This window comes from Lactuca serriola, chromosome 5 (assembly GCF_051521515.1).
Source record: "Lactuca serriola cultivar US96UC23 chromosome 5, Lser_US96UC23_V15, whole genome shotgun sequence".
Taxonomy (NCBI): domain Eukaryota; kingdom Viridiplantae; phylum Streptophyta; class Magnoliopsida; order Asterales; family Asteraceae; genus Lactuca; species Lactuca serriola.
In genome coordinates, this window is record NC_136412.1 from 344,775,606 (window position 1) to 344,847,694 (window position 72,089).

General features: G+C 33.3%; 2 protein-coding genes and 1 pseudogene across 4 annotated transcripts; 1 reads left to right on the forward strand and 2 right to left on the reverse strand.

The window, feature by feature from the left end:
* Positions 1-14,302: 14,302 nt before the first annotated feature.
* LOC145051079 (FK506-binding protein 2-like) lies at positions 14,303-17,128 on the reverse strand (annotated as a pseudogene).
* Positions 17,129-19,891: 2,763 nt separating this feature from the next.
* On the reverse strand, positions 19,892-22,986 carry LOC145055449 (FK506-binding protein 2-like). Of its 3 annotated transcripts, XM_079003776.1 has the most exons (9): positions 22,805-22,984; positions 22,223-22,305; positions 22,048-22,138; positions 21,271-21,354; positions 21,096-21,142; positions 20,747-20,809; positions 20,527-20,617; positions 20,331-20,435; positions 19,892-20,237 (listed from the first exon to the last, which is right to left on the reverse strand). In XM_079003776.1, the coding sequence occupies exons 2-9, from the start codon at positions 22,256-22,258 to the stop codon at positions 20,146-20,148; spliced, it is 609 nt and encodes a 202-aa protein (XP_078859902.1). In that variant the 5' UTR covers positions 22,259-22,305; positions 22,805-22,984; the 3' UTR covers positions 19,892-20,145. The 3 variants fall into 3 exon arrangements, with proteins under 3 accessions (XP_078859902.1, XP_078859901.1, XP_078859903.1); XM_079003775.1 differs by having other exon boundaries at positions 22,048-22,305; positions 22,805-22,986; XM_079003777.1 differs by lacking the exons at positions 22,223-22,305; positions 22,805-22,984 and having other exon boundaries at positions 21,271-21,510; positions 22,048-22,142.
* Positions 22,987-25,285: 2,299 nt separating this feature from the next.
* Positions 25,286-29,148, forward strand: LOC145051080 (uncharacterized). The gene is made up of 5 exons (XM_078999224.1): positions 25,286-25,413; positions 25,613-26,362; positions 26,481-26,554; positions 26,698-27,915; positions 28,043-29,148. Exons 1-5 carry the CDS (start codon positions 25,286-25,288, stop codon positions 29,146-29,148), a joined length of 3,276 nt encoding a protein of 1,091 aa, XP_078855350.1.
* The last annotated feature ends 42,941 nt before the right edge of the window (positions 29,149-72,089 follow it).

Genomic DNA, 72,089 nt, shown 5'->3' on the forward strand with positions numbered 1-72,089 from the left:
AAGACAAGAAGATTAGATGTATTTTTTTTCATTAATTCTGTCTTATCTATAAATATCAAGAATGACATAAAATAAAAATGGAACACACATAGATTAAGGGTGTGTTTGGGATTGTTTATTGACTTATTTCGGTTTAACACCAGTAATAAGGAGTTTTTAGTGTTTGGATAAAAAGATTTTATAAAATTTACTTACCAACTTAAATAATGAATTTTTGATAAATCATTTTTTACTTACTTATTGACTAATTTAAGGAGTTTTTGATAAATTGTTTTATTATTACACATAAAATAATAGTTTGTCAAATACTAAAAATAACCTATCAACTTATTTCATTTTGATACCGGATAAACTAATCCACACATTTTTTTTCTAAAACTTCATTTTAACACTGGATAAGCTAATAAACATTTTTACAAATAATCATAAATGACCAATTGTAAACACCACCTGAGTGTTTTGCTAAATTAAGGTTGCTAGAGAATGTTTAAATGGTGTGATATCGGGATCCATCAATTCTCCGGCGTCTCGAAGTTCCTTGCTTATGGAGCGAATTGGGGTAATTGTCCTTGAAAACGAAAGATAATCAGTACCATTTTTTCCTGGTTATAACGAAATATTTAGACAGTAAGAAACAATAAGGTGTTCAACAATGGTTACTTATCCCACTAGGATTGCAGACAATATAATTTTCATGTCTTGTGTTTGGCATGATTACAGGAGTAGATCGGTAGTTGGGTTGATTGGAGTTTTTCCCCTTTCACTCGTCGAACTATATAACATCATAACATGTACCTTGTTTGTTTAGCTTGAGGAGGTGTTTGGGATTATTTTATAATGTTAAAAGTCTTTTTTGTAAAATGACTTTTTGGTTAGTGATTTTTTCCAAAATATAGTCTTTAAAATATGTTTGTATTTGTTTTTAGGGTAAAAATCATCTTTTCATGTTAAAAAGTCACAAAAATATCGGATTTTGTGACTTTTGAAACACTAATTTTTCCTCCTACACAAAACGTTATTTTATAAGATCTTTTACATTATGCAAACATCTTTTAGCCATTTTTTTTAACTTTTTGGAAAAGTTAAAAAAACAAAAGTTGTTTTAAAAGTAATCCAAAACACCCTCTTAGTTTTAGCTTTTCACTAATGACCGGACTTTGTTTTTATATATTTCGAAAGTCTCCAAAAAATGTAAATATTTTGAGTTATTTTTGATTTCTCACATACGAATTATTGATCCTAAGACGTTTTATACGATTCTAAGCAATAATAAATGTTCTAACCTTGAACAATGTGTATGGTATAAAAAAGAGTATCCTAAAAGATTGCATTCCAAAGTTGAAATTGAAGTGTATCTCAATCTCACCAAGAGGGAGTTTTCGTATCAAATCACTAACTACCGACTTTTATTTTGACGCCCACAAATCACATACAAATCTTGGCATCATCAATGAACTCTTGGAAGAGATTATTCTTTTCTTTTGATTATTCATGCATCAATTATTAAACTATAGAAAGGCTAATTTACACTTTTAGTCCTTATGGTTTAGTGGAAGTTATAGGTTTCATCTCATCGAACAGTTGTGAACTTTTGTGTCCCTATCATCTCACTTTGTAATGCTTTTCATCCCTCAAGTGATCGCCGTTTAATTTCCACCATTAAAGTTTGGCATGTGCATTGCATATAGTGTAGAAAGTTCTTTTCTGTGTTCTCTCTCTTAGTCATTCCCGATGGCCATTTTGTAAAATGTAATGAAAGTAATAATCGCAGTTATTAGTGACAATATTTGATTTGATTTTGTAAATCCTGATGTTAGAACAATGAAAAAAAATTGAATTAAGAAGAAACTAGCACCAAGATTTGAACCTTTACTTGTTAAAAAACAGAGCACGCATGTGTATAGTAAAAAAGAAAAGAAACTGAACGCAAACTGAAAATGGATTTCTTTGTGTACCGCTGAACATATTGGTCAAAAATAAAAGATAGCCCCAACACTTCTAGACAATAGCAACTGTGGTCCTTGAACTTTCAACAGCCACATTTTCCCATCCTACACGTGTAAATAAAGATACTTTGTTTTTGTGTTGTATAGCATTTGTATTATATATTTTTTTTGAACAGGCTAAAACTTTATTAGAAAAAGTTAGCAAAGGGCTAACACAATTATAAAGAATTTGAGATACTAAGTATAACCAATTTATTTTTAATAATATTGTAGAATATTCTGTTTGTTGGTTTTCATTACCAAACTCTAAGGCCAAGATTCATTGGGTTGCAAAATGCAATCATACCTTGATCTATTTGTTGCTAGCCTGTTTGGTTTTGGATTTTAATATAATGTTGTTCTTAAAAAAGACTATAAAGGAATAGCTAAAATAGGGTTTTGCAACCACAAAATCATACTATTTATCTTCCTGTTACAAAACATAAACCAATAACCTATTTATTAATAAATTTCTTGTAACGGTATGACCATTGAAAAGAATGTCATTCGGAAAGTTCCAAACAACCCATCACATCGTCATTGTTATAGCTTCCAAAGCCATACATTTCATTGATGAAACTGGAACCGAATCAATACATTGCCTCACTTCTACCACCTTAGAAAACCTAAGGGACGCTAATGTCACACCATCTGCCTACAAACCCCCACAAATCCATTTCCATTTCACAAGTAATAAAGATATATCCGAGTTGCATACTCCACAAACAACAATAAGAATGTCAATATCTTTCTCATCCAAATTAATACGAGTATGTATCATGTTTAACATGCATCAACAATAAAAAAATATTTATTTTTCTAGGAAGATAATTGTTCCATATAGTAGAAATATAACCATTCGTAAGCGGATGATCATCAATGCATCTCTAGTCTCTAAATCTATAAATTGGTCCACACCTCCTAAGTTCCAAACCCACATGTCACTAGAATATGAGAAAGTGCATCCAAGAAGAAGACCGGTCAATTGTTCCACTGGAGAAAGAAGTGTCCCTCCAAGAATTGCTAGACCAATTCCCCCAAGAAATTCGATTCCATCTTTGATTGATGTAACAATTTTTTCCCATCTCCAAAATGAACAGTATCAGAAATTACATCATTAAAGAACCATTTCCAATCCAATGATCTTCCAAAATGAAGTAGATGCGATGCTCCCCATCTTTATTTTGATTGTGTTTCAAGGAAAAACTCCCAAGTCATTGAATTGGTTAATCATATTGATTATCAAGTTCCACAACCCTCCCTTCAAACTCAATACCTCATTCCAACCTAAAGCACAACATTTACCATAAAGTTTCATTATTATTATGGACTCACCGTTTCCTTTTGAATAACAAAGCCTTATTAAACACATCTAATAATCCTATATCCAAGCCTTCTTTCTTTTTATTGGCTAAAATTCCATCCAACTTCCTATTATGGAATCGTCATTTCCATTTGTACTATATATCATCAAGAATGAAATCAATCACTTCAAAGTGATATTATAATATGGTATCAATCTAATAAAACTCGATTCTCCCATCGTTGCCTTTTTTTCTTCTTCCTATTATATTTGTAACCAAAACTTCCGCATCCAACACTAAAGTAGATTTCTCTCTTCTTCTTGCCACCATCCTTTGGATGTTAACCATCGAACTCTTATCCTCCAGTTATCTTCATTGGTGGAATCAAATATAACCTTCCTATTCTACTAAATTTTAGTTTGTTATATTGATGATTCAATCCACTTCGCGACACTTTCCAAATATGTTGTGAACCAAACCAATCCTAATCCAGATTTTGTTATTTAGAAAGAAGTATATCAACGTGTCCTTCTTATCCGTAAGTCTCCACTTACTAAAAAAAACCATGGTTGAAACCCTTGGACTCAAAACTACACATAATATTTGGTCTTATCTTGAGACCGTCTATAGTCATGATTCCACAGAATGTATATACATTCACAGGATTCTGTTCACCACTTAACAAATGTTTCTTTCTTTGTCACTAACTTTGGATCAAAGTTTAAATCTATTTGTAACAAACTAGCCAACATCAATCGCCCTATGTATGAGATGGATACGTGTAACGCCCGCAAAATTGGGCTAAGCATTTATGATATACTATAAGTTTTGTATTAAGAAAAATAGGAAAAATCAATTGAATCGTCCGTAAATCGTAAAAATAAGTGCACAAGCACACACACACACACACACACACACACACACACACATATATATATATATATATATATATATATATATATATATATATATAGGCTTAGGTTATTTTGTTTTTACTAACTATTATGTGTCAGAATGCACAGATCTGGACCACCGGATGGAATAGAATCAAAGGTCATGATCTGAGGGTCTATGATATTACAATAGGGCAACATGTACCATATAATCAAACAAATTTCAATATAAGGGCGTTTTAGTCAATTAACCTATATTAAAAAAGAAAATTTTAAGATTTTTAAGGATAATTAATTCCTTTATTTTTAAAAATCTGAATGTTTTAAATTAATTCAAATTTAAAAATCCGGTTTTATTCTGTCAGAATGATAAAATGCCAAGCATAAACTAGTAAATATATTTTCGATTTTGTTCTTGTAGAATATATTTCCAATGCAAATATTTTTTATAATTAACCTGATTTAAGAATTATAGATTATTATTCATATACATCCAAGTTGGGTCTATGATTTTATTCTTAATACACATCCGAAATAAAATACAAATTCATACATATTTTTACAAAATAATATCCTTATGGATTTTAATATATTTATACATATTCTAACAGAATATCATAAAAAATAAATAAAATTCTTAAAAAATAAATAGCATTCTTGAATATAACATTATTGAACAAATACACTTCATCTTCTTCAGTGGTCCATATAATCCACTTGATCTTCGCATATATACTTGTTGTTGAACTCAATTCCAAATATTTCTCTTGTATGATCAATATTGAATTCCTTCTCCATGCAATTCTGAAAGAATAAGATACATTACTCGTCAGTATTACCAGTTAAACAAAAATATTTGTTGTTAACAAACATTCTCAAAAGACATTCTAACAGAATGCATATATATAAATAAATTCTAACAAAATACATTACAGAATGCATTTAAATCATAGTCTTTTTTTCTACATGCATAAACATTCTAAAGCATGTATAAATGTATTCTATCAGAATTACTAGCAACACATGTTTTATGTAATATTTATATTCTCATAAAATGAACATGTGTTTGCATTCTCATATGAAAAAAAAAATGCTTAACCCTTTTCATGCAAATTCTGACAGAATGTCAGCTTAACCCTTTTCATCAAAGACTAATGACATGTACCACTACAGTTAGAATAATTCTTAAACAGTGCAATTGACACATTCTTTTTTGAACAATATAACCAAATTCTTAAAGAATGGTGAATAAGGGTGTTCGTTTGGATGGATCGGTTTAATCCGATCCGATTAAGTGAATCCAAATTAATTTCGGTTTTCAAAACGAAGATGTAACGATCGTTTCCGAGGTATAAATTTATTTAATTCTTCAGTTTATTTATTGGGCTATAATTGAATTGTTATTGTGAGTAGACCTCTTTTTGGGCCGAAGTGTAAGCAGCCCATAAGCCGTACGTGGGGCGTAACCCCCCTTGTACGTTGGGTGTACTGATTAAATGAAGCGCGAGGAGGCTGAGCGTACGCGCAGTGTACCTTATGGTACGCCCAACGTACGTGACCAGGTGGCAAACCCTAATTTTAGGGGTTGAGGCGTATTTAAACCCCATTATAGCCTCCCATTTGGCCTCCTCACTTATCATTCACTCCAGAGAAAACCCTAGTTCGTCCCCTTTGCTCCTTGTTTGTGTGTGTTTGATCTTTGAGCTTATTTTTGTGAAAAAAGAGAAGAAGAGAAGTGGAAGAAGAAGAACTTGAGCACCTTGAGCTCACAAATCCGGGATCATTCCTTCATTTGGCATTCAAAAGAGGTATAAAGCTTCCAACTTTCCTCTTGTAAGTTTAGATATAGGAGTTTTTGGAAGTTTGAACCTTTAAGGTCCAAAGGAAGGACCTTTATATTGCAACTTCGTTTTTGGAACATGGGATTGCTATCCTTGAAGCTCAAGAGTCCCCATAGCAGTAAAGTTTTGATCTTTGTGGCTTATATGGAACCATGCAAGAGATCTAGTTAGTTTTATGGAAGTAGAATGTTATTTGTGGAAGTTTGAGCCTTTATGAGACTTGTAAGCCATCAAGTAAGCAACTTTATGGCTTAAGTCATGGAATAAGCTTAGGATCTGGATTTGTAGCTTCTGGATCGGATTATTAAGAGCTTAATGAGATGTGGGCTTAACAGAGTTGTACGTTGGGCGTACAAGGAAGTACGTTCCGCGTACAAGCCAGCAGCCGATACGCTCAGCGTACCTCGGTGTACGCCCCGCGTACGCTGCCAGTTTGGGCTTCGAGCGTTTGGGCCTCAGTGTGGGCTGAGTTTTGGGACTTAGGGTCTTTGGGCCTTAATGGCCTTCGAATTCTGTAATATGGGCCAAAGGTTGGTATTGGGCTTGAGTAAGGCCCAATAAAGGGCTTTGGGCCTAATGGAGAAAATTGGGCCATTAGTGGGCCTTTAGTGGGGCCATGGATGGACTTAGAAGGAATTGAGGGTTTTGGTCCATGTTGTGACCCATGCCATAATAGAGGTAAAATGGTCATTTTACCCATAGTAGAATCCTTATTTTGATTTAGTATTTTATTTCCCATGATAGCTGGGAAGCAGCCGGAGCAGCAGTCGGGGATTTCTCATTCAGGAGTTCAATACTCAGCATCACGAGGTGAATTTCCTTCCAGTAGGAACGGGTCTAAGGCCACAATGCCGGTCCGTTTAGCTAGCAGTAGTTTCCGGACTTCGGTCCGACGCAGTAGTCAGTATGTTTGATGCCTTTGTGGCTCAGACAGGATTCATGTGTTATGTGTTCCGGGCTACGGCCTGATACAGTACGCAGTTTATGTGTTCATGCTAGTTGATATGTTTATGCTATGCTATGTTATGCTCAGTCAGTTCCGGATTTCGGTACGATGCAGTTAGTTCCAGACTTCGGTCTGATGCAGGGGACAAGGTCCCAGTCAGTTCCGGATTTCGGTCTGATGCAGTTACTTCCTGACTTCGGTCCGATGCAGGGACAAGGTCCCAGTCGTTTCCGGACTCCGGTCCGATGCAGAGGGCAGGGCCCTGGTTAGTTCCATACTTCGATCCGATGCAGTTCCCGGACTTCGGTCCGATGCAGTGGGCAAGGCCCAATATGTGTTTATATGTTATTGTATGGTATGTGGTGGTTTGGGGGGGGGGGAGCTCACTAAGCTTCGTGCTTATGGTTTCAATTTTGGTTTCAGGTACATCCGCAAGTAAAGGGAAGAGCTCGGGATGATGGCATCGCACACACCACAGCTTTAGTCTTTGTCCTGGGAGTTTGTTTTGATTCATAGTTTGATTTGATACAGTTGTTTCACGACATTTTATTATGAGTTGAGATATTTGACGCATGGTTTTATGATATAACCTTCAGTATATGATTTTTATTATTATTAAAACAAAAATTTTTGGTTCGTATTTTTGGATGATACAGAAGATCCAAATAGTCCAAACTAAAATCAAATCCGATCCGATCCAACTAAATTATAATTCGGTTGGATCAGTTTTTACAATTCGGTTTTCAAGAATCAAGACATTTCAACAAATATATAACTTTAGTATTAACTTACTCTATAATATAAAGTAAAAATATTGTGTAATTAGTTGTGAATTAAAACTTATAAATAACTATCATGAAAAATATATTATAGTGTACTACTTTATAGACAATTTTTTTATAAGGAGTACATATTAAAGTATTATAATAGATGAAAATTTTAATATACTAAAAGAATAATTTAGTAAATTTATAAATTATTAAAGATGTATATTAGAAAGAACAAAACAATAAATTGCAATTCGGTTTTTTTTGGACTATTCGGTTTTTATTTTATAAACCAAAACCAATCCAAAATAATAATTCGGTTTTGCTAAAAACCAATCCAAAAATCCGAATATCCGAACCAAATAGTCCGATCCAAATTGTCCGATTGGACAATTCGGTTTTATCCAAATAGTGAACAGCCCTAATAGTGAACAATATGTTATGTACTCTTATAGATATAATATGTTTCTTTATTTAAAAAAAAAGAGTTCATTGAGGCATTTCATCGAACAGTGTATGAGCATACAAAATATGCAAATTTAGTAAGAACAAAAATTATCATTGCTTTTTTGTAACTATGGAAAATCAGGGGGACTTTGCACTACTTTGAATTCAAAGTTTTCCACTAAAACAAGATTGGAATATAACATCATCTAAAATTCAAAAGAAATTATCTAAATAAATATTAATAAGGATAAGAGAAAATATGCAAACAAGTTCACAATTGTCGACTAGCAAATGGATTCAACTTTTTGCCTTAGAAAAATGGTTGCTTTCAAAGGATTTTTCAACACCACATTAAGTCATCGACAATTGCAACAAAAAAAATTAGTTACACATCATAACAAGAGAACAAAGACTAGATAGGGAGAAGAGAGACATTACAATTGATTTAGAACCCCTCACCTGTACTCTTCCATCAGGCGTAACCGATATGTGGAACCTAACCCTAGTACTGGAGAACATCCCTTTAATGGACTTTTTAGACTGAAATATGTGAGTGATGACAGCAAGAGGAACTGCCACCGCTTTTGATGTCGGAGCGGATGTAGTTGATTGAGGGTTGGGAAGCCAAAGTAGACAGTAGGTGGTCAGAATGAGAAGACCGGACTTGAAAATCGGCAAGTTGGGGTTTACTTCATTGACTAAGTCGACGGTGGGTTTTCACGAGGACTCAACCTCGCCAAGCTGAAGAACTGGGCGACCACTACTGGTGGTTTCCACCAGAAGCAACCAGTTTCCTGCCTTCTTCAATTAAACAGTCGATCTTCAATTGAGGTGAGGCTACAAATTTTTGAGGCCGATCATTTGAATATAAAAAGGGGAGAAGACTAGGTTTTAATAATTTAATGAATTACCATATTAAATATGAAAAGATTACTATAATACCCTTACATGATTTATTTAATGATTTGTTATTTCCTCAATTCTGATTGGTGCATACATGCACAAAATAGTTGCTAGAAACATTTGAACCTAACTATATATATATATATATATATATATATATATATATATATATATATATATATATATAAAGTACTCGTCGTCCCAATCCCGAATATGTATTAGGTAGTAATATGTGATGGTAGATAGGAAATGATAGATAGGTGATTATAAATAGGAGATGACTAGGACCTTCCCTGACCTTGACTTGCGATGTTACGATCTAGTCATCTACCGGAGTATAGATGCCGACCATTGAGTAATCTAAACAAGTCATGTGGAAACATCAGTAGGCTCACAACCTATAGCTAATAAATTTCGTAGAAATATGACTTCGTATGAATTGGATATGATTTTTATAAGATATAAAAGTCAGTTGCGCACAAGGAATGTGTGACATTAAAAGCTACAAAAAAAATGGATGACTTTTAGCTAAAGTCACCAAAAGGACAATTGTAATACTCTTTCAAATAGGAATTTTTGAGAGAAATAACGTCAAAATTGGAGTCCGTGAGAGAGTGATGATTTTAGCAAAATCATTTAATCTTATAAAAATATGGACAAAAAATAAGGTTAGAATTAGATGATAGAGTCTAAAGAAAAGTTGTAGATCTCGTCGAGAGCATTCCACAGATATAAAGAGCATCAAAAACGGAGTCTATATGAAGAAGTTATGGAATTTACAAAATCAGCGATTTGCACCCCACACAGTGCGCACCAGGTGTGCGTCGAGTGCGCGACGCGCGCTTATAGAAGGTGAAAATGCGGACCATTGAGAGGCCGAAACATGGAACAAAGTAGTTGGGGAGACGTAGCCTTAAAATGCGCGACGTGCACCTCAAAAATGGCTATAAATAGGAGGCCAAGCCTCATTCCCTTCCCACACCTCCCAAGATCTTCTCTCTTGAGTTGCTTTCGATTTTAGCCTGATTTCCCTTATTTTTAGTCTTTGACGAAACCCTGTAACCCCTGAAGTAGTAGTAGTAGCTAACGAGTACAAGCTTTGCCGGTTCAATTTCCTAACTTTTGTCAGGAAGAACCTCTATAAGTTAAGCTACACTCTAGTCTTTTCAATGTTACTTATATTTATAGTCATAAGTCATTATTATGAATATAAATAAGATTTATCAGTAACTCCATGTCATTATACTAATCGATCTACTTACAAGAGAAATTTCTAGAATGGTCATGTTGGCTTGGTTGTTGGATTTCATAAAAGCTATTATGTCAAAATGGTCTTGTCTCCCAACTGTCATGTCTGGCTGATCCATACTTGATAGATCTTGATGTAGACATTGGAATTAGTGAGGAATGTAGATTATAATTATTATAGTCGTCAGGATTGTGAATCTAGGCTAAGGCTTAATACTCTATACATCTAGGTCTTTTCAAAGTAAGAAGTGAAGCACTGCCAAAATTGTTAGTCATCCATTTTCATCAAGTGGGTGCATAAGTACTTTCATCTTAGACATAGATATGAAGTATCTAGATAAATGCATGCTTATGTGCTTATTATCTGTGCTGAGAATATTATGTGTTAAATACGATATTATGAGATGATATTTAACTAATTTAATCATATAAGTATTATAAACTTATAAATATGTATTGGGTAATATGTGATGGTAGACAGGAAATGATAAATAGGTGACGGTAGATAGGTGATTATAAATAGGAGATGACTAGGTCCTTCCCTGACCTTGACTTGCGATGTTACGATGTAGTCATCTACCGGAGTATAGATGTCAATCATTGAGTAATCTAAACAAGTCATGTGGAAACATCGGTAGGCTCATAACCTGTAGGTGATGAATTACAAGTTCAGGCGAAGTAGTAACTACGTATTCATGTGATCATACTCTAACCCTTACTGGACATGCATTGGGGGAGTAATCCCCAAAATTGTACTGTCTATGTGGTGTAGGCGATGATCCTTAGGAAAAGTCATTAGCAACAAACATATAAGGAAATGTGATGTAGGCGATGATAGGTAAATGCGATGTAGGTGATGACCCTTAGGATAAATTCTTAATAAAGAATGAATAATAACACGGTGATGGGTAATTAGGTTAATTGTTTGACAGTTAAACATGTTAACTATATTATTATGGGGTGAAAACCCTATGTACTCACCGGGTTTCCCAACCTGACCTACTCAGTTTCTTTGTATCATAGAAAGTAATACAAAGTTACATGCATGATGAGAGATTCAAGGAGATATAGACCGTTAGATTATTAAGACATTGTAAGTCTTCGTTTATGCTTATGTTTTGTATCAGTTATGACTCCCAAAAAGCATTTCATCTGTAACGTTTGATTTGGTATTATATCATGTCAAGGATATTTTTGGGACCAATTCCGCAACAAAAGAAATACTCTATTATAAAATAAGCATAAATAAAATTTTTAAAATGAACGTAAATTTGGGAATGTCACATCAAGTCTCACTAATTCCTTGGTGGTTCTGATTCTTGAGACATTTCTATCACGCATTGGATTATCAAACCTCGTCTCTCCTTCTACTATATAATTTCCTAAGCAGAGAGACATAAACTATTATTGACGTTAATTCACTACTCCTTTACTTTGGTCATGACCAACACACCCCAACAAGACCATTTCATGATCTTTTCTTCTCATAAAGGATATTCTAGTTAGTATGGATGTATCAACGATATTTTTCATGGTGTCTATTATTGTGGGTGTGGTTGTGCTTGTTGTCTACCATATTGTTAACTCTATAGGAAGAATGATAATTATGTTGACTAATGTCTCATATTCCTACATTTTCTCAAACAAATCTTCTACTAGTGCAAACATAGTTCATGTATTTGATGCCTAATGCAACGTTACTAATGACACCCCCAATTGTTATGCTGAGCACATGACACCATCTGTCATCGATGTCTATTCTTTATTCGCTTACAAGGGCGAATAGAAAGTAAGCTTTTGCAATAGTAATGTTTTAAATATTTCTCATATTAGCAAATTTTGGATGTCCTTGTGGTCCTTTATCACCAAAGAACTTTCTTTCTATTAGTAAATTGAGCAAAGGATTCTCTCTTAGACATCTTGTTTTCTCATCATTATCCATTCATAATCAACTCACAAATGAAGTTCTAGCAAAAGGGGAAAAATAAGAACAGGTTTTACATGCTAGAGCATGGTCAAAAGGTGTTTATCTCAATTTTTAAATAAATAAGGCATCATGCTCCCTATGAGCTATGGAACATTAGATTGGAACATGTAGAGGTTGATATTATTTCTTTATTACTTAAATTAGGGCATGTACTTGTTACTTCTATTTTATCTAAAGCAAGTCATTATTTGTCTCTAAAAAAATAAGGATTACATTTTGACAATAACTAGAAACATTTTTCACATATGTTTAATTTGATGTATTATGATTTGCACAAACTGACACTTATTGCCTCTACGGTTGACTACCTTTACCACATGATTTTTATTGATGATTATTCTTGATTTTCTTGGTTTTGCCCATTAGATATGAAATCGTATTTCTTTAAAGTGCTTGTAGTTTTCTTAACCTAAGCGCAAACACAATTTTCGTGCAAGGTCAACCCATTTAAAAGTGATGGAAGCATTGAATTTATTCATTAGTGGATTGGGACTACTTTTACGAAGAACAACACTCATCATCACATATATTGTACTTATACATCATAATAGAAACTTTGTGAACATCATCATATAACCAAGACTTCTCTTATCATGATATAGAATGCTCATGTTTCCACCTCTTTATAAGTCGATACCCTCGGTTCGACTTATGTATTATTAATCATTTTCCTTTAAAATTTTTACAACAGAAAAGTGTATTTGAATTGTTTTTTTACACAACACTAAATTCTAATAACTATTGCACCTTTGGGTGTTAAGTTTTTACATATATGCAGGACTACTCAATACACAAAATAAGGCCTCGTAGAATCTCTTATCTTTGTTAGATATAACACTTAATATGAATACTATTATTTCTTTATCCTTCTATAAAACATATTTATATCATAAAACATGCTCTATTTGATGAAACTATGTTTCCCTTTATTGGAAAATTACCTCCTAATGATCTTGAAACATTGTTTTTCACCAACTTTAATGAAACTAACAGAAACATTTTATCATGAGTTCCTTAAGTACCACCAACGATTGTCTTTTTTTTACTTCGACTCCACCTATGGCCAAATAACATGTCCCCTTAGGAGTCATCTTCCTCCTTGGTCCAAAAGGATTTAAATATGTTGCTAAAAACCATGATGGCTAATGGCCATTGAAGAAGAAATGTTTGTCTTCGTACTCTAAGACACTTAGGGTATAGTTTCCCAATCCTACATATTCCAACGTTGTTGGATCCAAATGTTTTTTCCGCACCAAATATCACTTTGATGGCATAGCCAAATGACTTTAAGATTAATTAGTCACCTAAGGTTTTACTTAAGTTTCCGAGTTAGATTACTCTCACAATTTAGTCCCATTGTCCAAGCCTCTACAATATATATTATGTTTTCTCTTGATGTAATGCAAAAATAGACACTATATAAGCTTGATGTTAAAAATTCCTTCTTAAACGAGCATCTCAATGACATTGTTATTATGGAACAACCCTTTGGCTTTATTGCTATCAAAGTTCTCAGAATATGCTTCATCTTAAAAAAGGATTTATACGACCTCAAACAACCAGTAATAATCTACCACTCATTTGGACCTTCATCTCGCATGTTAATGATGAATTTGCTACCAAAGATCTTGGCCAACTAAAATATGACATTTTTATTCAAGTCGTGTTGCTTGATGCTAAACTTGTGGCTAATCGTCTCTACAAAACCGTGTAACTTACTACCCTTGGGTCATTTTTCTAGAATTTCACCTTGAATCCATCATTAGTTGGAGCTCTCCTTATATAACGATCAATGGTCTCAATCTCACTTACGTGGTCAACCAAGTTAATTAATTCTTTCATGCTCCTATAGGGAATCAAATGGATACTCAACAATATGTTAAAGACACTCTTTCCTATGGTATTCATTTTCAACATCCTCATTAATACTCGGATGTCGGTTTTCCTGGTTGTATAGAAACTAAACATTCTATGTATGGGTCTATTTCTCTATTGGGGATCGAATATTTTTCTCTTTAAGAGCTAAAAAGCCACCCATGGTTTCTAGTTCTAGTTGTGAAGACCAGTATTGGGATATGGCCAAGACCCATATAGAGATTGTCCAGATCACTCTTTTCCTTCGGTATCTCCACGCTTTGCCTCCATATTGACCGATTCTTCTTTGTGGCAACTGAAGTGTGTTATTTTTAAGCCAAAAATCTGATTTTTCACAAGTAAGCAAAACATATTGACATCAATTTCACTTTGTGCTCGAGCTCATTTCTTCAGGTTGACTACATACCTGTTTTGTTCCCACATGGCTTATGTTAGAAAATATCTTTACCAAAACTCTTTAACGTCCTCTTATTGATCAATTTCGTGTCATGCTTCGTCTTGGCATACCACCTCTTAACTTCAAGGGAAGATATTATAGATAAGATTTAATTTGATTTGAGTTTGTAAATCTTATAAATAATGATAGTTTCTTTTGTGATATCTTCCATTTGTACATTCTTTGTATTATATGTAGTTATGCTTGAAATCAATTCCTTCAAGGTGAAAACACAATCCTTATAGTGAATCGATTTTCTTATTCTCCACTCAATTAAGATTTTCAAAAATAGTATCTTTTTATTGACTTCATTGTTCCCATCGATCTGTAAAGTAAAACCATGACTAATCATCTTTGTTGCACCTAGTATTTGACAATGATGTTGTGGATTGTTAAAAGAATTTACATTTGTCTTGGTCTACTGAAAAGATGTTTATGGGCACTTGCATAAAGTTATTGGGTTTAGATGGGGCTTTCATGAAAGGTCCTTACACTAGTTAGATTCTTGGACTTGAATGTTTATGTTTCTACGATATTACCATCTCTTTTTTTTGCATTTTAATATGTATTGGATTTTTGGCGCTAACACCCGAGTCCCCAACAATGACACGGCCCTTTGGCATATGTTGTTGGAAAACACATAGTATAAACTCATGTACATTTTATTTTTCAATTTGGGGATAATCTAGTTGCATCTACCAACTCAAAGTTTTACCTTTATGAGTAAAAGGCAAAAAAAAAAAAAAAAAGTAAAGAATGGGATGACAAATGCCACTTAAGGGTCCGTGGATGCATCATTATGTGGTTGATATGAAGGAAAAAAAGTATACCATGCAAACACGCTCTTGTAATGATTTAGGCACTAAATGTAGACTTTCAAAATTAATCCAAACCAACTACTTAAACAAGATAGGCCACAATGCAAGGACTTCCAAATGAATACACATTAATAGCAATCTTTTTTCTAGATTTAAGATTATATATATCGAGTAAGTTTTAACCAAAAGTGAAAAAAAGTGAATCTAATGGTCGTGTTTAATGAATGATTTTTATGTTAGACATAAATGGCAATCATAAGTCTCTCTTACAATCCACCCCTTTTCCATTAATTGCAATAAGCTCTTTGTCGAATATTAGTGTGGGCCCACCTGTTGTACATATGTGCATGCATATTACCATGAGAAAAAAAAAACATGCATGCATGCATATTACCATTTTAAATTATGTCATTGTTTGAAAATTTTAAATGGATTTCATTTCGTATATTAATTAGTGCATGCCAACCTGGAATGACAGGTGGATATCCCTGGTCTCCATAAGCCAATTTAGAAGGTATAGTTAGCTGACGCTTCTCTTCAATACACATATATTCCCAACAGCCCCTCGTCCCATCCTACAAAAGCGTGTATATAAATTACATTTTTACCCTCCTATAATTACCCAAATTAAGCAACGATCTCAGTATTTTGCATTAAGCTTTTGTGGGAAGGTCTAATACTTTCGTACATTTTCCTACTTGATTTCAACATATTAAGTTGTGAAATTTTTTGCACATAGAATAGAATATATACACCAGAATAGAGAGAGAGAGAGAGAGAGAGAGAGAGAGAGAGAGAGAGAGAGAGAGAGAGAGAGAGAGAGAGAGAGAGAGAGAGAATAAAAGGTAACCCCTACCTTTTATCACCTGACCTTTACCAAGAACAAATTCGAATGGGGTTCCCCTTTCAAAGCTTGAATCAACAACAGATCCATCAGTAAGTTTTCCCTGCAAAACAAGCCAAACCATATATTAATGCATGATGTAGCATGAGAAAGACAACAAAAATGAAACAAGATCTTGATATTTTGATGTATATAAGACTGGATTTTATAACATGCAAATCTGCTAGCAAAATTCATTTAGGGTTTATTTAACAAGTTTGTGGAAAGCGGTGACAGAATAACATAACAAATATTACAACGAGAGAAAGACAACAAAAATGAAAATTAGAAAAAACAAGAATTGGATTAAATCGTCTCACACGATAATGGATTTTGATTGTATCACCATTTTGTGTCTTCACTTCACAAGATGCTGGCTTATACTGCAACAATAATAGATCCAATGAATGTCCAGAAACAAAAGAAAGAATGTTAAATTCCTAGAAACTTTCATTTCAAAGAATAACCTAATCACAAAATGACACAATTCAACTAACAAAACTACTAAAATTGCTCAACATAATCGACACGCATTCAACAAACTGATGAGGAACAACAGTTATAGAATATAAAAACCCGTGGATTTACCTCGACGTTGATCTGTAACTCAGTCACGTCTCCGGATTTCGCAGAAACTGTATGATTTGTAGGGAATACATCGAATCGTACGTCGTTTCATTTAAAATACGAAATTTAGAAAAATGCGAAATATAATTAAGTTGATTAAATTTCGATTTACTTACGTAATCTAGCTGCAATTAGTAGTAGAATCAATATGGAACGCCACTTCTCCATTAATTTCTGTGAAAAGGCAATTTTCTTTTATGAATTCCCACGAATGCATTACAATAAATACTGATGAACTCCATTAGTAGCTAAACATTAGGAGCAAGATAACAATAAATGAAACTATATATGTTGATACGTTGACCTAATTAAAAGGAGATCTGGAGAAATAAAAACATGCATCATAAATTTGGACTTATTCTTCATGGATTGCAGATTACCGTAGGTATCACGTGTCATTAGTATTACCCACTGGATCCGATTTCTAGTCTTCCAAACGGGCTGGACGACGCTTAATTCTTACAGGCCTATCTACTTTTGTGGGCTTAAAGCCTGAATGGTTGGGCTGATAACACTTTGTTCAGCTTGAATTTCTAGAATTTACAATATTTTTTACGATTCTATCTTAAATATGTTTTTCTTTTTTTAATCTGGATTTATGCTCATAATGTTTATGCAACGTGTTCATTTTATTTGTTTACCGGTAAACCAAATAATATTTTATAATTAATGCTATTTTAATTGCAGAAAATGTAAACATAAATATCGCTACCTTAATTACAATTTTGTAATTAAAGCAAAGCAAATACAGTAAAAGTCTCAAGTTTTACACATATAGTTGGCAAAAATCCTAATTTTTTTTTTGTTGGTAAAAACCATAAGTTTTTAGAAAACCTTTTATTTTTAACCTTTTATCCGGTCATCAACCGGCATCTCTATTTTCTAAAAAAAATTGAAAGGCTTTAGGAAAACTTATGATTTTTACCAACAAAAAAAGTTAGGGTTTTATCAACCAAGCATGTAAATCTTAGGACTGTTTTGTATAAAATATCAAAAAAGTCTTAATTTTTCACGTTTTGTTGGCAAAAACCTTATTATTATTATTATTATTATTATTATTATTTTATAAAACCATAAGCTTCAATAAACCTTTTATTTAAAAAAATGAACGATCTTCCAAAACTTATCGTTTTTACCAAAAAAAAAAAAAAAATAAAAAAATAAAAAAAAAAAAGTTAGGATTTTTGCTGACTATATATGTAAAACTTGAGACAATGCATATAAATAAACGCCACTTTTTATAGTGGCATTTATACATTACATTATATATATATATATATATATATATATATATATATATATATATATATATATATATATATATATATATATATATATATATATATATATATATTACAAAAATGTCATTAAAGTAAACCAAATTATATATAATGAGATATATCAATTATCGGGTAAAACCCGGTAAATATATTTTTGTTCAAAAATAAAAATTTTGACCTTTTTTTGTTTTTTTTTTTTTTGCCCGACATGTGAATTGCTTCAATAAAATCAATAAATATGGTCTAAATTCCGGACAACTATGACCCGGTAAAAAAATAATATTTTAAGTAAATTACTTATAAATATTTAATAAATAAATAAATAAATAACTACATTTTCTTTCATTTAATCGGTTATTTACCTACGGAATTCGATTAGCATGTTACTAATATTATAAAGATAGAGACTAGTCTAATCCAGAACAACCTAATAAAATATATATTATTTCGCTCATAAATTATTGTAAACATTTGATCATACTTTCTAGCCGATTTTAGTGGTCAAAGTGTCAATGATTTTTCTTAAAAAAAAACAAAAAAAGTTATAGCTTCCGTGTTGAATATATCAAGGCATCTACTTTAATAAATGAATGTTTTTTTACATGTTAAACTCTTATTCAATTTGTTAAATATCATTTTTTTGTTATTTTGAATTAATTTTTTTTTCGCATGCCATTTTATAGGTTTTTTTTATTTTATAAAATTTTATATAATATTTTAATGTAACAACTACAATAAATGTAGTAATCAATTGATATCAATTTCATTAATGGACATACATTCTAATTTTAAAATTTCCAAATTAAAGCTAATTAATTTCTTTTGTTTATTTATTTAAATTATTTGTTTAAATTTAAAAGATAAAAAACCATTTTAATTTTAAAAATTCATTATATTTCTTATTTTCTTATAAATTTAAAGTTCTTAAATATTTAGACTTTTTATATATAATTTTTTTTAATTAACCTATGTAATACATGAGTCTCGCAACTAATACAATATATAGTAATATGAAAAAGCGAACAAGGATGACGAATCCACAGTTAAAATGACCGCAATGTCAAGACTAAGTTATGGCGAGTCTTAGCGAGTAACGGTATTTTTCAAGGCGTGACATTTTATATATATTAAAAAAGATAAATCATAGAATTATAGAATTATATCAAATATATCAAGTTTTTAAAAATGATATATTATCATTTAATATAAAAAAAAATTAACAAATACTCAATTGCTTTACACCCGATAAATAAATAAATAAATAAGTAATTAAATAAAAATCCAGCGCCATAATGCGACAATGCACACATTTTCACGTTATTTGGACGTCATCCCTAACAAATCCGTCTTTGACATTTTCATAACTGTTACACCACACCTCATACGCCATGAAACGTCTTAAAGAACCATGGTTAAAAGTAACATGTGTCCAACTTTGAGGTTACAAAATAAACTTGTATTCTTTTTGTTACTTTTAAGGTTTTAATTTGATTTTTGACCTCTCATTTTGTTTTATTTTTACCTTTCATATTATGTTATCTTTTTTGAAGAGTTAATATTGGACTACATATATATATCTTGCTTCAGTGCATTTCAAATTCTAGTGACTTATCAAAGACAGTTTCTTGGAACCGAAAAGAAAAACTCGATCTAGCACAAAACGTATAGAAGTAGCATAATTGATCAAATCTCAATCTGATGGAGTATTTCCAATTCTCACATCCACTGATGATTCATGGAAGCTAATTAATTACCTCTTTTCTAAGAAATAATTCATATGTTAAATATAATCTTACAAACAAGTGGTAAAATTATGGTTACAAAACAAATCCGAATGATGAATTTTACTTGAAATTGATGAAACTGATTGCTCTCCTTGTAAATTACTCACTGGGATTATCATAGCTATAGCTCACTGTTGTCGTCTCCTCCAACTCCAGCTGCTCCTTTTCCATTAACTGCAATAAGCTCTGTGTCGAATATAAGTGTGGCCCCACCTGTCACAATATTCATCACAATATTTATTTTTATTCTTCTATAGCCAATAATAACCAAAAATATAAAACTAGAGAAGAAATAATTTTAATTACCTGGGATCTTAGGTGGTGAACCTCTGTCTCCATAACCCATTTTCGCAGGTATCTTCAGCTTACGCTTCTCTCCAACACACATTCCCAATAGCCCCTGATCCCATCCTGCAAACATAAATTTGTTAAGGTATTACAGCAGTAACCATGGTGGTGGTGGTGATGGGTGGTGGTGGATGGTGGTCAATGGGGTTTGTACCTTTTATGACTTGACCACTGCCAAGCTCAAAGTCAAATGGGGTTCCCCTTTTAAAGCTTGAATCAAAAACACTGCCATCAGTAAGTTTTCCCTGCAAGAAGAGTCTATATTTACCAATTGTTTGCTGATTTAGAAATTAGAATGAAACAAGATCCTTCAATCACAAGATTTCATCTTATGAGGCAAAAAAGAAGAAAAAAAATGGTACAAATCTTCTTACCCGATAATGAACTTTGATTTTATCACCTTTGTGTGCCTGTATCTCACAAGATGCTGGCCTATGCTGCAACAATATGCAACGCATTAACATTCAAATGATTTCACGACTACAGATCTATTTCAATCACTCGCTCGATCAATTAGGGATCTGACATCCTGCTCTAACTAAAAGAGTAACGTAATCATAAATAATCAAGCGAAATCATGTTCAACTAATAAAACTAGTCAAACTTTTCAGCGTAATCATAAATTTCAAAACAAAATTCATGATCAATTTTAACTAATCACACCGATTCAAACAGTACACGCGCAAAACAAATTAACGAATAACAGCAAATTGGAAAATTTACCTTGACTCCGATCTGCAACTCCGTTACATCTCCGGACTTTGCTGAAACTGCGATTTTTGTCGGAACACATCAAATCGTCGTTTGATTTACTCAAACCATATAAAATTTCTTACAAACGAAAACTTTGAATAAAAAATATAAATAGATAACTTCACTCAATTTCGATTACACTTACCTAATGTAGCTGCAATTAGTAGAACCAATATGGAGATCCCCGTAATTGCAGAAATTTGAATCACATTCGCTAATTTCTTCATGACTGTAGTGAAAAGGTTTGTTTGACTCGGCCGTGAATATCTTTGTTGCTAGATGATTCAAGGTGTGACGAGCATCACCCAATCATAACTCGCCACGTCATAGCAAACCCTAGAATTTAGTTGGCCGGATACGGCGACGTATATGACGGAGCAGTTGTCTTTATGATAGGTAATAATTAGTTCTAATTCTGTTCGGTTTATAAAATGTTGAATTTTTTATTGGATTATTAATGAATCTAGGTTAAAAATTAAGCCGATTTCATTAATTAAATAACTAAATATAAAATCTATTACATGTTTTCATTTAAAAGAAAAATAAAATATGAAATTTTAAATATTTGAAAATTTTGAATTTAAGAAAAAATTAAAAAACTATCGAATTATTAAAATTAAAGTGTTTTTTTCTTTTAAATTAAAAAAATAGATAAATAAACAAATAAAAACTAATGTGATTTTAATTTCAAATTTTTAAAATTAGAAGGACAGTCAATTAATGAAATTGTTATACATTTATCATTACATTTATTATAATTAGAGAAATTAAATATCCTCCTACTTTTGTTCCTACAAATCCTCCTACTCAAGATATTAAGGCCTATTTTGTTGATTTCAAACCTCTTCAAAAAAAATATACTAAATAATAAAAACATTTGTAGTACATAATTGTATTATTTGGGCTGACGTTGTTAAATTACCTGTATACGCGTGGACACGTTCAACTTTTAACAAGGTTGATTTAACATGTGGATACCCTCTGTCTGTTTGTATATTATGATGAAAATTGTCCTGCAGGTATAAGTAGAATATGCATAACAACAAACTGTATGGAAAAATTGTAAAACCAAACTCAAAGTTCATGGGGAGATTTACATGGAAATGTATTGGAAGTTTCAAATTGGATCCCATCAAATTGCATCCAAATGATTAGGAAATAAGTGTTGGTAGTTTTGATTCTGAACATGTAAGATGAGAGGAGGGTTAGTTTTTATTTTAAACATGATCAACTTAAACCTACAAAACATAATTTTAATCAAAACGATTCTAATATTAGTGATTAACAAATTCATTCCAATCCTCCAGAAATTTTTGCAAAATATTAATGTCGGTATGTTGCATAGTGTTAATCAGAATCAATAATTAACAGATTACCGACTAATTCATAAAAATAAAGACAATCTGTATCTGATATCAAACAAAAAACACGTATATCATCCGTAATCACATCAGAACCTTATCATTATCCACCTTAAAATGGGATTACAATAGCGGGAACTTTGAAATCCGAAAATGGAATTACACTAGCGGGAACTAAAAAATTTCAGCGAGTTAATCGGGATTATTTTTCCACATACATAAACAAGTCGCATGATTAAAGGATTGAATAATGAGAACTTATTCCTCCCGATTTAAAGCAAATTGCTTCTTCATCAAAAAAAAAACCCTAATATTTACCTGTTGAAATCGCATACTTAGAAGGCTTTCATCGGTTCAATATTAGCAAAAATTTCACCGATTTCATTATTTAACCAAATCAAATCGATCCTCTGGAAACCATTTTTCTTCGGAATCTGCACAACTTCCTCAGTCGTCTCAAGGTATCTTCCTTTTCTGTATTCTTTTTTACATCGTATGCTATCCCGTTTTTTGGTTGATACCAAGAAAATAGTTTGTATTTACACCCTCTACTTTAATATAATACCAACCGATTCATCCTAATTTCGCATATAACAAAATGGTTTGTTTGTTTCTTTAATTCATTATAAAGAATTACGTAATAAATGTTATATGTGAAAAACTATTTAGTCATCATCATATTTTAAAATAAAACATTTAAAAATTGTTAGAACTCAATCTAAATAACCCCCTCCATATTTGAGATATTTAGGAATAAAAAAAAAAACTAACACAATTTATTAGAGATATTTTTCAATCTAAACTACATTATTTTGAAACGTTTTTTATTTAACATTATATTAGATTTAATATAACTTTTATTTAGTAATCTAATTTAATTTTTGGTTGTTTTTTTTAATTATATATATATTTTTTTGCAAACCACTTGGTCCCGAAATGGGCATTATAACCATATTTACTATTTGTTTAACCGGTACAAAATTTTGACCCGTTATTATAGTTATCCTATAAAGACTTTTTAACCTGTTCCCGACCCGATTTATTTGCTATTTCATTATTAATCAATTTATGTATTCAAGTTTATACAGATTACATGACCTACTAATTGTCTTTAATTTGAAAATATTAATTTTCTTTTTAACCGTATTCTATTATTGTCATTACATACCAAACAAGGACATAAATGCAACAGACGCCAGGGAGAAAAGGAAAAACAGAAAATTATATTTGGATAACAGAAAATCCAAAAAACAACATACCATATCATCGTATCTTCGTACACCAACTGCACATGTTATTCATTGTGTCCAATCCGGTAATTTTTCTAATTTTTTTTTTGCAATGATTATATGTTTTATTTATTTATTTTAAATATTTTATTAATTAATATTTCAAAAATAAATTTAACTTTATATCAAAAAATATGTCTTTAAATTGTTTTCTACTATTTTACAGGTACAAATAATACTACACAATCTATAATAGCTAAAGAGAGGAGAAAAATCAGAAAACTATATTTGGATAATAGAAAATCCAAAATATTACCTACCATATCAACCCATCAAAATTCATCCATTATACATGCTTCTTACATGTGGAATAACGGTATTTATATTTGTTTATTTTTAATTTTATTTTTTAATATAAAAGTTATATAAAATTTGCATAACTCTTTAATTTTTAGTTTTTTTTAATTAATATTATTTCTATTGTTAGTAACATTTTTTTCTCATTATATAACAGATGTTTACACTCATGGCCGTAAATTAATATCTACAGATAACTATACAAATGTTAGCTTACACAAGGAAAATATAAACCCAGTCAAATCAATTGTATACCAACATACAATTATTAATCCACATTCGACAAATATTAATGTTACAACACCCTTTTCAACAATCTCAAATGGTATGTATTTCTATATACACAAATATAAACATATATATGTTTCACATTTATATAAGTCACAATTTCTAACATTATAATTTGTATTTTAATTTTTTTCAAGCAATTATATTTTCAACAATAATGTCCAAACACCAGTATCTTCTAATATAAATGTTAGAACTCCATTTTCTAACATTTCAAATGGTACGTACTTCTAAATACACCAATTTAAATATATATATATATGCTTGACTTCTATATAAATCATACAAATTGCTAACGTTGAAATTTGTATTTTTTTTATCAGGCAGTTATATATTAAATAATAACCTTCAAACACCACTATCTATTAACAAAGAAAATTATGTGTTTGGTAATGCCACGACATCCGGCAATTGTTCGTCAATAAACCAAAATTCTTCGTCAATTAAGTTACCACGAGGAAAACATCAATTAAAAAGGAAGACTTCATCTATATCCGATATACCTATGTTTGACTTGACATTAGATGAAGAAAATATTGATGATCATATTATTGAAGATATTTTCCGCGGTATATCCAAAAGTGATGATAATTATAAAACTTTTAATATTATTAAACTATATTTTATAATTTACTTTTTTATTATTTTTAAAATTATTTGCATTCAACCGATTACTTGGATCATGGAGACCAGATTGTTATATGTCAGATTTGTCATGCAAAATTATGGAAAGCTGAATCGATTAGAGGGCAAAAAAAAAGGCAATACATCTTATTCCCTTTGTTGCGGTTACGGCAAAGTTGAGCTACCATCCTTAAAAGAGGCTTCGTCATTATACCGAAATATGTATAGATCGGTAGATTCAAAAAGCAAACACTTCATGAAAAACATTCGATGTTACAATTCAATGTTTTCATTCACATCGATGGGAGCCAAAGTTGATTCATCCATCAACAGAGGCAACGCACCATACATATTCAGACTCAGTGGTCAAAATTATCATAGTATGGGAAGTCTTTTACCTACACCTGGTTCAAGTCCGAAATTCTGTCAGTTATATATATATATATATATATATATATATATATATATATATATATATATATATATATATATATATATATGATACGGAGAACGAGATATCAAATAGATCGACAAGTATTGGGTATATTTTTACAATTAACTTTAATAAATCAGTTCAATTCATTGATTTGTTTTACTAACATTAAATAATTGTTTATAATGTTTTCAGTAGACCAACGAGCACTTCTACATCAACTTCAACAGCATATGATGTCCAGATTATAGAATTTTTGAAGGATATGTTAGATTCAAATAATGCGTTGGTCAAGTCTTATAGGATGGTAAGAGACACTCTTCATGAAAATCCTTGTGCTAATTTGAAGTTAAGATTAATTGGAAAAAGAGAACAAGATGGAAAGACGTATAACTTACCAAGTTCTTCTGAGGTTGCCGCTTTAGTTGTTGGTGACATTTGTGATTCAATTGAAAAAAGAGATATTGTTGTTCAAACTTCATCAGGATTATTACAACGAATCAGTGAATTACATCCTTCTTACCTTGCTCTTCAGTATCCATTACTATTTTCATATGGTGATGATGGTTACAGAGTTGACATCCTTCATAGAGGTATTTCATCTTCAACTAATAGCAAGCGGTCGACCTGTACAATGAGAGAATTTTTCGCTTACAGAATTCAAGATAGGGATCAATCGTTCTCACTGATTCTTAATGCAAAAAGGTTGTTCCAACAATTTTTGGTTGATGGTTATACCATGATTAAAAGTGAGAGACTATTTTTCATACGTAACCAACAAAAAATTCTTAGATGTGAGTCTTATGAGAAATTGTGTAATCAACAAGCACTTGGGATTACAGATATTTCTAATGTCGGACAACGTGTGATCTTACCTTCTTCATTTACCAGTGGTGCACACTATATGATGCAAAACTATTTGGATGCCATGTCACTCTGTAAATGGTTTGCATATCCTGATTTTTTTCATAACCTTTACGTTTAATCCAAAATGGCCAGAAGTTCAAAGGTTTCTTAAGGACACTCCACTTCATCCAGAAGATAGACCGGATATATTATGTAGGTTATTTAAGATCAAGTTGGATGCGTTTATTAAAGATGTAAGGGAAAATGAAGTTTTTGGCAAGGTTCAAGCAGGTATTTAAATGTATAGTTTAATGTATAAATTTAAATATAATAATTTATATTTTCATAAACATATATAAATTTATAGTTTAACCTATAAATTTAAACAAATTTTAGTTGCTAACTTGTATTTTATTTGTATATTTTGCATGCAGTTGTTTATACGATTGAATTTCAAAAAAGATGTTTGCCTCATAGTCATATATGTCTGTTTATGCATGCTGACTGCAAGGTTCCTACAGTTGAATATATCGATCCTATTATTTCTACTGAGATTCCAAATATCAATGATGATCCAGAATTGTATTCACTTGTCAAGGAGTTCATGATTCACGGTCCATGTGGAGCTGAAAATTTGAATTGCCCATGCATGGTTGACAGAAAGTGTTCTAAAAACTTTCCAAAGCTATTTTGTAATCACACTTCAGTTGATTCAAATGGTTTTCCCTTATATAGGAGAAGAGACGATGGGCATTTTGTTGAAAAATCTGGTGTTCAATTAGATAACAGAAATGTTGTTCCATACAACAAATATCTATTGAAAAGATATCAAGCACACATTAATGTTGAATGGTGCAATCAAGGATCTTCCATAAAGTATTTGTTTAAATATATAAATAAGGGTCCTGATAGAGCTACTGTTTCTATGGAGCGAACCAATAATGATTCTGATAACAACGATGTAGTGGATGAAATCAAAGAATACTATGATTGTAGATATATTTCTGCATGTGAAGCATCATGGCAGATTTTTCAATTCGATGTTCATTATAGGCATCCTGCTGTGATTAGACTACCTTTTCATCTTCCTGATCAACAACAAGTTGTATATGAGGCAGACGATGACATTGAAGATGTTCTTGATCGCACTTCAAATGCTTCTTCAATGTTCACATCTTGGATGAAGTGTAATGAAATCAATAAAGAAGCACGAAAACTTACATATGTTGAATTTCCTACAAAGTTTGTTTGGAAACGTAAAGGTCTGTTTTGGAAGCCAAGGAAAGTTGGATATGCGATTGGTAGAATTCACTCGGTTTCACCTAAACTTGGAGAAGCATATTTCTTAAGAATTCTTTTAAATAAAGTGAAAGGTCCTAAATCATTTGATGAAATTCGCACAGTCAATGGTCAACTATGTTCATCTTTTAAAGATGCGTGTTATAATCTTGGCCTTTTAGATGATGACAAAGAATTTATTGATGCAATTAAGGAAGCAAGTCTTTCTGGATCTGGTTTTTATCTACGGTTCTTATTTGCTACCATGCTATTGTCCAACAGTTTGTGTAATCCAGAGATTGTTTGGCAAAACACATGGGAATATCTGTCAGATGGAATTCTGTACTATCAACAACAAAGATTAAAGTCTCCAGGTAATCCAAATTTTCTCATTATTATTAAAAGACTATAATACAAAATTTTAGCATAATTTCAATTATATTTTACGTTTTAATCAATTTGTTTTTTATACGTTCTGATTCGTATATTATTTTACCTTAGGTTTATCATTAAACGAAGTTCAAATTAAAAACTTGACTTTGTTTGAGATAGAACAAATCTTACTTCGTAACAATTCCAGCCTTAAAGATTATGGAAAGATGCCTTACCCAGATGTTGAGTCTGTTTCATCTTCAAACAATCGTCTTATTACCGAGGAGCTAGATTATGATATACCAACTTTAAAGAACGAATTTGATCGGATGTTTGTTAAATTAACAAATGAGCAACGGGACATTTTTCTAGATATCATGGATGCAGTTAAACATAATAAGGGAGGTGTATTCTTTGTTTATGGTTATGGTGGAACTGGTAAGACATTTCTTTGGAAGACAATTTCTACAACAATTAGAGCTCAAGGTCAGATTGTTTTAAATGTTGCTTCAAGCGGGATAGCTTCATTATTATTGACTGGAGGCAGGACAACACACTCTCGGTTTAGAATTCCCATAAATCTTACTGAGGATTCTTATTGTAGAATAAATCCAAAAAGTGATCTTGCAAGTTTAGTAAGAAAAACCTCATTGATCATTTGGGATGAAGCACCCATGGTACACAAACATGCATTTGAAGCTTTAGATCGAACTCTGAAGGATATATTAAAGTGTGTCAATCCTACGAATTCAAATATTCCATTTGGAGGGAAAGTGATTGTTTTTGGAGGTGATTTCAGACAAATTCTACCTGTTGTTCCAGGTGGCAGTAGACAAAACATTGTTAATGCCTCCTTAAGTTCTTCCTATTTATGGCAACAATGCAAAGTTCATAAATTAACAAAAAACATGAGGTTAACTGTTGGAAGCGATCCGTCTGCTATTGAAAAAATAAGGGATTTTGCAGATTGGCTTTTGGACATAGGAGAAGGTAATCTTGGTGGTCCGAATGACAGTGAAGCGATTGTTGATATTCCACGAGATATTGTTATTACTAATCCACATGATCCTATAAGTTCATTAATCAGTTTTGTATATCCTTCTTTACTGGATAACTTCAACATTGCTGATTATTTTCAAGAAAGAGCAATACTAGCTCCCAAGAATGAAGTTGTCCAAGAAATAAACGATCGTTTGCTGTCATTGTTTCCAGGAGAAAAAAAAAAGAATACTTAAGTTCAGATAGCCTATGCCAATCCGAGTTTGTTCATGATGAGTTTGATGCAAATTTATACTCACCTGATGTTTTAAATGGTCTTAAAGTCTCAGGTCTTCCAAACCATAAGCTCATTTTAAAAGTCGGTGTTCCAGTTATGTTATTGAGAAACATTGATCAAAAAAATGGTTTATGTAATGGGACAAGACTACAGGTTAAATCTTTGGGCAATCGTGTTATTGAGGCAGTTATCTTATCTGGAACTAATATTGGAAACCGGACTTTTATTCCAAGAATGTCTTTAACTCCTTCTGAAGACAAGATCCCATTCAAATTCCAAAGAAGACAATTTCCATTGGTTGTGTGTTTTGCAATGACAATTAATAAGAGTCAATGACAGTCTTTATCGAAGGTTGGTTTGTTTCTCAAAGAATCTGTTTTCACACATGGTCAATTGTATGTTGCTTTATCTAGAGTTCAAAGCAGAGAATGATTAAAATTGTTGATTTTAGATAACGATGGTAGACTAACAAATAAAACATCCAATGTTGTGTATAAAGAAGTTTTTAGAAATTTGTAACTAAAACTTTCTACAATTTTATTATTTATCTAAATTTGAGTATTTGTTTTACTTATATTTAATTTTCGTTTTATAATATTATAATTTTTTTGCATATCTACAAATAAAGAATCCTAATTGCATATTCAAACAACTATCAGTTCGTAATTTCAACCAATAATTATGTTACCATAATATTGCAAAACATATAAACTTTTGAATTACTAAATATTTTATTATTAATCCTCAATAAATAAGTTTCATTTTAATTAAATTTTTTTTTTTAATTTCTAACCCGTGCTGCCCACGGGTTATAACCTAGTTAGTTATATGAATCGAGTTCTAATTCTGTTCGGTTTATAAAATGTTGAATTTTTTATTGGATTATTAATGAATCTAGGTTAAAAATTAAGCCGATTTCATTAATTAAATAACTAAATATAAAATCTATGTATTACATGTTTTCATTTAAAAGAAAAATAAAATATGAAATTTTAAATATTTGAAAATTTTGAATTTAAGAAAAAATTAAAAAAATATCGAATTATTAAAATTAAAGTGTTTTTTTCTTTTAAATTAAAAAAATAGATAAATAAACAAATAAAAACTAATGTGATTTTAATTTCAAAATTTTAAAATTAGAAGGACAATCAATTAATGAAATTGTTATACATTTATCATTACATTTATTATAATTAGAGAAATTAAATATCCTCCTACTTTTGTTCCTACAAATCCTCCTACTCAATTAAATGATGACATGTGTCATTTTATTATATTAAAATATCATTAAATAAACATTAAATGTAACACATTTCATCATTTAATTAGGTAGGAAGATTTGTAGGAACAAAAAGTAGGAGGATATTTAATTTCTCTTACAATTATTACACGTACGTATTTTGTAAAGTTTGATAAAAATAAATAAATAAATAAATAACCACAAAATGCAATGTGAAAAAAATTAATTAAAAATAACTATAAAATAACATATGATCAAATCAATAAGAATATGACATGTAATAAAAACATTTTCATTTATTAGAATAGATAATCAGATTTTAATCATTTTATAAATATCTCATCATTTAGGCTATGTTTGGCGTACTAGCTGAAAAACTAACTGTTAACTGAAAAGCTAGTTGATAGCTGAAAAACTAGTTGTTAAATAAAAAGGTAGTTGATAGTTGAAAAGCTAGCTGATAAAAAATAACATTTTGTAAAACTAGCTGAAATATATAAAATTACATAAAATGACATGTAAGAATATATGTTTCTATAATTAATTAAGGGGTGTATTTGGAAAATTTTAAAAAAGCTCTTAAAAAGCTAGTCTTAGTAGTTTTTCAAAAAGCTAGCTTATAAGCTAATTTTTGGCTTACCAAACACGACAACATAAAAAAGCTATCAGCTAGCTGTGGGCGCGCCAAACATAGCCTTAAGGTGTGTTTGGCAAAAGTAGTTGTTAGCTGGAAGCGGGTAGCAGTTAGCTGATAGCGGGTAACTGGTAGTGTGTAGCGGTTGGTGGTAGCGGGAAGCTGCAACTTTTATTTCTTATATGAATGTTTGACAAAAGTAGCTGGAAGCTTTTGAAATATATAAAATTACATAAAAGGATAATTTATTAAAAACAAATAAATATATAAATATATTTTTAAGAGTAATTGTGGAAATTGATTTCAAAAGCTCGGGAGCGTTTTGTTAAACGCTACATGAAGTAGTTTTTAGAATCGGAGCGTTTTGTTAAAACTAACACCCCATTCCCGAGTTCAACTTAACGAGAGAAAGGAAAGGAAATGAGTGGAAATGAGAAGAAAATAAAAGAAATTGGTGTTCCCGAGTTTCATTAAAGGAGGGAAGTGGAGGGAAATGGGAGGATCACTTTCCCTCCTAACTTTCCTTCCGATTTGGGAGGATTTGGAAATAAACAACAAAATAATTCATTTTCCTTCCACTTCTCTCCAACTCGGGAACACAACAGAAAATTTTATTTTTCTTTCCTTTCTCTTCTTTTCTTTCGTGACTTTCTTTTCTCTTCTTTTCTTTTCTTTTGTTAAACTCGGGAAGGAGGCATAAAAGCTAAACGCTCGTACTGCCAAACGAAACTTTTTGTTTAAACTAGAGCGTTTTACCAAAAGCCAAAAGCTAGAAGCTCCCAAACGCTTTCAAAAGCTCCATGCCAAAGAATTTTAATATAACTTAACATTTTAGCTTCAAAGAATATTTCAGGAACAACATTTTTTAGATGCACCGAGTATAAGTATTATGTACATAATTGAATTTTATACTATTAAAAAATGTCGAATCGTCGAATCGTGCCTTACACAATATAGTAAAAATAATAATTTATTATATCAAACGGTAAACTAATATGTTATATACATTTATAAAATTACATAAAAATATTATATAATTTTATTCAATTAGCCCTTTTTTGTTCCACCAACTGATGTTATTTTTCTTCTTTTATCAAAGGATTCAAGGTGGCCAAATAGAGAAGATTAAGCAACCAATCAAATGACAGTCGAACCAAAATAGATCATATATAAGATCGATCAAACAAGTCATGTAAATTAATTTTGACTTGTCAACTTAGTTTTATAAGATTTTTTATTTTCTAAAAAGCAAATATATAAAATACAATCTAAAAGTTATATTATTAAAACTATAATTCAACCTCTATAATAAACTTCATTTAGGGAAATTATAATTTACAAACATATCATTACAATCTAGATCACATTCACCTATTTAGCACATTTCATCTCAAAAACTAAACAGATTACAGAAAACACAACAAATCTAAACTATTACAAAAAGCAAAGTGCAGATTTTTTTTGAGAAAAAACAACCAGAATCGATGCAGTGTGGCTTTTCCCCAAAACCAACACTCAAATATTGAACCACACAGCTATAATATATATATATATATATATATATATATATATATATATATATATATATATATATATATATATATATAGGTTCATGTGAGACGGCCTAATTTTGTGAAACCGTGAGACACATTTTTTTATTTTTTTTATATATATTTTAATTAATTCAAGTTCCGAAAATAATATTTAAATTTTTTTTTTTTGGATTTTTTCATTTATTTTGCATTTTAAAATTATTTTTTAGAATATGTACAGTGTAATATTCTATTAGAATATTTCAAGTATTTTTTTAAAAAAAATGGATTTTTTTTATTTTTTTTAGTTAATTCAAGTTCCGAAAATAATATTTAAAAAAAGAATTTTTAGATTTTTCCATATATTTTGCATTTTAAAGTTATTTTTTAGAATATGTCAGTGTAATATTCTATTAGAATATTTCACGTATTTAAAAAAACGGGATTTTTATTTTTATTTTTTTATTATTTTTTATTATTTTTATTTTTTTTAGTTAATTCAGGTTCCAAAAATAATATTCAAAAAAAGAATTTTTGGATTTTTCCATTTATTTTGCATTTTAAAATTATTTTTAGATTTAGTCTCACGGTCTCACAAAATTAGAGTGGTCTCAAATGAACCTTAGACTATATATATATATATATATATATATATATATATATATATATATATATATATATATATATATATGTGAAATGAAAGTTGGGAACAGTACTTGACCCCATGTATTCTTCATCAGGTTTACTTAATCAACCATGGTCACCACCTCCATCCCAGTTTTACCCGCTCAAAGATACGTGTCGTCTTCTACAAAAACATCGAGAAGAGTTCCACCGTTAATGAGTTGGCATACCACCCAAGTACACACGCTTTCCACCACCGCTACTACTCTCTTCTACATAATAGTCAGATGGAGAAGAAAACCATGAGCATTCAAAACTGATTAGGGAAAACGCATATGTTCAATTTGTAGCGTTTGTTTCTTTTTCTTCAAAAAATTCCCCACTGAGATGATGTTAAAAGTTCGTCTGGACTCTTCGATTACTGACTGTTTTTTTTATATATTGCAGAAGAAGATACGAGGAGCGATGGTGTCAGATAGGGGTGAATGCAATACAGAGCATGATTGTTGACGACGCCTTCTTCCCCAAATCCTTATAGGGCATTTGATTCGTCATATTACCCTCGATCTTCTGCTCTCAATTCTCAGGTAACTCTCTCTCTATCTCTCTCTCTCTCTCACGTCGTCTGACCATTACCATCGGAACCAACAAATGCTAGCGTTATACCGCACCATCATAAGGTAAAATTCGTCTGCTTCTGTGTGTGTGATCCGAAAGTAGGAACTAATTGAGTTAATTTCAGAACTGCACTCTCTAATACCTCATTTGAATCATTTCAAAATGTGTAATATAAATCGTCATAAATTGGTTGTGAAGAATATCCATTTATGTGTTCTTTGATACAAAGATGGTTGATTTGACCTTGTACTATGATTATTTCATGGTTAGATTAGATACAGGAACAAGAAAATTCCAACAATTGATTCTTTCTCCCATGGAAATATGTGGTATTGCAAGTTAGTTGTTAGGAATGTCTTAATCTTTGTCGCTCAATTGGAAACATAAGAGTCCTTAATAATTTTGTTCAACTATGAGTTTTTAGGGAAACTTGACTTTTTACTAATTTTGATTTTTCTAAATGGAAGAATACTCATCATCTGAGTCGGCTACATGTTGGTGGGGCTTGGGCAAGGTATCTTTATCAATTGAACTGAAAGATAACCTATAACCAAAACCAAAATGAAGTTGAATTTAAGAATTTGTTGGATTTTGGGAGTTCTTTTTCATGTAGGTATTTGTAGAAATTCAAATTTGTGCAATACATTAAACGCATTGTAGTTGTAAAGGCTAATGAAATTTCAAAATCATGAAGGAAAATCGGATGAAACACCTTCCTAACATAGAATTTCCAGCTACAACTTTAAAAGATCTGTCTAGCTGTTGCGTGTTAATTCGACTAAAATCGTTGAGAAATATATATTGATTGTTGCAGTTTTAAATCTTTTCATTTCACAAACCAATGAATCTTTGTTTTGTTTTTTTATTGTAGATGAACTTAAATACTGCCTTTCATGCATTTTTGGATCTGGTGGCTGATAAGGTATTTTTTTTTATCTTCCAGTTTCAAGAAATAGATTAACAATAGATCTTCTATCTTTTATATATAGTACACATTGTTTAATTATTCATGCTTGCAGCTTATGGTTGCTATTGTTATGTATATGACCTCCAGAGTCTGCTATTTTTGGGCACTACCATGGCTTTTGACTATACTATCAATTGAAATTATTGGTAGAGAGGTAAAATGACCATTCATGCTTTGAAAGTGTTTGAAATTGAAAAAAATGTTCCAAAAATACAATCAGCAAATAACATACTTAATGTGTACAAGAAATTGAAAAAAAAAACTTTGTTTTTGTTTTTTTTTCCCATCGATGATGCTTTAAAAACTCTATCAAACTTTATTAGGTTGTGCTTATGAAGAGGTATCACTGGTAAATGCCTTTCTTACACATCTCACTAAGGAAAAAATATGTTGTTAAGTTGTTTTTTGATTTTCATAAAATATAAAGTTTTTGACGGTTAATAGAAATGCATATGGGAATCTTGAAATAATAAAGTAAAGAACGCAATTTACCGAATTACCCCTGATTTATATGTAAAAGAATTTGATCATAAGCATATTGATATGTATATATTTGATAACTGTGTGTTATATTTTTAAATAATATTGTAATAGAAATATATTATTAACTTAAAATTAAAAGGTAAAAACTATAATAATATATATTAACAAACAGAAAGGGGTTTCATTTCATAAGCAGCGAAACAAGGTCTATACCGATATTTTTATTCCAATGAAATCAACTATTTTATTTCTTAACTAATTTTATTATAACCAATACTTTAAGGGATGTTTAAATCTTAATAAATTCAACTTTATTAATTATCATATGTTTGTTTCACATAATGCATTTCAATTTAATGTTTTTGTTTGGTATGTATCTTTGTCAAATAATTTGGAATTTAAATAGTAAGAAGTATTGGTTTCTATTCTTTTAAATGAGTTTTCCAATATTGCATTGAAAGACAGAGATATCTTAGAAGGATAAAAGTATAAAAATCTGGTGATTTATTGGTTTTGGCGGCATAGCAAGGCTATTATCACTATTGAAGAGGTTTGGATTTCTTCCCTTCTTACACCTGCAATATTTTTTTTATTCTTTTCTAGCTTTTTTTTTTTATTTTTAATATTGTGGATGTTTCGATAGCTTAAAACGGAAATGGAAAAGCTAATGCATTCTTTTATGCAGATTATAAGAAAACTCTTGACTTTTCACTAGCCGATGGACAAAAATAAAATAGTTGTTGGGACAGGATGGATATGTCTTTAATGTTAAGTGTTATGTTCTTATCTAAAATGTATTTTACTTTCTTCGAGTCTATTCCTTTTTTTTGTATTAAAATTATGTTGTATGTCTTTGCTATGTAATTCACATCTAACCCATGCAAAGCATGGACACCTACACTGGTTATATATTAATATCATTTTATGTTACCATGGATGTTCAAGATTTTTTTAGGTTATTATGGATGTTTAAAACTATGATTCTTTTTCTGTGAATCAAAATGTAGCATCATAATCAAGGTTCTAAAAAGTTTGTTATGACGCGTCATGGCTCCAAGGTTTTTATTTGTCGTCAAACTTTAACAAAATGTCGTCTTAAGTCATATATGTGTATAAAAATGAATAATAGTATAATATATATATATATATATATATATATATATATATATATATATATATATATATATATATACAAAACTGCCGACTTAAGTCACGTCTTACAAACGATGTAGTTCGTCACGGCTGGGAAAAGTTTGAGGTTTGACATTACCGCCAAATCACGTCTTACGTTATTTAGAACCTTGATCATAACTCATAATAGACCAAAAGTCGCACTATGATTGTGTTTGTTGATAAAGACTACGATTTCACCAAATTAAAATATTATGGCCTAAAAAATACAAAACAAAAATTGCTTAATGTTTTTGGCTAAGGCGTGTTGTATAAAGGGTTAATGCTAAAAAAATTATCAAAAAAATATTTTGTTTATGATCTCTTGCAGTTTTAAAACCACACCACAATAGAAAAACGTACTATTTCATTTTCAGTTTAAAACCAAATATAGACCCAATTAGGCTTACTTTTCAAACTTATATATTGCTAGACCCAATTATAATAAGAGAAATTTATAAATTTAGTCAAATTTTCTAATGACTTTGCAAAATATAATTTAAATTACATACAATAGCCATCAATTTCGCAAATGGATTAGGACCAGCTATAAAATCAGTATTTCATCAGCAAACGAACAAACAATTTATACATATTTATGCTTCGAGGACTTGTACATTCACAGATGAAAAAATTCATCTATGAAATCAACAATCCAACTATGAAATCACCACCTTTTAGATATAAATACCTTTTTTTAAATCACTCATTTTTCAAATTTTTTTGGTTGGGAAAATTTGTGAGGAATTTCTCTGTTTATTAAATAGATTCAAAACCTAGGATTAAAGATTATGTTTATGATTAATTAATTAATCTTCATTTAATAGATAGTATTAATGTATGATATTACAACTAATAATCATTATAAAGTTAACGAAATCAAACAGAATTGCATAAACCTATAACTTGAAGAACTAAAATTTTCGTATGAAATTTTTTACATAATTTTGATGTAAAATAAATAAAATAAGAAAACATCAAATCTCATTTATGGTTATCGGTGGTTATAGCGCAAAGAGGTTTTTTCTTGGTTATGTTTTGGTCGTCTCCTGGATTGTGGTAGTAGTTTCAGAGATTTTTCCCAACAAAAATATTGAAAAATAAGTGATTTAAGAAAAAGGTACTTATATCTAAAAGTTGGTTATTTCATAGTTGGATTGATGATTTCATAGATTGGATTTTTTCTATCTATGAATGTACAAGTCTCCGAAATATAAATGTGTATAAATTGTCTGTGTGTTTGCAGATAGAATACTAATTTCATAGTTGGTCTTAATTTATCTATGAAATTGATGGTTATTAGGTGTAATTTTGATTTTTTGGTTATTTTTTCAAAGTAATTAACAAAGTAAGCTAAATTTATAATTTTTTTTTATAATAAACTAATAATTGGGTTTGTTAGACCCAATTATGATAACAAATGTGGCATTGGGTTTGCTAGACCCAATTAGGCTGACTTTTGGAATTTATATATTGCTACACCCACAATTATAGTCTGATACTTTGGTCCAAAAAATGAGATGTCATAATAAACTAATAAAGTCGAGATTCATAATCGTATTCGTATTCGTACCTAGTTGACAATTGACATGGAGTAGTCTCGAAATCTCTCAATTCTAAAACTAGTCTCATACTTTCACTATCAAAGTTTTATGTGAGCGGGTTGCATAAATTAGAGCAATTTAGTCTTTGTTTTCACAATAAAATTAATAAAAACTTCAATAATCTTTTTTACTTCACAAAGCAAAAACATGAACGGTTAAAAAATAAATAGTATTGATCTAACACCATATTATTGGTTTTTTTTAGCTTTAACTATGTAACATCTAATTGAGTAAAAATATTATTATTTACGAGCAATAAATGTATCGAGTTTAATAAGTTAACTAAATAAATAATTTTAAAAATCCTTTTATAAACCACTAAAAAGTAATATGGATATAGTGTAAAAAGGAACAAACTCATGATTTCCTAACATGATCAATTCATTCCTAACATAATGAATTCAATTCATTCCTAACATAATCAATTCATTGAACTAGATTATTTATACATACTTTTAAGAATCCTTTTATAAACCACCAAAAAATAATATGGGCATAGTGTAAAAATGAACAAACTCATGATTTTCCAACATGATCAATTCATTCCTAACATGATCAATTCATTCATTATGAACTAGATTATTTATACATCATACAAATACAAGAAAACCTTACTACAAACTCTCATTCACTCAAGATTAGGGATGAGCATAATCAATTATCCAACCAAATTTAATGGAACTGAAACCGAAACCAAAAACTGTGATTCCTAAAATGATAGAACCGAAACCAAAACCGGTTACATCAATTCTTAACATTTTTAAACCACTCCCAAAACTAGTTCCAAATACCTGCTTGCCATTTTAAATTCAAACTATTTTAATACAAAAATTATGAAATCCTTCCTAATTGTGTACTTAGGGTGTGTTCGGCAAAACTAGCTGGTAGCAGGTAACTTGTAGGTTATAGCATTTTGTTAAACGCTATATAAAGTAACATTTAGATTTGGAGCATTTTGTTTAAACCAAACGATATAAGCTTGTAGTGCCGAACAAAACTTTTTGTTCAGAACGTTTTGTCAAACACTAGAAACTAGAAGCTCTCTCAAACATTCTAAAACACTAGAAACTAGAAACTCTCAAACGTTTCTAAACACATTCTAAACACTATATACCGAATACCAAATACGCCCTTAAAGAGCTCATGCTTCATGTTCTAAAAACATTCCAACCTATTTAAAGTTTTTAATGAAACTTTAGGCTGTAGACTTAATGAAAGAAGGGGTGTTCTCCTTTTATAGGCTAGATAATTGTTCAAGTTTTGTTAAACCAAGCGATGTGGGATAACCTACTTACACTATCTCACACCATCTTCATTTATGAGCATTGAGCAACATCTGAATTGAATAAAAAGGAAACCACATTTGTCGCTAACCATTTCTTTATTTTATTTGAAACAGAAGATAATTACAATATGATTTAATTGTATTTCTTATTAGTTCTTATTAAACATTGATATCCTATTTAAAAAAAAAAAAAAAAAGTAAAGCCAACTCAAATACAATAGGTACCTATTTGAGCTTAATCCCAATATAAACAAGCTAATAGTTTTATTAGTAGATTCTTTTAATAATAGAAATCTCTTAATCTTAATAATATGTTTGCCGTTTGTATATATAAATCCCCAAGACCATTCGTGCTTTGTATATATTATTTGGAGAACAAAAAACTCCATATATATATATATATATATATATATATATATATATATATATATATATATATATATATATATATATATATATATATATATATATATAAACCGGTTCCGACGGGTATCCAACGGATAGCGGTTACGAAAAAATAAAAACAGGAACCAGAACCGTCTAATCGGTTCCACAACTTAAGGAACTAGAACCGGAAGGCGGTTCCGGTTCCGGAACCGACGGTTCTGATGAGGTTCTAGTTTCAAAAGCAGGTACCATGTTCTGTTGCTCACCCCTACTCAAGATTACCAAACAAATTCAAGAATTGAGCAGATGATAAAAGATGGATCTGTTGGAATCATGAAGTGAATGTAGTGCTTGTCGACGCCTTTGAACAGTGTATCACAGTCGACACTAGCTTCCTTAATTCTGATCTGGTAAGGCTTACCTTTCTTTATGCAAAGTGCTCCAAAACCGACAGAATGACCCGGTAACGTTGCACTCCATCGGCTGATTTAGCAGTAGTAGCATCAGTGGCTTGGCTTTTCGGGCTAACACAACCTAATAAAACCTAATACTCATCCGTCTCATATTTATTGTCCATTTTTTACTTTTGAAATCTTTATTTTTTTAATTTTTACATTAAATATTTTTATTTGTGTTATATATTACTTGATGAAACTTATAACTAGGGGTGTGCAAAAAACCACATAAACCGCACAAACCGCCCACACCGCACCAAACCTCACCGCATAATGCGGTTTAAAATTTTTCGGTGCGGTTTGCGGTTTGTAATTTTGTCAAACTGCACTATGCGGCGCGTTTGCTGTTTATAGTTACTAAACCGCGGTTCAAACCACACCGCGTCGGAAACTTTGATATATATATATATATATATATATATATATATATATATATATATATATATATATATATATATCAAAGTTTCCAATCACCAAATACTTCATACTGTCCAATAACTTTATTCTACATCACGATGGTTAAATATGGTAATTAAAGACTTAAAAGACTACGATATCAAATTTCATAAGTCATAATAACTTAGCAAAACATTATGGGGTTTATTTGTTTGCAATATCTATGCCTTTAAAATGGTATGCAATATAATTAATAAATTTGAAAGTGTTTAAATGTAATTAATAACAACCAAAGTTATAAATTGGAACAACTTATCAAACCGCATAAATCGCACATAAACCGCTCAAACCGCCCGCATGAAATTGTACCGCATAATGCGGTTTAGAGGCTTTGTGGTGCGGTTTGCGGTTTCCAAAAAACTCAAACCACATGTGCGGTGCGGTTTGTGGTTTCAACTCTAAACCGCACCGCGAACACCCCTACTTATAACAATGAAAAGACAATTAAAACACAATTCATTAATATATTTCGCGTCAAATATCATATATCAAAAATAAAATTATGTAAGGTTAAAACTGAAGAATAAATAATTCAAAAGTCAAAGGTAGACAATAAATATGTGAGAGAGTGAATATATAAGTTTTGAAAGCGACGAGAGAGCTAAAGATGAGAATGAGATAATGACCTAAACTATCGCTTCCAAAACTATAAATACATGGGTAAGTTACTGATCAAATGCAACCCATGGAACAAAGATACCTACGAACATTTTCTCCAAACCTTAAATAAAAACTACAAAATATATCCTGAACAATATAGATTTTAACACATCTTACCCCCTTTCACATAATTCCTTATTTATATATGTTAGCCTAAAAAGATTTTGGACTTTATCTTGTATTGGGTTTTATGATTGGTCCTTTTAGCTAGGAAACCCTAATTAGCTAGTTTATATATTATGTATTTCCCTTTCATTAAATCTATACTTCTCTTTGATAATAATACGAAACCCTAACCGTTATATGTCCTTCACTTGTTAGTTTACACAAGTGATTCTGAAGGAATATGGAAAGCACAAAAAAATCTAAAACTATTATAGTCTTCCCACGTCTCAAGTCCCTTACACTTGCAGATTTACCAGATCTCAAGGGTTTCTTCTTGGGGACGAATGAGTTCAGATGGCCATTATTAGAGAAGGTTAAGATTTATGGTTGCCCACAAATGATGAATTTCACATTTGATCACTCGTATTGTTTTCAATTTTGGGTATGGTTTTCTTGCTCGTTTCTATATTAGGTTTGATTTGATTTGTTCGTTTCAACGACTTCGAGGGTTTCGTTTTGTCTATTGGTTTTGTTAATTTTGAGATCTTGATTATTGTTGCTAATATTCATATTTGTTGTTGTTTTGGTTATTCTCGTTTGACTGATATTGGAAAAATGGCCCTGAGAGATGATTCTTTTCAGTCCATTAATATTCAACTCGAATGGCAAAAACTATGTCTATTGGAGTTATGTTATGAATAATTTCTTGTGAAGCAAGACTATGTGGGGGATTGTTACAGATGAAAAGAAGAAACCAACAGAGAAGAAGGCTAATAATTATGCAACCTTACCGGATTCATGGGAGACTGATAACTCTAAGATCATTACATGGATTAATAACTTTATTATCCAGTCTATTGGTACTCAGTTGGCGAAGTATGACACAGCAAAGGAGGATTAGGATCACTTGGCTAGGTTGTATACTCAGACTAACTTTGCAAAGTAGTATCAGTTAGAATTTGATATTCGATCCCTCCAACAAAATAATCTCGGTGTTCAGGAATTTTATGCAGCTATATCGGATTTGTGGGATCAATTGGCTCTTACAGAAGCTGGTGTGTTGAACGCTTTTAAGCCTTATATTGATAGAAGGGAAAAGCAATGCTTGGTTCAGTTATTGATGACATTACGTTCAAATTTAGAAGGCCAACATGGATCAAAATTTCATTGCACACCTCTTCCCACTGTTGATTCAGTTGTTCACGAGTTGATTGCTAAAGAAAATCCTATCAAGTCTTGTGATGACAAAGGTCCCAAGAGAACCATTCCTGCTGTCTTTGCTGTTCCACAACGACCTCAGTCTTCAAACCAAAATCGTCCCAAAGTTGCATTTGATGAGTGTGCTTTTTGTAAGAAGAATAAATAGTGAAAGGAAACTGTCCTTTGCTGACAAGCAAGGGAAAGCAACAACAACAGCAAACGAGATCACCTGCACAATCTCAGCCTTCACACCATAACAGGTCTTCTGGAGAGTCGCATCCCTTGTTTCCATCTTTTAGGCCACCAAAGTACGTTGCTGCTATGTAACACTCATAAAAATCACGATAAATTTAAACTTTTTAAGTATAACCCAAAACCATAAAGTGTTTACAAAACAATTTTGAAAACATTTCTAACATCATAGTTTTCCAAAAATAATAGAACATAACAAGAGGATGTGTACGGTCACGCCTTCGACTTTCTGCGGTCATCCGAAGTACCTGAAACATAACCCAAAACTGTAAGCCAACGCTTAGTGAGTTTCCCAAAAATACTAACACATAACCAAATAACATATATATATATATATATATATATATATATATATAGGGAAAAGTTCAATAGAGAACCATAATTATGAGTTCTTCAAGGAACCAATTTTTTTTTCAATTTTCTAGAGTTTATTCTTTATCGAAAAAATATCTAAATTCATATATTAACATTGTGAATGTGAAAAATATTTTTCGGATTCACCGTGTGAATCCGGATTCACGTTGTGAATTTTCGAAGATTCACATTGTGAATTTGACGTAAAAAAAAATTCGGATTTTATATCATTGGAAATAGGATAAAAAGTTATGAATTTCTGTATTTTTAGTTTTTTTTTATAAAAAAATAAGTTCTAAAAGATTAAAAAAAGATTGGTTCCTTGGTTAATTATGGTTCTCTATTGAACATCACCCTATATATATATATATATAATAACAGCATGCAATAGGTCCACAGCTAAAAGACTGGATTACCCTGGAGCCCACAACATAAGTCTGGCTTGCCCTCGGGGCCTATAGCTTATGTCTAGCTTGCTCCCCGACCAGACCAGTCCTCAAACTGTGACATCCCCATTTTCATGGCCAGAAAAGACCGATTTTGTTTATGCTTTATAAAAGTCAGAGTACCTCTTTTTAATAAAAATGTTGCGGAATTTGTTCCCAATGAAATATGATAAATACGTTATCAAAGCATTTCCAAAGAAAATTATTATATTTATTTTAAAACATTTGAGATGTCATCGTCAATACAGATACATAAGCATAAATAGAACTCACATTCATTATCACTAGTGATTTATATCTCCTTAATCTCTCGGTGTAATGTGACTTCATATCAACACATGTGATATAAATAAACTGAGTGGGTCAGGTTGGGAAACCTGGTGAGTACATAAAGTTTTCAACCCATAATAATATAATTATTATGTTTAATCATCAAACAGTTAACCGAATTACCCATCCCCATTATCTTCTTTACTCTTAAGGGTCTACCCTAAGAATCAGCTATTTCTCATTCATTCATTCCTAAGGATTATCCTAAGGAATAGGTACGAAGTCCATCGTTGTCAATGACACATCTGTCAAGCACAACTGCTAGTTCTATCACTTAGGCGCAACTGCCAGAATTGTGACATTCTATATGAGGCGCAGCTGCCACTATCGTCCTTTGAGCACAAATGCTAGGTTTATCTCGTTTATTGACAGTATCGTTTTCGAGAGCCCACTCGCAATACATGTCAATGGGTTTTTAGAGTACACCGGTGAACATATCGTTCACAACACGTACAGGTTGCGAGCCTGCTAGTGTTCCACTAGGCTGTCTAGAATAGTCTGTGGTTGTCATCCATACTCTGGTAGATGACGAGGCCAGCATTTGGGAACAAAGCTTCTCACATCGTCCACCTATCACCCTTACCTCATGGTCTATATCACCTCTCAACTCATCATCCAACTCATATTTCATCTAGCCATGTTTTACCCAACATATTACATAGATATAAATACATATACAGTTTAAATCATATAAAACTTGTATAAAATCGTTCATCCAACATAGACAGCAAGTATATATAATATGCACACATAACACGTAGTTTATATAAAATACTTCATATCTATGTGTAAAATGAAAGGGACCATGCACTCACTTGAAAAGGTGGTGATTCCGAACTCAGACAGCGCTTCGCTTCTTAAAAAAAAAAAAAAAAAAAACTCCTTCGACGAAACCTAGTATTATTACCACTAGAGTTTAGTCTATTATTCGTCGAGACTAATTAATTGTCTAGCAATTATTACTATTATATAAGCGTTAAACAATACTTATATAACCCATAATAATAACCCAAATACTTTTTATAAGTTCCTAATAACGTTACTATAATTAAATAAAAGATATATTAAAAATAGCGTAGACGTAGCTCACTTACAGCGGGTTTTATTATAAACCGGGCTTTGCTTGGAGCAGCGTTCCCGAGCCGAAAAGCTCTTCTTCTCGGAGCCGTCGAGCACTCTGGGGCTTCTCGCCTCGTGCTAGAGAGGTTTCATAGGCTTTTCAGGGGTTTCGGGGCCAGAGAGAGGTTCTAGAGAGAGAGTAAGGAGAAGAAAGAATGGGAAAGGTGTGAAAAAATGAGGGTGGGAGAGGTTCTATTTATAGGGTGAAAAATGGCTGAACTTGGTGCCAAATGTCACCATCTAGTGGCAAGTCTTGGGGAGAAAGCAATGGCCAAGATTGTGCCATATCACCCATTTTCGCACAACACACTTCCGACTTCTAAAATCCGTAACTTTCACATACGACCTCCTTTTTTGATGTTCATTATATCCACGCGTAGGTAAAAATAAGATCTAGAACTTTCATTTTGACTCCGTCGGCTAGTTTTCGACCGATCTTAATTTTAACAGTACGAGGAGATTATATTGTTAAATGTCCGCGTAAAATTCATAACTTCTACATACGGACTCTGTTTTCGTCTGTCTTTTTACCGTTGAGTTCCTATTAATGAGATCTTCAATTCTCATTTAGGCCGCGTTGGCCACAAACCGCTCCATCTACAATTCGAGTTTCGGGTTGTGCACTGCTAAGGCAAATCTTAGAAAATCCATAACTTCCTTATACGAAGTCATATTTGGGCATTTTTTTTGTACGTTCTCGGTTTAACGAATACTAAAACTTTTGTTTAGATCAATAAGGCTAAAAAGTCCTATATCAAAAATTCACTATTTACGTCTCCCGGTGCTGTGCCGGTTTTGCCGTAAAACTTCGACGGGCCATAACTTCGTCGTTATAACTCAGATTTCGGCATTCTTTGTATGTACGGAACCCATGAGACATATTCTACAACTTGGTTAAGATTATTTATTCTAAATAATGTTTTGTATTATCTCTAAATTGACTATCCCAAATCTACGGGTGTTACACAAACCGAATACCATCAAGCCCTCAATACGAGTATGGCATACCACCCGGTCCTCAACTCGTATCTAGAATGCTCATGAGCCCTTAGTATGAGTCTGGCATGCCCTACCCGACCCTCAACTCATATCTAGAATGCTCCAGGGTTTATTGGTTACTGCACAGAGGAGTACAACCTCAACCCAACACAATATGTCGACATATACCGGATAACAAGCATAAACATGCATATCTATCCCATACTCAGCATATCAGTGAATATCAACCAATGGGCTGGCCTTAGTGCCTTCGACCCGTATGTACAGTGAGGAAAACTCACCTTGCAAACTAGACAAAAGTTGATGAGTTCTTGACTCCAAATATCAGCTCCAACCGACACCTATTCCAACCAAATGACCCAAATCTCAATCAAAATCCCAAAATACCCTTAAGGTCAAACTTGGTTAAAGTCAAAGTCAACTGGTCAAACCCACTAAGTCAACTAAGTCATCCCAGTCGAGTCAATTCAATCGGATTAACCCAGTACGAGTATGCAGGCGTACTCCGAGGTTACGTTGGGCATACATGAGTCCTCACATGTGGACCACCATCAGGGTGGTTGAGCTCGTACGCGGGGCGTACTCTCACAAACTTAAAACTCATTAAGTACTTAATGGCTTAAGCACTTACGTCCATATTTCAGATCCAAGGCTAAAATACACTATAGAGTCATAAAGTTTCCAACTTTATGACTTTACATGCCCATTAAGTGCTTAACTGAAGGTCTTAATCCATTAAGACCTTCTACAAGATGCATGGAGCAAAACTAACCAGTAGGACTTTATTTTTATGACTTAGGACCCCTCCTAGGGTCTGAAAGGACAACTCAAATCGTCAAGAACATGTCATCCTCAATATAAGACATTTGGGACCAAAAAGCTTCACCAAAACACCCATTTCTAGATCTACGTGATTGAAATATAAAGTTGTAAGCTTTATACTTTTGAAGTGTTGCAAATGAAGAATAAGTCCCAGGTCCAAAGAGCTTTACTCTTCCAAGATGAGCTTGGCTTCCTTCCTTATTCTTCTAAGCATACAAACACATACTTTTAGACTAAAAATGGCTTCTCAAGGTGAATTATGGTCACAAACACAAATAAGAGGGTGGAGGTTGATAAGGTGAAGGTAAATGAGGCCATAAGGATGCTTAAATACCAGCCAAACCCTAAAAATTTGGGTTTCCTCATTTAGCAAGTACGCCCAATGTATACTGATGTACGCCCAGTGTACTAGGGCACGCCATAGTATGCTCAACGTACACCACATACGTATGGTGTACTCTGAAGGCCACAAATTACAACAATGCCATTAAGGCCCTTCTTGCATACATTTCTTGAACTTTGGGACCAAATGCAATATAAATGAATCAAATGGTTTACTTTAGAAGTACCTCATGTCGAGATGTTACAAATCTCCCCCAATTGATCTAGACTTCATCCTTGAAGTCTGCTACAGTGAATAACTCAGCATAATGCTCCCACATTGCAGCCTCCGGCTCCCAGGTCCACTCGGAGCCTCTCCGATGCTGCCATCATACCTTTACCAAAGGTATCTCCTTGTTTCACATGACCTTCATCTTCTTCTCCAAAATTGCTACCGGCCTCTCAACACAGTTCAGGCGCTCATCGACCTGACTATCGTCCAAGGAGACCACTGCCTCATCATCCCAATACGCACTTTCGTACTTACGAAACATGGAAAGTACTATGAATCTGATTGAGCTCCTTAGGTAGATCCAATCTGTAAGCAACCTTGCCAACCCTGGAAATCACCCAGAAAAGGCCCAATATATCGGGGAACCAACTTCCCCCTCTTCCTGAAGTGTATCACACCTTTCCAATGTGAGACCATCGATAATACCATATCGCCGACTTGAAACTCCAACTCGGATTGGCGTCGGTTTGTATAGCTTTCCTACTGACTTTGAGTTATTTGTAGTCTATGCCTAATCTATTGGTTAAGCTCTGTTGTCTGAAGGACTACTTCAATCCTTCCAATAACCCTGTGACCAACATCCCCCCAACAAATTGGGGTACGACATCTCCGACCATACAAAAGCTCAAAAGGCGGGGCACCAATGCTGGAGTGATAACTATTGTTGTAGGAGAACTTTGCAATAGGCAGGTAGGAATCCCAACTCCCACCAAAATCAATAACACATGCCCACAACATATCCTCAAGGTTCTGTATCGTCTGCTCACTCTGGTCGTCGGTCTGCAGATGATAAGCAGTGCTGAAATGCAACCTCATTACTAGTCCCTCGTGGAACTTCTACCATAAATGAGAAGTGAACCGAACATCTCGATTAGAAACAATGGAGACCAGAACCCCATGGCGAGCAACAATCTCCCGGACATAAACATCGACCAAGTTTGCATCTGAAGAGTTCTATTGGATGGCCAAAAAGTGGTCACTCTCGGTCAATCGATCCACGATGACCCATATATCATCAAAACCCTTTTCCGTCTTTGGCAACTTGTTGATAAAATCCATGGAAATCTGCTCCCATTTCCACATGGGAAGCTCCAGAGGCTACTGTTTGTCATGCGGCCTCTGATGCTCAACCTTGACCATCCTGCAGGTTAAGCATCTCTCAACATACCATTCTATCTCCCTTTTCATATACGACCACCAGTAGCTCAATCTCAAATCACGATACATCTTGGTGGCTCTCGGGTATATAGAAAAATGAGACTTATGAGCCTTCTCTAACACAGTCTATCTGACCCCACCAGAAATTAGAACCCAGACCCGACCACAGCGGGTTAATAACCCTCGAATATCCGTGACAAATATGTCAATCTCACCTCCGATCCTTTCCTGCTTCTAGTTCTCCTTCCATACTCCCTCAACTTGAGCCTCCCTAACCAAACACAAAAGCGGAGAATCAACCGATATCTTCATACACATCTCCCCGACCGAAGATCTATCCGACGTGCGTCTCAAAGCATCCGCCACCATATTCGCTTTACCTGGATGGTAAAGGATCTCGCAGTCATAATCCTTGACCACGTCCATCCACCTGCGTTGCCTCATATTCAGGTTCGGCCGGTCCATTAGATATCTCAAACTCTTGTGATCCATGTAAACAGTACAATGGACCACATATAGATAGTGTCTCCAAATCTTGAGGGCGAAAACAACTGCCCCCAACTCCAGATCAAGCGTGTGATATCACGACTCATGCGTCTTCAGCTGCTACAAAGCATAAGCAATCACACGTTCTCTCTACATGAGGACTACCCATAAACTGATGGAAGCATCACAGAATACCACAAAATCCTCGACTCCCTTCGGGAGGGTCAATATTGGGGCCTCACATAACGTATGATGAAGAGTCTCAAATGTCGACTGCTGCTCAGGGACCCCATCAAAAATCCACCCCCTTCCTCGTCAGACGAGTGAGAGGTACCGCAATCTTGGAGAAGTCATGAATAAATCTCCAATAGTACCCTTCCAAACCCAAGAAACTCGTGATCTCTGAGGGAGATTTCGGAAACTCCTACTGCATCATAACCTCAATCTTGGCAGGATCGACCAAAATCTCATCCTGGTTAATGAGGTGCCCCAGGAACTGGACCTCTTGTAACCAGGAACTTACACTTCGAGAACTTGGCATAAAGTCGTTCCCGCCTTTAAACCCCCAGAAGCTCCCGAAGGTGCTCCTCATGCTGCTCTTTGGTCTTGGAATACACCAAGATATCATCAATGAACACGATGACGGACCGGTCAAGCATCGGCCTGCATACCCGATTCATCAAATCCATAAACACAACAGGCGCATTAGTGAGCCCAAATTTCATCACCACTAACTCGTAATCCTCATTCAATTCCGGAACGCAGTCTTCTCCACGTCCTCCTCTCTCACTCTAACCTGATGATACCCAGGCCTTAGATCTATCTTGGAGAACCAAGATGCATCGTACAATTGACCAAAGAGATCGCCAATTTGCGGTAGGGGATAATGGTTCTTCACCATTAACTTCTAATCAATGCACATCTAATGTGAACCATCCTTCTTCTTGACGAATAGTATCGACGTTCCTCACGGAGAACTACTCGGTCTGATGAACTGCTTGCTTAGCAGCTCTTGCAGGATAGATGCCAAATCATGCATCTCAGGCGGTGCCAAGAGGTACGACGCCTTGGGAATAAGTATCAAATCAATCGGATAAGGCACCCCGAAGATCTCCAATACACAACCCTGATATATTGTAGATGCAGAAACCTCGTGTTCGTTGGCGATGAAAACCTGCAACAGACATTCCAACTCCCAAATAGGCATATCAAACTCCCTAATGAAAGATCGAGATACAAAGGACTGACTCGCGCCCGATTCAAATAACACAAGGTCAGACAAAGAGTTCACTAAGAACGTACCTAATAGGAGCATATATACGAGCATAACATAAAACATAATCAACAGAATAATAAATAGAAACATACCAGTCATGACATGTGGTGCCGACCTGGCCTCCTATGCCGTGAGTTGGAAAGCGCGACCTCAAGCCCTTGGGGGATCTACCCTACCCTGACACCCATCCGTGATCCTCAAAGTAGCTTGCGCTGGCTAGCAGCAAGTGAGGGGAGGTTGGCCTTCACCTGGTCAACCTGGTCATAGTGGTAACAAATCATGGAGCCGAGTGTTGGGTCCTGCTAACGGAAATCCCTTTCCATATGGCCCTACCGGCCACAATTGTGTCATCCAGAAGATGATCGACAAGCACCCTCACGAAGCTTGTCGCACTTCCCACAAGTGCGGCTCTTCCGACCCCCAGATCTGACATCAACGACCTTGTACCACTTCGGCACAAGCTACAACTGCGCCAGGGCCGCTCTCTGCTCCCTCGTCTAGAGTTCTATCTTAATCTCACGTCGCCTGGCGGCCTCCTGCAACTCCAACAATGACCCATAATGCTAAGTGGATACAAACTGCATGATATCCGTATTGAGCATGCTCAAGTAACGATTCATATGAGCCTGTTCAGAAGCAATAAACTCAGGACAAAACATGGCCTTCTCCATGAACATCTTGGTGATCTCTGTCACCGACTCAGTCCCCTGCCTCAAATCCAAGTACTCCTGGGCCAACCTCTCACACTCCACCAGCAGAACATATATAGAATGGAACATCTTTGAGAATTGGTACCAAGACATTGCAATCCTCTACTTAGGAGAATACGAGCTGCTAACAAGTCTCCACCAATCCTTCTCTCCGGACCTTATAAGGTTTAGAGCACACCTGACCTTCTAGTCAGCTGGGCAAGAGCAAGTGAAGAAACACCCCTCAATTTCAGAAAGCCACCTTATGGCTATGATTGGGTCCTAAACTCCATAAAATGTCGGGGGCTTCGTATTGTCGAAGTCCTGATACTGGAAGACTCTCCTAACACCAACCCCAGCATCGTCAAGGACTATGGTGGCTGCAGCAGTAGCAGCCTCAGACAACACATTTTTTTTTTATTAAAGATCATAGTCAAGGACTGTGGTGACTCTCCCTGCTACTCGTACGAGCCCTGTGCTTCCAGTAGTACGGGCCTATACTACCTTCCACATCTACTCGTATTTTTATCAAATATCATCACAACAACCCTAACAAAACAAACTAACATGATCACATATGTTCAATACTCACTTCCTAGAGGAAAACTACACATTACGAAGTTGGCCAACTGACCCCACACAACTTGTCCATGAAACTTCCACCAACCATGCAACACTCGTGTATGTTAATCATACATAGCACTGGATCACATAGACAGTCGAATATCTGATCGTATCCTAAGCCCTTCATCAAAAAATAATAGGAAATAAGGCCAAACCAAACATTCTCAGGCTATAGAATTTTAGCTATGTATAACTATGATGTATACACCAAGCAACTATAGTAATGATGTCAATTTCATATAAGGAAGAACCCTAGGCTATCAGGCATCATATAATCAAGCAATTCTATCATGCAATTACTAAAGATCTCTCACCTATCACTAGCATGCTGTTCTAACATATCACAAGATCAAATAACATTGTGGTAATTTGGGGTCTTCTTACTGGCTGCGGCTGATCGTACTCATCGCATCCTCTTCGATTATTTGAAAACAATTTTGAAAATTATTTTTAAAATCTTTTTCCTTAGTTTGAGAATGGATTTACATGAGTATTCCTCCAATTCACTCAAACCAGGGCTCTTATACCAACTTGTAACACTCATAAAAATCACGATAAATTTAAACTTTTTAAGTATAACCCAAAATCATAAAGTGTTTACAAAACCATTTTAAGAACATTTCCTAGAGTTTTCCCAAAATCAAAGATCATAACAATAGGATGTGTACAGTCACGTCTTTTCCTTCCCGCGATCATCCGAAGTACCTGAAACATAACCCAAAACTGTAAGCCAACGCTTAATGAGTTTCCCCAAAATACCAACACATAACCAAATAACATATATACAATAACAACATGCAATGGTTCCACAGCAAAAAGACTGGATTACCCCGGAGCCCACAACACAAGTCTGGCTTGCCCTCGGGGCCTACAACTTATGTCTGGCTTGCTCCCGACTAGATCAGTCCTCATACTGAATACCATCAAGCCCTCAATATGAGTATGTCATACCACCCAATCCTCAGCTTGTATCTAGAATGCTTATCAGCTCTCAGTATGAGTCTGGCATGCCCTACCCGACCCTCAACTCATATCTGGATGCTCCAAGGTTTGTTAGCTACCGCACGGAGTACTACACCCTCAATCTAACACAATATGTCGACATATACCAGATAATAAATATATACAAATAATCATGCAACAAAATCACAGATAGCCCTACAGATCTACTAGACTAGCGTATCTCTAACTAGCATAAATTTGCAAATCTATCCCATACTCAGAATATATGTGAATATCAACCATTGGGTTGGCCTTGGTGCCTTTAACCCGTACGTACTGTGAGGAAACTCACCTCGCAAACTGGACAAAATCTAATGAGGTCTTGACTCCGAATCTCAGATCCAACCGACTACTATTCCAACCAAATGACCCAAATCTCAATAAAAATCTCAAAATACCCTTAAGGTCAAAATTGGTCAAAGTCAAAGTCAACTGGTCAAACCCACTAAGTTAACCGAGTCAACCCAACCAAGTCAACTCAACCGGATTAACCTAGTGTGAGTACGTGGGGCGTACTCCGAAGGTACACTGGACGTACAACAGTCGTTGCATGTTGACCACCATCGGGGTGGTTGAACTCGTACACGGGGCATACTCTCGCAAACTTCAAAACTCATTAAATGCTTAATGGCTTAAGCACTTATGTCCATATTTTAGATCCAACGCTAAAATACACTCTAGAGTCATAAAGTTTCCAACTTTATGACTTTACATGCCCATTAAGTGCTTAACTCAAGGTCTTGATCCATTAAGACCTTCTACAAGATGCATGGAGCAAAACTAACCATTAGGGTTACAAACACGAATAAGAGGGTGGAGGTTGATAAGGTGAAGGGAAATGAGGCCAGAAGGATGCTGAAATACTTGCTAAGCCCTAAAAGTTAAGCTTTCCTCATTTAGCAAGTACGCACAACGTACTAGGGCGCGCCTTCGTACACTCAGCGTACACCATGTACGCATGGCATACTTTGAAGGCCTCAAATTACAATAATGCCATTAAGGCCCTTCTTGCATACATTTTTAAACTTTGGGACCAAATGCAATATAAATGAATTAAAGGGTTTACTTTAGAAGTACCTCACATCAGGATGTTACTAAAGGGTTTTGAGCATTCTAACACTCCTATGGTGTACATGAAACCCTAGAAACCTTGGATCTATGTTTTATCTATGATACATGCAAATTTATTTTTCCAAGGTTCATAACCTATCTAGCATACATGGGGAACTTTTAACCATAAAAGTTAGTAAGAAATACATACCTTTAGTTGCTTGGATTCCATAAGAACCTTGTGAGCCTAGCACCTGAAGTGTGATGCCTCAAATGTCTCACACAACACCAAATACACTTGGAATAAACTTGAGAGAAATAGAACACTTCTAAAATCGGCTATGCCCTCTTGTTCTCACTAGTGCCGATTTTGGTCTACAACATGTTGCTTATATAGTGTGTCATAATTAGGGTTACACCATGTAAACCCTAATTGACATGACTCTTCATTTCTTGGATCCATGGGTTCAAAAACACCATGGAGCCTCCACGGATCATCCTATGGGTTTTAGCTCAATTTGATAATCCATGGTGCATTAACTCACTATACAAGTATGGGTGATTTATACAATCAACCCATATATTTAATTAGTCTTCTGATGATCACTTAATTAATTCCAAATTAATTCTTGATCAATACTAATTAAATAATATTATTAATATATTAGAACTTATAATATATTAATAAACCTTAAGTGTTATTTCTCTCATTTTAGTCTATCCAAATGCATGATACCATGCAACCCAAATGGACCATGCTAATCGGGTCAAGTACATTCCAGAAATAGTTATAAACTTAGACTCCTAATCCAACAGTCTCCCACTTGGATAAGTCTAATAACAATAACTGCAAGAATGACCTCAGGAACCGATTAGCAATCATAGCTCTTTAAAGGTCTCGCGGAACTGAGATGATGATGATACGCCATTTAAGATAAGTGATCATATAATCCTCTGTTCTAGATATCAGCCGGACAAATACATGGAGCAATGTCTTACTTATTGTCCAGCAATTTGTTTCTCTATTTCTGATTTGTTTGACATATAACATAATTAAACACATAAACTTAGTTCTGATAGGCCCTGGTACATGGGTCAACACAAAATCATCGAGGGGCCCATATATCACTTCTAATCCAAGAAGGAACAGATAAACTTCGACACATTTTATAACATCGAGTTACCAATGCGTTTTCGTACAATCAATGTATAACCAACTCATAGGCAACAAGTCATATCTCTAGGTTTGAAGACTTATATGATATTACTGTCTCACGATCACTCGAGATAAATTCCATGAAGTGATACCAGTGAGCGTGGGTTGAATCCAATACTAAGAACTTATAAGCACTCATGAGTGTTGTAGCACCACTTTGCTATGTCCAACATCTTAGACCTCTACAAGCCAACCCATGAAAGTCTTAATTCATATCTACTTCCAACATATGACCGACTGTGGAGAATTTGAATAATATGAAATAACATAACATAATTATTCTGGAAGTTAAAACATGCAAAATGAAATGATAGTAAACGATTGACAAAGGATAACAACACTTTAACCATAAATAAATACAACTTTTATTCATCATCAAATGTCAATTACAGTTTACACATTTCAAAGCTATCTAACTACTAAAACTAATATCATCCTTCAGCCATATGCGCCTTGCATGCTGGAGATGCTTAACCCTAACCAGTCCCTTCGTGAGGGGATCTGCCGGGTTCTCATCCAATGATACCCTATTTTCTACGAGGAGTCCTTCTTCTATTCGATGTCTGTTGAAATGATATTTTCTGTCGATGTGTCTGGATCTCCCATGATCCCTTGGTTTCTTTGCCAAGGCAACTGCACTTTCACTATCACAAAAAATCTCTATAGGCTCCTTTATAGATGGTACAACTCGAAGGTCTCCAATGAAGTTCTTTATCCATATAACCTCCTTTGTTGCCTCGCTTGCCACTATATACTCTGATTCGCAAGTTGAATCAGCTACTGTCTCCTGCTTGGAACTTTCCCAAGAAATTGCTCCTCCGTTTAAGGTAAAGACCCAGCCTGACTGAGAGCGGAAATTATCCATATTAGTCTGAAAGCTAGCATCACTATACCCTAATACTCTCAAGTTGTCACTCCCACCGAGGGTAAGCACCCAGTCCTTAGTCCTCTGTAGGTACATGAGAATGTTCTTTACCGCAGTCCAGTGAGCCTTGCCAGGGTTCCCCTAATATATGCTGACCATGCTCAATGCAAAGGCCACATCAGGACGAGTACAAGTCATAGCATACATGATCAAGCCTACGAAGGAAGCATACGGTACTCGACTCATTTATGCTATCTTAGCCTCTGTACTCGGACTCTGAGTCTTACTCAGTTTGGCGTTACTCTGGATCGGTAACTCTCCTTTCTTGGAATTCTGCATGTTGAATCTATTCGACACCTTCTCCAAGTAGTTACTTTGACTAAGACCAATTAGTCTTTTACTCTTATCTCTCAAAATCCTTATCCTTAGGATATAGGAAGCTTCTCCAAGGTCCTTTATAGTGAAACACTTCCCAAGCCAGGACTTTACTTCCTGCAGAGTTAGGATGTCATTTCCTATGAGTAGTATGTCATCCACATACAATACCAAAAAGCTAACTATACTCCCATTAGCCTTGACATATACACAAGATTCATCTTCACTCCTCGAAAAGCCAAACTCTTTAACCTTCTCATCGAAGCAAAGATTCCATCTACGAGGTGCTTGCTTTAATCCATAGATTGGTTTTTCAAGCTTACACTCTATTAGGGTACTCCGTACTGACAAAACCCTCTGGATGACTCATGTAAACATCCTCAGCCAACTTTCCATTAAGGAAAGCGGTTTTGACATCCATTTGCCATATTTCATAATCATGAAATGCAACAATGGCTAACATAACCCTGATAGACTTAATCTTTGCTACTGGTGAAAAGGTCTCATCATAATCAACCCCCGAAGTTTGATAAAATCCCTTTGCAACCAGTCGTGCCTTATAAGTGTGTACATTACCATCCATGTCGGTCTTCTTCTTGAAGATCCATTTGCACCTGACTGTCTTGCGACCTGGTACATTGTCAACCAAGTTCCAAACTTGATTGTCATACATAGATTGTATCTCGTTATTCATAGCCTCTTTCCATTTAGCAGCCTCAGGGCCTGCCATGGCTTCCGTGTAGTTGTTAGGTTCATCCAGACTTACCAGTGTGCTATCACTGATAAGTGTATCACCCTCCGCAGTAATATGGAAACCATAGTAATGCTCAGGTGCATTCCTAACTCTCGTGGAACGCCTCAGAGGTACAAACTCTTCTGTCGGATCAACAGGAGTTTCCTCCTCAGGTTTGTTGTTAGGGTTTAAGGTTCCCTCACCACGTGACTCTTGAATTTCTTCAAGGTCAATTTGCATCCCACTGTTTCCTTGGCTCATGAATTCTCTCTCGCGAAAGACTCCTCTCCGTGCTACAAAGACCACATTATCACTAGGTCTGTAGAAGAGGTAACCAATGGATCTCTGTGGGTAGCTGATGAAAATACATCTCTCACTTCGAGGTTCGAGCTTATCGTGAGACTCGCGCCTCAGAAAAGCCTCGTAACCCCAAACCTTGATATGGTCTAGATTGGGAACTTTTCCGGTCCACATCTCATGAGGTGTTTTGGCATCCTTCTTTGTAGGGACTAGATTAAGAATATGGGCGGCAGTCTCTAAGCACACCTCCAAAATGAGATTGGTAGCGAAGCTCGACTCATCATGGAACGAACCATATCCAAAAAGGTTTGATTGCACCTCTCAGCCACACCATTAAGTTGTGGTGTCCTAGGAGGTGTCAATTGTGAGATAATCCCACATTCCTTAAGATAGTCAAGGAACTCTGTACTAAGATACTCACCACCTCGATCGGATCGAAGCATCTTAATGACCCTGCCCAACTGATTCTCCACGTCTTGCTTGAACTCTTTGAATCTTTCAAAGGTCTCTGACTTATGCTTGATTAAGTAGACATATCCATATCTACTAAAATCATCAGTAAAAGTCACATGGAAGCGGTTAGCATCTCTTGTGGCGGTTCTGAAGGGTCCACACACATCAGTGTGTATGAGGTCCAACAAACCCTCACCCCTAGCACAAGTACCAATGAAGGGTGACTTTTTCATTTTCCCAAGCAAACAAGATTCACAACTATCATCTGACTTTAGGTCAAACGACTCCAAGACTCCATCCTTTTGGAGTTGTCCTATGCATTTCTTGCTTACATGTCCAAGACGACAACGCCATAAAGATGCTTTATCCAAGCTAGTGGAAGAATCGATACACAATACATTATTTCCTAGATTATCAACAACTGGCACAGTTTCATATACACCATCACAAGGTAATGCTTAAAAATAAAAACATTATTAAAGAAAGCATTAATACCTCCACTATCATTATCAAATGAAAAGATAAAACATTGTTTGTACAAACCATGAAAGGAAATAATATTTCTCGCCATTTCAGACGAGTAACAACACTTATTCAAATCTAATACTAACCCACTACTTAACAACAAAGAATAAACTCCAATCTTGGTGACAGGTGAAGCTTTCCTATTCCCCATGATAAAGTTTATCTTCCCATGCTCCATTTTCTCACTTCTTTTTAGTCCCTGCAAATCAGTACATATATGAATAACACATCCTGTATGAGGGACCCAAGAATTATAATGGGGTGAATTATTAGGCAATATAGTGTATGTACATGCATGGTTGGGTTTTACTTTCCCATCCTTTACATCTTGCTGGTACTTTGGGCAGTTTCACTTCCAGTGCGACTTTTCATGACAATAGAAGCATTTCGCCTCTTTAGGGTTAGCAGAAGGAGTGACGAAACCTTTCTTCGTTCCACTTGAAGAGGATCCATCAAGGGACTTCCCCTTGGTGCCCTTCGAAGGGCTATTCCTCTTTTTTCCTTTTCCTTGACCGATTGCCAAGACAGGGGCTGCGGTAGGAGTAGGAGTGGTAACAACCGACTTACCTCTAAGACCACTTTCCTCGGTCTTCAAAAGTCCTTGAAGTTTACTGAGTGTAACTTCCTCCTTGTTCATGTGGTATATCATACGAATTTGATCAAAACATGAAGGTAAGGAGTGCAAAATGATGTTTATTGCCAACTCCTCGGGGAAGTTCACATTCAGTTTCAGCAAACGGTCCACATACCTTTGAATTTTTTGCATGTGGCCCGTGATGGGTTCACCATCCTTCATTCGAGTTGTTATCATGGAGGAGATGATTTCATATCGCTCTTGACGAGCACACTGATGGTAGCAGTACATCAAATCATGGTGCATCTCAAAAGGATAGTAGTCCTCATAGGACTTTTGGAGCTCGGCTGTCATAGTGGCCAACATGATGCATGCCACTTTGGTAACGTCTCTTTCATGTGCCTGGTATTCGGAGATCTCCTCAAGAGTAGCAGACGGCTCAAGTTCCTTAATCTCCTTGTCGAGGACATATTCTTTGTCCTCATACCAAGTGACCATCTTGATTTTCCTGATCCAGTCCATAAAGTTGGATCCATCAAAGATGACTCTCCCACAAAGGTTCATGAGAGAGAAAGACCCGATAGGGTTTGAGCCAGAAGCAGCATTGTTGGAAGACATCTGAAAAGAAGAAAGACAAGTTTAGATGATATAAAGATAGTCCTTAATAAAACACCCAAATGTAATATTAAGGCTAGGACCCAACACAATATTTTATAACTTAGAAGAGGGATGCCGTAATCCAAGCTATAAAATATTTGAAGGTAGGTGAATGACAATTCACCAATTTCCACCATGAAAAACGAAATAAATTATTAGGTTTTAATTGGTTTTGAAACTCCTAGATTCTTTGAGATTCATTGAACTTTTCAGAGACATGTTTCAACCTCGAGTGTGCCCTTCAGGTTTTGTGACTGGGATGCCGAGGATCAACAAACAAGGTGTGCAGTAACCATGCAAATTACTTGGTATCCTTAATATTTACCCCTCAATCGATGTGCATGTTAACCATACGCGCTCCACCGATACTATGATAAAGATTAAGTTACCCTTTACCTACCTTGTTAAGTCCATGTTAGTGTGTCGGTTAACCACACACGCTCCACTAACGACTTAATCAAAGTGAAAAGTGTAATTTCATGGGTTAGCACCTTATTCACATTTTCCTAAAGTAACTAAGATTGAGAATTTATAAAAACGTTTAGTTACTTTATATTCATCATACTTCTAATGAAGATTTAAAGTCCTTGTATTACCCGTTCGGCTAACGACCCTCCACCGATCAAGGAAGCGGTGGGTGAGGGTGGACACCCATTAAGATACCATTTTATAGGCAGCAACCTTATACCCCCTTATAGACTGACTTTATGAATGATGCCTACTAACGGTAAAATGACTTTTTCTTATACATATATAATTATTATTAAACTTATAATATTTTAAAGTGACTTTACATGTTCCAAAACTTGAGGGGAAGTTTTGTAACTTTCAAAACTGTCCATCTTTCATAACTTATGAGTTAATGGTTTATTAAAATGAGAGACTTTTCATTTTATGTAACCTATGAGTTTCATAATGGACTTTAAAAGAGTGACTTTTGGTAATCCATATTTTGAGGAAAAATTATGGATTCCATTAAAACACATAATGATCAAGAATCAAACTAACAAGTAAGTTACAAATAATTCCTATGATCTTCTAAACTCATAAGTTCATGAACATGGATATCAACAATTTTCAAGAATCATAAATAAACCATATAAAACTTGAAATTTTGATAATAACCTTGAAAATGGATTAGCATAATCGTTACCACATCAAAAAAAGTTTTGAGGTTCAAAAAATAGTTTAGGGTAATGATCATCATCCAATACCAAGAAAAACTCGGAAATTCTGCATACAGGGGCATCACCACGTCATGGTAGATACTGTCACGTCGTGGTGAGCAGATAGATGCAAAAAATGTAGAATTTCAACTTTTGGAAAAACATGTAGCATCAAGTATTAAGCAAACAACCTTAGGCTCTGATACCACTGAAGGGTTTTGAGCATTCTAACACTCCTATGGTGTACATGAAACCCTAGAAACCTTGGATCTATGTTTTATCTATGATACATGCAAATTTATTTTTCCAAGGTTCATAACCTATCTAGCATACACGGGGAACTTTTAACCATAAAAGTTAGTAAGAAATACATACCTTTAGTTGCTTGGATTCCATAAGAACCTTGTGAGCCTAGCACCTGAAGTGTGATGCCTCAAATGTCTCACACAACACCAAATACACTTGGAATAAACTTGAGAGAAATAGAACACTTCTAAAATCGGCTATGCCCTCTTGTTCTCACTAGTGCCGATTTTGGTCTACAACATGTTGCTTATATAGTGTGTCATAATTAGGGTTACACCATGTAAACCCTAATTGACATGACTCTTCATTTCTTGGATCCATGGGTTCAAAAACACCATGGAGCCTCCACGGATCATCCTATGGGTTTTAGCTCAATTTGATAATCCATGGTGCATTAACTCACTATACAAGTATGGGTGATTTATACAATCAACCCATATATTTAATTAGTCTTCTTTTGATCACTTAATTAATTCCAAATTAATTCTTGATCAATACTAATTAAATTATATTATTAATATATTAGAACTTATAATATATTAATAAACCTTAAATGTTATTTCTCTCATTTTAGTCTATCAAAATGCATGATGTCATGCAACCCAAATGGACCATGCTAATTGGGTCAAGTACATTCCAGAAATAGTTATGAACTTAGACACCTAATCCAACAGTTACATGATACACCTTCATTTGAGAATGAAACACATTTTACGCCACCATTAGTCTTCGATCCGTAGATTTTTGAGCAATTTAAACAATTCATTGCTGCCAATCTAACTGTCATGTAAGCTTCCACTTTGATGAGTTTTGATACAAAATATAAGTTCGTTTTTCACAAAAACCAGCAACGGAAGTCTTTAAAGATAACAAGTTTATTTTTAGTTCATAACAAAACCAAACCATCAAGGATCCATTTATATAGGTTAGAATGAAATAAAAAACACAACCAAAGAGTGTTTAGAATGACAACCTTTGAAGCCTTTGAACCCACTTGGTTTTGGGGTGTTGATGAAGATGGAAAGATCAAAGAATATGATCTTCTCTACAAGTATCCACCATCAAGAGTAAGGCACTTGGAATGCTACTTCGTTCTTGTATTCTTTAAATGCTTAACTCAAATAAGTACTAAAGGAGACAACTCAAGAGGACTTCTAATCACCAAAGTAAAGCACCAAACTTCAAAAGAAGAGAGCTTATGCTTCTTATGGTTTTGAGGTGAAGAAAGGAAGAATAAGGGAGTGTTTTTCTTCTTTTTTAATGCATGCCTCAAACATCCCTTATATAGTCCATACAAAGTAAGTTCTAAGCATTAAAACACTCTAATGTAGTGGCTAGCATAAGGAGCGTGGGGGAAAAGGCATGGAGGTTGACAAGCAACCCCCATATTTTACTATTTTTGGCCATACTTCTTGAAAAGAGGAGGATTCTTTAATTTTTATAAACTCTAAGTTTATAAAATATAAACTTTATCTTTAGCTAAAAGACAAAAGAATCCAACTAATCCAAAATATTGTGCGTGACTTATTAATTCATATCATATGAAATAATAACTAGTTATACTCTCTTATAACCATTATTTTCACAAAACAATAGTTATTCCATAATTAAATAAAAGAATTGATATTATTTATTAATAATCATATTAATAATAAATATACAAAATGTGCCAACTTGATAAAGGTTTGAACCTATAGGATCATATATTATTAGCAATATCACTCCATAATGATTCTTAGGCATATAGATTCAACAATCTCCCACTTGCACAATATTTATTATAGACTCACATAGAAAGTAACTGACATCTAGCGACGGGCTACTACCCCTAATAATATATGAAGGGTGTCATCTCATCAACGGCCAACCAATTCCAGGAGCTCTAAGCTATAATTGTTAATAAAGGTGTGGTATCAATTATTCATTTGTCTCAGACATCATGTCGAACATGAGTTATGGATTTCCAGCAATCTCATTTAGTGTCCATCTTTTAGTAAGGCCTTAGATGTCTAACTCTCAACGAATAACAGGGATAAATCCCATCTTGACTACATACGCCCATCAATGTAGTTCATGTCATACCCAAGCCTTTTACAGATCAACGTTAAACCATGTTAAACCACAACAATCCCTACACTTCAGGTTCCAAATATGTATCTCAGGTCTAAGAATACAAAGATACAACCTTGATCAAAACATCACTCTTGAATGCGATCCATAAAGTGATTTTGATGTGGGTCAAGTCCAATACTTATTCTCCTACTCAAGTACCTACGAAGTTGGTAGTAACTCTTGCTATTTTCATGTCCATGAAAATTGACAAATCCACTCATATTAGTCTTACCTCATAGATGCTCCCACAATTGTGAACGTCCATGGATATTTAGAATAACCTAGTTATTCAAGGATTTAAACATGCTAATATAGAACACAACAATTATTTAGTGAGAGACTCATATCCAATATCTCAAATCATTACAATATATGTTGCTTTTATTGTTCCAATATCCAAATACTAAATGTTAATCAAATACATCTACTTCTATCAACAAGTTCCTATAGCACCAAATTGACTTTCATGCTTTAGCTAATGAAGGAACTTAGTTAAGTAGATCCGACAAACTTGATTTGTATAAACTTTACGAATACAAACATATTCAATTTTAAATATAACTCATATATAAAGAAAAGTATTGAGAATGTATTAGATGCTTAAATATGACTTAGATACCAATACTTGCATAATGGGATTACTCATAGTCATAATGAACTTTACGGTAAGCATCTTTGTATGTGGTTCTCCAAACCACAATGTACTCTAACTTTGATATGTAACTATAGTTAAAATCTACATGGAAACACTATCCATGTATCTTTCTCTTCATTCATAATGAGGACATGCCCGATTGTGATTAAGAATCATCTCAATCTATTTGAAATTTAGCACATGTGTAACAACTTTAAACATAACTTTCTTTCAAATACTCCATAGAATAGGAATATATCTCTAGTTCTAGAAAGTACTTTAGAATATTCCTATAAGTCACATAATGACTCATTCTTGGATTATACTGGTATCATTTGACATGCTCTAAGAATACGACTTATTTGGCCTTATGCATAATCATGACATATATGATTACTCAAATTGCAACAACATATGGAATAAAATCATATTATATAGTTGAAAACATTGAACTAGGATTTTGAGGAGTGCTCAAAATCGTGTCATGCGGTATTTGACAAGATAACTCTCTCATAGTCCTTTATCTTAAGCTCTTTAAGATCCTTGACAATTAATGCAATTATTCTTAATTCGTTAAGTTGGCATGATCTATCTATATAGATCCTTATTCCAAGAATTAGTATGTCAACTACATATAAGACTAGGAATATCACTGCACTCCCACTAGCTTTGTAGAAAACACAAGAGTCTTCTTGATTTATCATTAAAACTAGGTGAATGCCCACGCGTTGCGCAGAAACATATATATAGCTGAAGTCTTTGCAAATATATGTTTTTTTAATATAGCAATAACATTGTTGTTAAATTTGATATAATAATTAATATACTATATTGATATAATATATTGATTATTTTGAATTATATGATAATATATATACATCTATTATAACTGCATAATCTCAATCATTTGAATGACTTCTACCCGCAAGTTACACATGAATAAAATTAAATATAATATATTTTTTAATGTTATTTATAGTTGATATTGTTAATTAATTTTTTAAAATTTATTTACTTAATGTTTTAATTTATATCATTATAAATATTTAAAACATCAAACATTGTTTTTTTTTTATTTTAAAGGTAATAATATAATCATTTATATAGAGTTATTGTAAGTTATTTTAAGCTACTTATTTGAAAACTTTTAACGATTATAAAAATATCTTTAGGAAATATTTTAGTTAAATTGAGATTACAATTTAGTTTTTTCATCTATCACTACAATTTATCACTTTTAATTATTTACAAAATATTCTTTGGTTTTAAGTGAAACTAAAATTTATATTTAAGTTGATATTGTAATATTATATTTAAAATAACAATTTAAGTATTTTGTCCAAACTGTTAAAAAGTTATAGCTTTAAACTGATTATGATTTACACACAACAACATATTAAATCTAAAAAATTCAGTATAATATGTTAAAAGTTAAAGACATAACTTTATAAGTAAAAGTAAAGATATTATTTTAAAAATGAAATTTAGAATATTTATGATTAAACTTTAGGTTTGATATTTATTAAACCTTATTCACCAACTTATAATCATTATTAGGAAAACACTACAATTAATCACTTTTGACTATTTACAAAATATTCTTTGGGTTGTTAAACTAAAATTTATATTTATGTTGACCCTGTAATGTTATATTCAAATTAATAATTTATGTATTTTATACGAATTGTTCCAAAAATGTATCTTTAAAATGATAATGGTTTACATCCAACAATACATTAAAACTAATAAATTAAGTATAATATGTTAAAAGTTAAAAAAACATCACTTAATAAGTAGAATTAAATATATTATTTTAATATTGAAATTTAGTTTATATATGATTACACTTTAGGTTTGATATTTATTTAACTTTATTAACCAACTTATAATTATTATTAGAAAGAAACTGAAAAGTCATGGGAGTTTCAAATGAATGTGGTGAAAGGAAAAATGCATAGGAGTTTCAAATGAATGCGGTGAAATAAAAAATTTTCCTTTATAATATAATATGATTTGATGATATGATACACTATGTAATTATATTATAAGATAGAAGATTCGTACTTTGAGATGTTAGCTTAAAATTTGAGAATATTTTCATTCATGCATGTTTTCTTCTTTGAAAACTCACTCTTTATAGTCAAACTATATCGAGGAAGATTAATGAAACCCATACTTGATAATCATACATGAATGCATCTATATGTGTTTTATTTGTTTATGATCAACTATTGAGCAGATTCAACAACAGTTGAAAAACTTGCTAGTTCCAAACTAGGATGCATTTAGCTTATGGTTCTTTAGCTCTTAAAGTTCCATATTGCTCCCACTTAGAAAAAAAAACTTTTTAATCACTTGTCTTATGGAATGACAATTAGTGGAATTAGTAGAAACTTCATCCTAAACAATCATTTAGGATAATCTACATAAATGCAGTTAGTAGATGCTAAAGTGGTTAAGCTCATTGTCTAACATAAGCTCCATAACTCCATACCTTTTATATAAGGACAAACCATTATATCCTTAGTCTAATGAAAGTATTTAATCCACTTGTTTGGTTGGAAAATATATATACAATATATATTTGTTGCAGTGAGCATACTTTCATTATTGTTATAAAGTAAATAGTTCTTTTAATAAACATTATATAATAGACTGAAAGGTCTGTTTTTATCATCTTCAAAAACTTGTGCCATCGACATTCAACCAATGGTGGAACCTCAAGATATTTTACCAGTTATAGAAATTATAATCATCACATGTTACTATCTCTTGTAACTCAACAAGAGAGGGATTTACAGGGCGTAAAATTATTAACAGTTACCAATAGAATTTAACAAAATTTCATTTAGTATTTTCAATATTTAGTCTTTAAAAATCAATACCTTTTATTGTCTCTTAAAACATTAATTTATTAAAGTCTAGGATCCAAGTAACGAAACATGTAAATGGTTAGGTGACCTTTATCCCATAAACGTAATCAAACTCGGTAGGTAGCGATTACCAATTGCATAGAATATGTAACTCCTAGATTATGAGATCCTAAACAACTATTGCTTAACTTGGCATGTTTATCCCATCCATCCCTTGGATCTCTCATGCTTCGATGATATTTATCACACAAGATTCTGATCAATTCATCCTACTTGAAACAACTTGTAGCATTGTAACTAACCAGTGACAAGGTGACCCTTTAAAAACTAGAAACTACAAAATTACCCCGAACATCATAATCCAATCCTAATGACCAAGTGACCCTATGACACTAAGACCATACAAATGATAACGAGTTTTCTTCAAAAGGACAACAATGACTTGCATTTTTAGAAAAGGTTTTATACATGTTTTACACTTATAATTTATTATGAGGTTCTTTAGGTGTCAAATAAAACTTCATTTTATTTTCTATTAGCCGCGATCAATTATAAACTAAATCCGGTATTTTAAGGTTTAGTCGTAGATCGTTTTTAAGAACCGGTAACAGTCTTAATAAAACTTCATTTTATATTTAAGACTTGGAGTTTTGGATGAGTAATAAAATCACTATTTTAAATCTCTTTTTAACAATAAAAAACTTATGACTTTATGAATTTATAAAATAAACTCATTTTATTTTATAAGCTCAATTTTATGCATCTTCTGATAAAAGTCATATTTTGATAAACCAAAAGTTGGGTGATGATACTTATGTTTTAAATCTCATTTGGCATGCATAAAACATAATATCAACATGTTGCGTTATGTTTAAAACATCAATATCATATGTTAAGTTTCAACACAAAAAATAATCATTAGTTTTATTGTTTGTCGTTATAACGCTATAAACCGATTTTAGCATTTTTAATAAAAACTCCTTATTTATTATAAAGACATGGAGTTTATATAATGTTTAAGCATCTTTTAAATCATTTCAAATATTTTAAAGTTGGATATTTATTAGTTTTACTATAAAACTATTTTCAACAAAAATCGATTTTTAACCGATAACCGGTAAAAACTTTTTTATAAATATCCATTTATAAACACCTAATGTTATCTTTTAAATGCTTTTTACTCAAACTCTAAGTGATATTATATTATGTTAAAACGTGTTTTGACATTTAAAACTGATTTTCATACACATAACATAACATACAATAACATTAACATAAACATCAAATGCATGCATTATAATGTGTATAGACCAAGTCATGTCTAGTAATAATTTTTGTGACTCATCACAAGAATTATTAAGTGTTTCCTACAGAACTTAAGAGACATTTAAAAAGGTTTTCATGCTCCTACTTGCCTAGTCAACTCTTGCTTGCAAAAGGACTTTAAATCTTTATGTTGTGAAAGTTGCAACACTTAAACCATTACGACTATAATTAAACCCAAAACCAAAAGTAGAATCTTACGTTTAGGATTACGGTCGTAAATGATTTACTCATCTTCAAGGATGTCATTTCTACATCTTGTTACATTTAAAAGGAAAATACAGCTAGTCTAACTAATTTATTACAACAAACTAACAAATGAAAAAAATACCTATTTATTTATTACATCTTATGAATAAATAAATATCAACAAAACAGAACACAAAGGTCCAAATGGCTTGTTTATACACAAAAACATATCAAATATTATAACAAACAACTCTTTGTTTTTTCTAATGCAACTTTTATATAACCAAAATGCATGAAAAATGGTTATATATAAAAATAAACAATTTTAACCAGAAGTTGCTAAAGAAGATAAATATGGATTTTTCTTAACCAAAAGAAATATATGCTTATTTGCCGAAAACCAAAGATTATCACACGTAAAAATTCATTTTAACATATAAAAGATGGCTCTGATACCACTAATGGGTTTTGATACAAAATATAAGTTCGTTTTTCACAAAAACCGACAACAGAAGTCTTTAAAAATAATAAGTTTATTTTTACTTCATAACAAAATCAAACCATCAAGGATCCATTTATAGAGGTTAGAATGAAATAAAAAACACAACCAAAGATGGTTTAGAATGACAACCTTTGAAGCCTTTGAACACACTTGGTTTTGGGGTCTTGGTGAAGATGGAAAGATAAAAGAATATGATATTCTCTGCAAGTATCCACCATTAAGAGTAAGACACTTGGAATGCTAGTTCGTTCTTGTATTCTTGAGCGTCTTAAGCCTTTAAATTCTTAACTCCAATAAGCACTAAAGGAGACAACTCAATAGGACTTATAATCACCAAAGTAAAGCACCAAACTTCAAAAGAAGAGAACTTATGCTACTTATGGTTTTGAGGTGAAGAAAGGAAGAAGGATAAAGTGTTTTTTTTTCTTCTAAAATGCAAGCCTCATGAATCTCTTATGTAGTCCATACCAAGTAAGGCCTAACCATTAAAATACTCTAAAGTAATGGCTAACATAAGGATCATGGGAGAAAAGACATGGAGGTTGACAAGCAAGCCCCATATTTTAATATTTTTGGCCATACTTCTTGAAATGAGGAGGATTATTTATTTTTTATAAACTCTAAGTATATAAAATATAAACTTTGTCTTTACGTAAAAGACAAAACAATCCAAATAGTCCAAAATGTTTCATGACTTATTAATTCATACCATATGAAATAATAACTAGTTATACTCTCTTATAACTATTATTTTCACAAAATAATAATTATCTCCTAATTAAATAGAATAATTGATATTATTTATTAATAATTATATTAATAATAAATATACGAAATGTGCCAACCTGATAATGGTGTAACCCTATAGAATCATATATTATTAGCAATATCACTCCACAATGATTCTTGGGAATATAGATTCAACACATGTATCATTTAAGTCTGTCTTCTTCCAATATGCCAGGTATTCCTTCATCCCTGTGGATACTGGATTCTGGTGCATCTCATCACATGTTACCATATTTGTCATCTTTTACTTCATTATCTTCTCGTACACCTGTCTCTGTTATGTTTACTTGTGCTACACCCATGTCAGTAGACGGTGTTGGTTTTATTGTCACTCCTGATATATCTTTAACAAATGTGTATTACATTCCCACACTTGCTTTGAATCTTGCATTGGTCAGTCAGTTGTGTTAATCTGATTGTTGGGTCTTTTTTTTATTCATTCTGATATGTACAGGACATTCAGTCTCAGAGGGTGATTGGGATTAGCCATAGACTTGGGGAGCTCTATGTTTTGGAGCAGCTACACGTTGTTGATGTTGTTGCATCTAGTGTCGATTTGTCGTCTTTTCCTTTAAACCCTTCATTGTCTGTTTTTTATCTTTTTGTTTGGGACATGTGTCAGTTTGTCATTTACAGTTTTTGTTTCCACTGGTGTGTTAGGTTCTTTGAAAATTGATAATATTTTTGATTGTTATGGTTTTTAACTGGGAAAATTTTCTTCTTTACCATTTAATAAAAGTGTCACTCATTCTATTGCTCCCTTTTATATCATGCATTCTGATGCGTGGGGTCCATCTTCGATCACCTTTAAATTGAGAGCTAACTATTATGTTTCATTCATTGATGATTACACTCGTTATACGTGGGTGTATTTTATGAAGCAAAGGTCTGGCTTTTTCACCATATATAGTGAATTCAGAGCTCTTGTCAAGACTCAACACTCTGCTGTCATAAAATGCTTTTAGTGTGATTTGGGAGGAGAATTTACCTCCAATGATTTTAAACAGTTATTGTCATCTGATGACCTTGTACATCAATTATCTTGTACATTCACTCCTCATTAGAATTGTGTTACAAAAAGAAAACATGGATATCTCTTAGAAATTGCAAATCCTTACTACTTTCTGCTTAAGTTCCCAATATGTTTTAGGGAGAAGCTATTCATACCGCTACTTATGTTATTAATCGCATTCCTACTATATACACTTCGGAGAACTCTCCTAATGAAATGTTGTTTGGACGACTTTCAGATTATTCTTCATTACGAGTGTTTGGGTGTACATGTTTTGTTTTGAAGCCTCATGTAGAGAGATATAAGTTGTCTTCAAAATCAGCTCTTTGTGTTTTTCTAGGATATGGTATTGGTCAGAAAGGTTATCGGTGCTATGATCCATCAAATCAAAAACTCTATGTCTCTCGCAATGTCACTTTTTGGAGCATATTCCATTTTATAGCATTCCTATTCAGCCACATGATGCAACTAGAGAGTAGCTTTGTATTATTGATTTGTTGAGCATTGGCATTGTTGATCCACCACATGTCACCGATCCACCACTTGCTTCTAATCCGCCATATGCTGCTGATCTACCGCCTGTTGCTGATCCTCTGCCTACATATCATCAAGACCCCCCCCTCAATCGAGGCCTTATTGTAATAAGAAGTCCACAAAGCTTCATGACTTTGGCTATTCCCTTAATAACTAGTGTTTTCCTCCTTTATTTGTAACATCCAGATTCCCAGGTATTCTATGTTGTTCATTTATTTTGAGTTAGAGAGAAGACTCGATGAGTCGACGCCTACACTCGTCGAGTAGGATCGCGAATTGCTGACTGTATTAATGAATGGACTCGATAAATCGGCAGGGTGACTCGACGAGTCCACGCTGAGATCAGAAACCCTTAATCTGTAGGCCTGAGCCCTATTTAAAGGACCTTATAGCCCTCATTTGCGACTACCAGTCCAGAGAGAGAAACCCTAGAGAGCTTGGGCGAGTTGTGTGTCAGAGCAAGCCATTTTAATCCTTTTTGGTGTTATTTTGAAATGAAGAAGGTGTTTCCAACTATAGGAAGTCAAGAGGATTGCTAATATGTGGTTTCTAAGCTTGGATTTGCAGTGTTGAGGTAGCAAATCGAACTCTCCTTCTGTTTTGGTTAAGATCTATGAATTTAGGGTTTTCTATACCCTTTTTATGGCTTGAATTGATGAGCTTATGGTCCCTTTATGTGTTAGACTTCATATCTGGACCCATAGAGGTCCAGAGAGTATTATCCATCTTGCTTTTTGAGGTGTTATGGAAGGAATGAACTTAGGTTTCCATTTTTGAGGCTTTTTCTTCAAAAGGAACCATATATGTGTTTCATGAGTGTAAAGGTTTCACCTTTACGTGATTAGTGGGTATGGAAAGGTCAGATCTATAGGTTAGAGAAGCGGATATGATCTCGGGAGGTCATTTGAGTATTGCCATGGACACAACTCGCCGAGTCCATAAGTGGACTCGAAGAGTCGAGTCGAGGTTGCCCTGCGATTCATGACAGGAGTAACCCGTCGAGTGAAGGGATGACTCGACGTGCCAAGTGAGACTAGAAGGATTCAGAGGATCCGCATGGACTCGCCAAGTCGCCCATGTGCACTCGACGAGTCGGGTCAAAGTTTGACCGTTGACTTCAGT

Coding starts and splice junctions, on each gene's coding strand:
- LOC145051080 (XM_078999224.1), top strand. CDS start 25,286: ATGGGAGCCAAAGTTGATTCATCCATCAACAGAGGCAACGCACCATAC. Junction 26,363..26,480: donor GCCATGTCACTCTGTAAATG/GTTTGCATATCC, acceptor TATATTATGTAG/GTTATTTAAGATCAAGTTGG. Junction 27,916..28,042: donor ACAAAGATTAAAGTCTCCAG/GTAATCCAAATT, acceptor ATTTTACCTTAG/GTTTATCATTAAACGAAGTT.
- LOC145055449 (XM_079003775.1), bottom strand. CDS start 22,258: ATGGGATCCAATTTGAAACTTCCAATACATTTCCATGTAAATCTCCCC. Junction 21,355..22,047: donor ACGTGTCCACGCGTATACAG/GTAATTTAACAA, acceptor TTTTCACTACAG/TCATGAAGAAATTAGCGAAT. Junction 20,618..20,746: donor AAATCAAAGTTCATTATCGG/GTAAGAAGATTT, acceptor CTCTTCTTGCAG/GGAAAACTTACTGATGGCAG.